Here is a 72,089-nt window from a genome sequence, read left to right as displayed (position 1 = left end):
AGTACCTCAAGTTTCGGTGAGTGTACTTGGGGACGAGAAATGGGTCAAATGAATAATTATTTTTAAACATAAATAAATTACCTAGATATTATCCAAAATTTTAATGTAAGTTTAGACAAAACGATTAACTTATAAAAGTATAAAACATAAAAATTTCTAAATATATTAGAGATAATAATAATGTCAAATATTAACATTTTAAGCAAATTATATCCTTATTATATAATATGTATAGAAAAGATCTTATCCAAAAAATTTGTAGTCATGGATCATGTACTATCAATTTATTAAGGACTGTTAGATCTTTAAATATATTAATTATAGCCGTTGGATCTAATATAAATGAATATTCTATGAATAACTATAAGTATGTGTTTAAGTGGAATAGAATATCATACCTTTTCAATGATTTAAACCAAAAATAAGTAAACATCCTAAACTTAATTGAATAATATGAAAAATTCATAATTAATTGTATTCTTCATCTTCAATTTCTAGATAATTTTTGTTGGACAAAATTTTTAAACCATTACTAAATTAAACATTGCTCTGTGAGTTTTGTGTGGGCTGTAAAATCGCCAAAATCTGATTTTTATAATTCAAGATAGAGCCAGGAAAATGTCAAACGAGACTCGGTATTTTTTTATTTGTTTGAACTTTAATTTGATTCTTTTTAGAATTATTTAAAATTAATAAATACTTTTCAAATAAGAAATAAAATATTTATGCATTGCACGCCGAAATATTAAAATTTTGATAGTCGAACAATCGGTATCGTACTTGGGTTTATATATAGTACTTGGGTTTATATATAATACACATGATTGATTTCGTATTTTATACTCAATGATAAGTAGGTATTCTAAATTGAATAAAATATCTTACCTTTCCAATGATTTAAACCAAAAAGAAGTAGGCATACTAAACTGAATAAAACGATAATGCAAAATTCCTAATTTTTTTCTTCAAAATTCGAATGATAATTGTTCGACAAATTTTTTAAATCATCACTGAGTTAAACATTAGTTCGTGAGATTCGTTGGGCTATAAAATCATCAAATTATTATTTATAGAAGTCAAGATAGGGCCGAAATAAAATTAAACGAAACTTCGTAACTTTTTTAATTTGTTTGAACTTTAATTTGATTATTATTTTAACTATTTCAATTCAATAAATGTTTATTAATAAAAAATAAAAAATTTGTTCGATGGTGAAACATTCAAAATTTAAAAGTAAAATAAGTAAATTTCAAAAAACCTTGCATCGCACGGCTATAAATTAGTATATCCAAAAATCATTGATAATTCAAAAACCTTTTCAGCTGATGCAATAGTCACTCGTTAAAATAAAATAATTTGATAAATAATTTTATATTTGAAATAAACTCTACAAATTTAAAAAATTCAAGATTGTCAAATACATATATCAACTCATCTTATAGATAAATTTACACTACCAAAGATTTTTAGAAAAAAATAAATACTTAAAATTTTATGAACCGTATAAATGATGCAAATTCTTGATTTTTACATTGTTCTTTTATTTCCTCATATTCCAATAGTTTCAATGATTTTGAATTAAACATAAATTCGAAAATGCTTTCAATTTTTCTATTATTCAATAAAATAATTGCAATACCCAACGCAACTGAAAAATAATAAAATTTTAAAACTTTTTTAGCTAATTTTAATTCATCGCCATGATCATTTTCATCAAATTAGCTTTTACAATTTCCTGAAGCATATAATGTACGTTGTTTTTACGTACTTGGTATCTTTTTTTTAAAAAAAAATGGGGCCTAGAATTGTTAAAGGCTTGGAGGGTCGCGATCCCTCCCGTTCGCTCAATCATATATATTTGACGTAAAGCAAACCATTGTATCTGCCTAAATGTTCTATACTTATGTCTGTAAATTGTGTTTCATTTTACACTTTTATTTTTAATTCTTACATCTCGCATCCTCCTCTCACTGGCTGGAAAAAAATCTGGCATCTTACGCTTCCTAACAAGGTCAAGGTCTTCATCTGGAGGTTTTGTTACAATGCTGTTCCTGTGAGAAATAGACTGAACTCTAGAACTGTTAGAGTGCCCATAACATGTCCAATGTGTTTACATGATATCGAACACATGGCATGTCTTTGCAGCTGGTTGCTGAAATTATGTAAATCTCTGGTATGATTGGAGTATGGTTAAGAGTGTCCTGATTGGAGTATGATTGTGGGGAATTTGGCAGTGGAGGAATAAGAAAGTGTGGGATGCAAAGAGTGTTACACAGGATTTTGTCATGGACAACAGTTTTAAAATGTACATACAGTGGGTTGAAGCAAGTAAGAGCAAGTCGATCACACCCACAACAGTGAGAAGGAAGGAGAAAGTAGACAGCAAATGGGAGCTTCTTGAGGCAGATGCATTCAAAATCACTATGGATGCCTCTGTTGTCCTGGGAGCACAGACATACTCAATTGGAATGGTCATGAGAGACCACCGGGGAACATTTTGTGCAGGGGAAAATCTGTGTGTTGGTCAGGCTGTTTCAATGTTTGAGGCAGAGGTAATGGGAATCAGAGAAGCACTGTCCTGGGTGTGTTAAGGAGCTGCAACTTGAAAGTGCCAAGATAATGGTGGTGTTACGACCAAATTTCTGATAAGGGTAAAACGTCCTTCAATTGTGTGGAGCGTCCTTCGGTCGGACCTGCAAGGAGAAGAATTCGAGGGTTTGTCCCCCCGATTCACCTCCGGTGTGAGAATCAATAATCGACCTTTCATGAGTAAGATGGAACGTACAAGAGTTATGATTGTACCAAAATTGTATATGCCATTGTAGTTAAAATTGTGTATATGATTGTGTGTATATCAACCTTGGGTATAAATGCTTCAGCCGTTACACTTGGAGGAAGATAAATGTAGGAGGGGGGTTACGTTTCTGTAGTTTGCTAGTTCAACGGTCGGCCCATGACTGCTTAATGGGCCTTCGACTATTGGGCCTCATAAATCGGGCCACCATCACTAACATGTCCCTGTCTATTGGCCGGACTAGTGTGTGGGCGATAGACAACGTGTGTGGCCCATTTTTGGGTAGTAACTCTAAGGCCACTTGTCGTATAACGCTCAGCCAAGGAGATCGAAGACAAACGGAAGCTGAGAGAAAACCTGGAATATACCGAAGGGTGGTGTTTCCATTCGGATTTGACTATGATGTTGACAAGGCTCGTGGCCTTTTCTGGAATCACAAGCTCTTTCTAGATGAAGTAATGGAAGATCTAGTCGCTCGTGCTGTAGAAGACGGTCCTCTTGCGATTTTTTTCAGGAGAGGATGAAGACCTTTCTGATAATTTGATTTTTATTTTATCAATCTCCTGCCTTTGGGCTTGTAACTTCTGCCTTCGGGCTGTTATATTTTAATGCATCTTTCATCTTTTGTCAGCATTGTTTCTGTCTTTTATTTTAGCCGCGTATTCGGCTGTCATCTGCCTTAGAAAGTTCGGCTTTATTCATTCGCCATAGCGATTTTTAATAAAACGAACTGTATCTTCGGCTTTATCGTTTGCCTTAACAATTGTAATAAAATGAATCGCAGCTTCGGCTTTATTCATTTGCCTTAGCAATTTTAATAAAACGAATTGTATCTTCGGCTTTATGGTTTGCCTTAACAATTGTAATAAAATGAATCGCGTCTTCGGCTTTATTCATTCGCCATAGCGATTTTAAGAAAATGAATTATATCTTCGGTGTTAGGAATATGTGTATTAGTTTGATGATAAGTTAAGCAAAACACTTAAGTAGAAATCTAGTGCTAAGTAGCCTTACTTAGACCATCTTGGCTATCCGTTGAAGGAGTAGCCTTACTTAGCAATAAGTTTGGTATTGTAGCACATTTCACTCTCTGGTTTCAAGCTGTAATTATTAGATGTTGTTAGGAAATAATCAGTCATGTTGACTACTAATGGATGTACAAATAGGAGGGCTAATTGTAAATAATTCATGCCTTGTAATTTTGTATAAGTGAAGAAGTGTCAACGGATATTGAAGACCTTCAACGGATAAGAAACAAAGCTTCAACGGATGTCTCTAATGCTTCAACGGATAAATATCCATCAACGGATAAGTGCTTCAACGGATAAAGCTTCAACTGCTAGAGCATCAACGGATAAAGCCATCAACGGATGAAAGCTTCAACGGATGCTCAGTCTCATAGCAGTTGATAGTGACAGTTAACAAAGCTGACAGAGGCACATGGATTGACAGAGATGTGGTAGCCTATTTCAGGAACAACAGAAAAAGCAGCCGTTTTTAGTCTGGTTCTAAATGGAAAGTCAACAGATAATTCCATATTACACTGGATAAAAATGGAATAGAAACAAGTGGAGAACTATTTTCTTATTGTACTTTATCTTTGTCTTCACTTGTAAACTTGGTGATATATAAACCAAGTAGTAGCTAGTAATTAGATGTGAATTTTCCCTGAGCTGTTTAGAAATATCAAGAGAGAAAATCATCTAGTTTGTACTAGGAAGCAACTGTGATTTAATTTTGAATCACAGATTTTCTGAAATAACACATCTCTGGTGGAACAACAAATCCACCAGAAAAGTTTTTAAGTTCTTTGTGTTCATTACATTTATGTTTGAATATATATCTGTCTGCATCAGCTCCAAGCAATTCACACACATTTGATCACTCAAACACTTAGCCTTACAAACTGCTCAAAACTTGAAAAGTTTTGAGATTTACATTCAACCCCCCTTCTGTAAATCTCATTGTTAGTCCACTGGGAATAACAATTGGTATCAGAGCAAGCTCTTAACATATAAAGAGTTTAAAGATCTATTATGCCAACATCATGAGGCACAGAAGAAACTCTCCTGTTACCATCATGAATAGGAAGGATATTGGTGTAAAGATTCCAGTCCTGAAAAAGGATAATTATCATCACTGAAAAGTGAAGATGCATTTCATCTTCTTTCTCAAGATGAAAGCTACATCAACTGTATTGAAAATGGTCCTCACATCCCCTCACAAGGTAGCCACAGCTGCTACTGCAACAGTTTGCTGTTGGACAGTCTATTCCCAAGCCAAAGCAGAATGGACTATTGAAGACATGGAAGAAATCCGCAAGGATAAGAGAGCCATGAACAGTTTGTTTAATGGCTTAGATCAAGATATGTTTGACAATGTCATCATTGCCAAACTGCAAAGGAAGTTTGGGACACTGTACAAATCATCTGTGAAGGTACTGAGCAGGTCAGAGAGAACAAAATGCAGCTTCTTATTCAAACGTATAAATATTTTCACTTTGAAGAAGGTGAATCATTAAATGATACCTTCAACAGGTTTCAGAAACTGTTGAATGGAATTGAAGCTGTTGGTAGAGTGTACCAAGTCAAGGATTCAACTTAAAATTTCTTAGGTCCTCTGCCAAAAGGAATGGAAGCCCATGACTGTCTCTTTGAGAAACTCTCAAGATTATAAGAACTTCACACTTGAAAGATTATATGGAATTTTGAAGACTTATGAACTTGAAATGGAGCAGGATGAGCTGTTGGAAAAGGGAAAGAGAAAAGGAGGAACAATTGCTCTTGTAGCGACGTGAGAGATGGAAGCCAGGAATTGAGGAGAAGACAATGCCAAGTCTCAATGTTGGCACAAGCAAATCAGAATCAAGCAGGGTAAGAGCAAGTTGTCTGATGGATGAAGACAATTCCAGTCAGGATGAACTCTGATGATATTGAAGAACATTTGGCCTTTCTGTCCAGGAGGGTTGCAAAGATGAAGTTCAGAAAAACACAAAGTTCACTAAGCCAAACAAAAACATGGTGGACAAATCAAAGTTCAAATGTTACAACTGTCGGCATTAGTGGACACTTTGCAAGTGAGTGTAGGAAGCCAAATTCTGAGAAAAAGGAAATTGAGCAAGTTGATTACAAAAAGAAGTATTTTGATTTGCTCAAACAAAAGGAAGAGCATTTCTCACTCAAGATGATTGGGCAGCAGATGGGGCAAACGAAAATGATTGATGTGGAATATTGTCAACCTAGCCCTGATGGCTATTCTCTGATGGAAAATGAAACTAGTTCATCAAGCAACCAGGTAATTACTACTGATCTCTCTCAGCTCTCTAAACATGAATGCAATGAAACCATAAATGATATGACCAATGAATTATATCATTTGCGTTGTTTCCCTTAAATCTCTAGCAAAAGAAAACACTAGGATCAAGGAGAATAATGTGTTTTAAGTGATAGAAATGCTGTGTGTTAGAGGATCAGGTAATTGAGCTTGAAAAGATAAACTTAAATGCCTGACTGTTGAGAGTGAACTAGCAGAAGCTGTTAAGAAAGTGGAAATTCTTTCTAAACAGTTAGAAAGTGAGCAAGAGGTAATCAATGCCTGGAAAACATCTAGGGATGTCAGTGTTCAGATTGCAAAGGTCCAGGGAATTGAATCATTCTGTGAGGATGCCTGGAAGAAAAACAAAAAAGAAGTAGAATTAATTGATGGATTGTCAACGATGTGGAATCAACGGATGATGAAAGTTATCCGTTGAAGGAAGAAAAGAGCATCCGTTGAAGGCTCCATCCATTAAACAGGCAAGTTCTTTTAAAAATAAAATCTAAATAAAAAGAATGATTCAACTCTCAAGAACTTTGTCAAAGAAGGCAGCTAGCACATCCAGAGATGGTTAGTAAGGTGAATATAGGCATATGACTTTAGATCAGCTAAAAGATCGACTTAAGTTGGTTGATGATAAGAAGGAAACTAAAGGAAATCTAAAAGAAATGGGAGGTAGGGATTAATAAACACAACAATTACAGCACCTGATAGGTATGCTCCTAGAAAAAGCTGTGTGCATTGTAAAAGTGTTAATCACCTATCTGATAATTGCAAATCTGTTAAAATGCTCCCATGCCTTTAAATTCCTCCATACCTAACATGTCTATGTCATCTCTGCATGCTATGCCTGTTATGTCTCACCAGAATCCCCAGGCACATTTTGCAAACATGCTCATACATTAACATCCTTACTTTACTGCATTTAGTATGCCTCAAATGCCATACAGTATGCATATGTAGAATAACATGCTTGCACAACATATGCCTTATCAAATTCAATCAAATGTGTTAAATGATTCTGTGACTAACCCTACACTTCAACCAACCACATCTGAGACCAAGGTTGACCCAAAGTTACCTAAGTCAAAAGATGCAGGAGGAATGAAGTCTAGGAAAAAGACTAACAAGGGTGGACCCAAGGAAACTTGGGTACCAAAATCAACTTGATTGATTTTGTTGTGTGCAGGGACAAAGAAGGATCTATGGTACTTGGACAGTGGTTGTTCAAGACACATGACAGGAGATTTCACCCTGCTCACAGAGTTTAAGGAGAGAGCTGGCCCTAGCATAACCTTTGGAGATGACAGCAAAGGATTCACTATGGGATATGGCTTGATTTCAAGAGAAAATGTCATCATTGATGAAGTTGCATTGGTTGATGGTCTCAAACACAATTTATTGAGCATCAGTCAACTATGTGACAGAGGGAATACTGTTTCCTTCAATTCTGAAGCCTGTATTGTCACAAGTAAAAAGGACAATAAAGTGGTTCTAACTGGAGTTAGAAAAGGGAATGTGTACTAGCTGATTTCAACTCTACAGATGCAGAATCCATTACTTGTCTTCTCAACAAAGCAGTCCAGTGAAAGTTGGCTATGGCACAAGAAGCTGTCCCATTGAATTTCAAGACAATGAATGATCTAGTCAAAAAGGACTTAGTTAGAGGAATGCCTCTAGTGGAATTCACAAGGGATGGACTGTGTGATGCTTGTCAGAAAGGAAAGCAAAAGAAAGTATCATTCAGTAAGAAGCTTGAATCTGCAATTGATGAACCACTGCAACTTCTACACAGGGATCTTTTGGACCAGTCAATGTATTGTCAATTTCAAGGAAAAGATACTGCCTAGTGATTGTAGATGATTTCTCAAAGTTTTCATGGGTTTATTTTCTTGGATCAAAGGATGAAGCTAGTGAAAATCATCATCAATCATATCAAGCAAGTCAACAATCATCCTGATTTCAAAGTAAGGAATATTAGGAGTGACAATGGAACTGAGTTCAAGAATTCAACCATGAAGTTGTTCTGTGAGAAAATGGGATCATGCATGAGTTCTCAGCTCCAAGAACTCCACAACAAAATGGTGTGGTGGAAAGGAAGAACAGATCACTAATTGAAGCTGCAAGGACAATGCTTGAGGAGTCAAAACTCCCAACTTATTTTTGGGTTGAGGCTGTTAACTGTGCATGTTACACTCAGAATATTCTCTAATCAATCAAGCAAAATGCATGACTCCCTATCAATTATTCAAGAGAAGAAAACCAACTTTAAACTTTCTACATGTCTTTGGTTGCAAATGCTACATCTTAAGGAATCAATCTGATCACAAAGGAAAGTTTGATGCAAAGGCTGATGAAGGAATATTGTTGGTTATTCTGCTGGAAAATCATATAGGGTCTACAATATAAGAACCAACATTGTCATGGAATCTGTACATGTTGTGTTTGATGATAAAAAGATTGATGGACTAACAGATGAGGGACATCATGAAGGACTCAAATTTGACAATATTGAGATATATTGTGATGATAGTGAAGATGAGAATGATGAAGAAGGCATCTCAAGAAGAAACCAGAGTCTGCATTTGGATAATGCACAGAATGCTGCATCCGTTGAAAGTCATAATTCAGCTTCCGTTGAAAGAAGTAATGCAGCATCCGTTGAAAGACAAAGTGCATCATCCGTTGAAGTTCATAATGAAGCATCCGTTGATCACAGTCTGTCAACGGATAATCAATTCACCTCATCAGTTGATAGAACTCCCAATTCCTTCCAAAGCATCAACAACTCAGGGGGAGTTTCAACAAATCAACATTCTATCTCACATCATGACAATACTGAGGCAAACCTCATCAAGGGCTAATCTACCACCTCAAAGGAAATGGACCAAGAATCACCCTTTTGAACTTGTTAGATATATTTGATAATGTCATGGCTAATATGTTTTATGTTTAGATTTCAGATCTTATTGAACAGAACAAATCAGTACTTAACTGATCAGTACTTATACTGGAAGTCAGAACTTAAGGTACTGGAAGTCAGAACTTAAGGGATATCAGTACTTATGTTATCAGGAGATAGATATCAGAACTTAAGTGCTGATGGACGATCAGATAAGGACAGTAGCTGATTAAAGTTAAGAAGATCAAGATAAACATAAGAAGAGATATGCATGAAGAAGGAATTCCGTGAAGGATGGAATACTTGGAATAGAAGATATCTGATTGATATATTTTAGGAAGCAGAATTATATTCCATATCAATTAGCGAATATATTGTAACTGTGTAGTATATAAACACAGAAATAGAGTTTACACTAGAGGTGTTATCATTATCGAGAATATTATTTATTATAACTCTAGAAGCTCTCGTGATATTTTGTTCATCACTGAGAGATAACAGTTCCAGATTGTAACAGAGTTTATTGTTTAAATAAAGTTTGTTTTCTGTTACATAAGTTCTTGAAGTTTGATTTGATTGTAATAAACACTGTATTCACCCCCTCTACAGTGAAAGTGTGGACCTAACAAGTGGTATCAGAGCTATCTGTTAACACACATACAGTTAAAGATCCAAACACAATCATGTCTGACACAGAAACTCCAACTAAGCCTACCAAAACTGAGGATCATCAAAGATATCAACTCAGAGTCGATATGAGACTATCAGAGTTCCCATATTGAGACCATCTGAATATCCCATATGGAAGGTAAGGATGACCATGTTTCTGGAAGCAACAGATCCAGAATACCTTGATAGAATCAGGGAAGGGCCTCACAAACCTACCAGCTCGCTGTTGTAGTTGCAGGTGAAGCAGCAATGACCGTACCAAAGGAAAAGACTGATTACACTGCTGAAGATATAGCATCTATTGCTAAGGATGCCAAGGTACGTCACTTATTGCATAGTGCCATTGATAATGTAATGTCAAACAGGGTAATCAACTGCAAGACTGCTAAGGAGATATGGGATGCACTGAGACAAGGTGTCAAGGAACTGAAACAGTTAAGAAGAACAGGAGACAATACTCACTCAAGAGTATGAACACTTTGACTCTAGGACTAATGAGTCATTGACTGATGTATATGATAGATTTGTCAAACTCTTGAATGACTTGTCATTAGTAAATAAGGAGTATGATCTTGAAGATACAAACCTCAAATTCCTGTTAGCTCTTCCTGAATGTTGGGATTTGAAGGCAACAACAATAAGAGACAACTACAATCTTGATGAAACACTCTTGATGAAATCTATGGAATGCTCAAGACCCATGAACTTGAGATGGAACAAAGAAGCAAGAGAAAAGGAGGAAAGTCAAGGACAGTTGCTCTCAAGGTTGAAGAGGAATCCCCCAAACCACCTTCCTCAAAGAAAGATAAGGGTAAAGCTCTTATCATAAAATCTGATACTGAGTCATCAAGTTCTGAGAGTGATGATGACTCAGATTCTGAAAGCTTGCCTGAAACTGATGCTGATGAGGAGATGATGAAGCTGTGTGCTCTTATGGTGAAAGGAATCACAAGATTGCATACAGGAAGTTCAGGAAGGGAAAGATGTTTTCCAGGAAAGGCATAAGTTCTGATAAGAAGAATTTCAGAAGATCTGAAGGAAAAGGAGGAAAGTCTGACAGAGGAGATTACGCTAATGTTAAATGTTATAATTGTGGTGAGAAAGGCCACATATCTCCTGATTGCAAGAAGACCAAGAATGACAAAGGCAAAGCTCTTGTCACAAAGCAGAAAAGCTGGACAGACACCTCAGACTCTGAAAGTGAGGAGAACTATGCATTGATGGCAAATGCTGATAAATCAAGTTCAGAGAGCAGTTCTGAAGCTGCTGAAACAAAGGTACCTCAGACTACTTATGCTTTTTTATACTGATGATATTGATGAGTTGAGAAGATATCTTAAAACCATGTTTGTTAGTTATAGAGATCAAACTTTAACATGTGAAAGATTAACTTCTGAAAATCTTGCTTTTAAGAAAAGAAATGATTTCTTAGAAAAAGAGTTAGTCATGTTTCATCAAACTCAGCAGGATAGAGATAATGCTTTTTATATTAGGGATGAAGTGCTAAAAATGAATGAATCTCTAAAAACTGAGTTAGAAAAGGAGAGAGAGATTATCAGAACTTGGACTAACTCTGGCAAAACAACTCAAAATTTGCTAAGCAGTGGAAACTGGAAAGAGGGTTTAGGCTATGGAGTAAATGAAAAAGGAACTGTAGAAATTAAGCCTGTTGATAAGCAAAAGCCGAAGTTAAAACCTGTTAAGTTTGTAACTGAAAAATCCGAAAATGAGAAATCAGAAGTTAAAAAGGAATTAGCTTCTGACAAACTAAAACAGGAAAAGACAGCTGAAGTTAACATAGGCTTAATGACGAAGAAGCAGCTTAAGCATAAGCTGAAAGATGTTAAGGATGCAAACAAGGTAAAATCACCTAGGAAAAACAGGAATGGAAAGGAAGGTGTGAATAAAAGCAATAACTATAAATCTGTTCCTGATGCTCCTAGGAAAGCATGTCATAACTGTGGAAGTTCTAACCATCTGGCTTCTTTTTGCAGGAAGAATAAGAATATTAACTCCTTATCTACAAAGTCAGGAGTTAAGAGTCAGTCTGTTAGATACAAACCACAAAATCCTTGTTTTCATTGTGGTAGTTTATGGCATTCCATTTATACTTGTAAGGAATATCATAGTTTGTACTATGATTATTATCAAATAAAACCTTCTTTAAAGAACGTTTCTGTTGTTCCTTCTAGTATAAGGTCTGATAAGAAAACTGTTAACATAAAATCTGATGTTAAATCCACTGCAAATGTTAACAAACCTAAAAAGGCCAAAGGATCCAAGCAAGTCTGGGTCCTTAAAACTAATAATTAGTGGTCTTTTTGATTGCAGGGCAACAGGAAAAATATTCTAGTTCTGGACAGTGGAGTTCAGGACATATGACTGGAAATAAGGCCCTGCTATCAGACTTTGTGGAGAAAGCTGGCCCAAGTGTTTCTTATGGAGATGGCAACATTGGAAAAACCTTGGGATATGGCAATATCAATCTTGGGATGTCATTATTAAAGATGTAGCTCTGGTCTCAGGACTTAAACACAACTTACTGAGTATAAGTCAAATCTGTGACAGAGGTTATCATGTTGATTTCTTTGCAGAACATTGTGAAATAGTTAGTAAATCTAAAGGAAAAATTGTTCTGAAGGGATTCAGGCGTGGTAACATTTATGAAGCTAAGCTTTCAACAAGTTCTGATGGTTCTGCAATCTGTTTAGTGAGTAGAGCCTCAACGGAAGAAAGCTGGAATTGGCACAAGAAACTCTCCTCATTTAAACTTCAACAAGATAAATGAACTGATCAAGAAAGATCTTGTGAGAGGACCTCGCCAAAATCAGTGTTTGTTCCTGATGGTCTTTGTGACTCATGTCAGAAGGCTAAACAAAGAAAATCTTCGTTCAAGAGCAAGACTGAATCATCAATTCTTGAGCCTTACTATCTACTTCATGTTGATCTATTTGGTCCAGTGAATGTCAATGTCTATTGCAAAGAAGAAATATGCGTTGGTCATAGTAGATGAGTTCACCAGATACACATGGGTGTATTTCTTGCACACAAAAATGATAATGGCACTGAATTCAAGAATTTGATAATGGAAGAGTTCTGCAAAAATCATGGAATAAAGCAGGGAATTTTCTGCTCCTGGAACTCCACAGCAAAATGGAGTTGTTGAAAGGAAGAATAGAACTCTAATTGAAGCTGCACGAACAATGCTTGAAGAAGCAAAGCTTCCAACCTATTTCTGGGCTGAAGCTGTGCAGACTGCTTGTTTTACTCAAAATGCAACACTCATTAACAGCATGGAAAAACACCATATGAGATGGTGAAGAACAAGAAGCCAAATCTCAAATACTTTCATGTATTTGGATGTAAGTGTTTTGTTCTCAAGACTCATCCTGAACAGCTATCCAAGTTTGATCTAAAAGCTGATGAGGGAATTTTGTAGGATATCCACTTTCTACAAAAGCCTTCAGAGTCTATAATTTGAGAACAAAAGTGGTCATGGAATCTATCAATGTCTCTTTTGATGACAAGAAGATCACTGGACTTGAAGATTGCATTGATCATAATAAGCTGAGATTTGAAAATGAAGATTCATATTCTGATACCTCAAGTCCTGACAGTCTAAGTCCTGATACTGTAAATTCTGATGGATTAAACTCTGATGTTATTGAAACTGTGGTGACTACGTCAAAGGAAGATGCACCACTGCAGGGGGAGCATACTCAAGATTTTATCACATCTCAAGAAGCATCAGAACATACATCTGGCTCGTCAAATTCTGATTCGTCAAGTTCTGATAAGCCAAGTACTGACAGTGCTGAAAATCTAAATACTGAAGGATCCAACTCAGAGAGCATAGTTTCAGGGGGAGCATCAGAAAATGAAATCGAAGACAAGCATGAATTATGGGGGAGCATCCAGTTCTAGATAAAATCTTCCATCTGCAAGGAAGTGGACAAAATCACATACACCTGATTTAATAATTGGAAATCCTGAGGCAGGTGTCAGAACTAGAACAGGTACTTCGAATGAATGTTTACAATTCTTTCTCTCTCAGACTGAGCCAAAGAAAGTGGAAGAAGCTCTTCAAGATGCTGATTGGGTGCAAGCAATGCAGGAAGAGTTGAAATGAATTTGAAAGAAACAAAGTCTGACCTTAGTGCCAAGACCCAAGAATAGATCGGTTGTTGGTACAAAGTGGGTATTCAGAAACAAAACTGACAGTGATGGCATAATTGTAAGGAACAAGGCAAGGCTGGTTGCAAAAGGATATTCTCAACAGGAGGGAATTGACTATGATGAAACATTTGCTCCAGTTGCTAGGTTAGAAGCCATAAGGATATTCATGGCTTATGCTGCTCACAAAAAGTTTACTGTCTTTCAAAAGGATGTGAAAAGTGCTTTTCTCAATGGAGAATTGGAAGAGGAAGTATATGTTGAACAACCTCCAGGCTTTGTAGATTCCAAACATCCAGATTATGTCTACAGGCTTGATAAAGCTTTTTATGGACTTAACCAAGCTCCTAGAGCATGGTATGAGACTTTAGCTCAGTTTCTTCTGGAAAGTGGATTCAACAGAGGAACTATTGACAAAACATTGTTCTATCTCAACCATGGCAAGGACTTACTTTTGATTCAGATTTATGTTGATGATATCATTTTTGGGTCTCCAAATGACAAACTTTGCAAAAAGTTTGCCAATCTAATGCAGTCAAGATATCAGATGAGTATGATGGGAGAACTTAGTTATTTTTCTGGGCCTTCAAGTCAAGCAGAGTGAAGAAGGAACTTTTATTTGTCAATCTAAGTACACCAGAAACTTGCTGAAAAAATTTGGAATGCAAGACTGTTCAAGTGCATCCACTCCCATGGCCACTGCAACAAAACTGGATAAGGATACTGGTAATTCAGTAGATATTACTGATTACAGAGGTATGATTGGCTCACTTCTCTATCTAACTGCTAGTAGACCAGATATCATGTTTGCTACCTGTCTTTGTGCAAGATTTCAAGCAGATCCAAGAGAACCTCACTTAACAGCTGTAAAAAGAATCTTTAAGTATCTTAAAGGAACAGCTGATCTAGGATTATGGTATCCTAGAGAATCAGATTTTAAATTAATAGGTTACTCAGATGCAGATTTTGCAGGTTGCAAAATTGACAGGAAAATCATGAAAAGTGAGATTATAAACTGGAACATCTGAAATTTTATTAACACTGAAACAAATGGTTCAAGTCCAAAATAGCAGTAGTAGATTGAGAATTACTAGAAAATAGTAGTAGTAGAAACCTATATATCCAAATGGATCAGGTCCAAAATTACAGTAGTAGAATGAGAACTACTAGGAAATGCTAACCTACGTTCTTTGGAATAATGACAAGTATCACAATGATGAAAAGTAAGATTATGAACAGGAACAGCTGAAATTTTATTTAACACTGAAACAGATGGATGACCCAATCTCTTGTGCCATATTACACCAGTATTGACATTGTTTTCAATAGTACAATGCACTTTTGTTTGAGATACCTCAGACTGAAAGACAAATGGTTGAACTAAAGACATTTTATTATGAATAACTGAATTAGATTGCAACTTTGACATATGAAGCTTATATAGTCCAATTTACCAATATTCTTATCCTTGCTCACTGCAAGGTCCTGTAAAATACAAGAAATAGAAGCGAAAATAACATTGAAAGATGAGTTTATCAGTAGTTTATTTATAGAAATTAGACTGTAGTTAAAACTTAGCACACAAAGTACTTCTCTAAGTATCAAATCCTTAATTAAGTGAAGACTGCCAATATGAGTAATAGAGGCAGTTTTGCCATCTGGTAAGAAAAGTTCAGTTGTTAAAGGCTTTAAATCATATAACATGTCTTTGTGATAAGTTATGATTAGTGGCTCCAGAATCCAAGATCCAGGTGTAGTAAGCATAATTATTAGGTGATGATACTGAGTGAACAATACAATAGAGCAAGAAAATTTATTGAAATCTTTGGTATAAACAATCAATACCAGACATTTGAGGAGCAGCAACATTATATTCCAATTTGCGCTCTGTCTGAGAGTTTCTTGAATCATCTTGGATAGTTGAAGACACTTTCATGGAGTCTTTGATAGTGTTATCCATCTGAACTTGAGACCCTGTAGTAGCATTATTTCCAGCAATAATTTGAGCTGCAAACTTGACTCCAGGTGTGGACAATATCTTTGTCTTAGATTTAGGTTTTCCATGAAGCCTGTGCCATTCAGGATAATCGTGAATGTAAAAATATTCATCCCTAGTGTGACCAGAATTTTGGCATAAATTACAGTAAGCATCAACAATATCAGTTGTTTGCTTTTTCTGAGCATTTAAACCAGATCCAGAATTTTTGAATCTGGACAAGTTGTGTACTCAACATTCATAACCATAATTTCAGAAAGAGGATTGTGGCTGGACATTTTAGCAAATTCTCACTGTGATTCCTATTGTAAAATGAGTGAGAAGGCTTGAGTAAGAGATGAAATAGGTTTCATCACTAGGAGTTGGACTCGAACAGAGGTATATTGATCATTCAGTCCCATAAGGAATTAACTCACCTTGATCATTTCTTCATATTTTTCAAGTTTCTGAGCATTTTGACAAGTACAAGCAGTACGGGCATCACATGTACATTTAGCATAGGATCTAGATTTTCAATTTGAACAAGTAGAGTTCTAAACTTAATGAAATAAACAGTAATTGTCAGATTATTTTTATTCATGGATCCTAATTCCTTTTTCAGTTAAAAACCCTAGGCATATTAGTTTGTGAATATCTAACTGCTAAATCCTCCCAAATTTTCTTTGGCAATTGAAACGTAAGCACCACTATTTCTGATTCCAACAGTCATATAATTCAACAACTAGGACAAGATCATATCATTGCATTTGGACCATAAAATATGAAGTGTAGATGTAGATAAAGGTTTAGGCATAGTTCTATCAATCATACCTAATTTCATTTTTGCATATAAAGTTATGAAAACAGACCTACTCCACCGAGAATAGTTTTGATCTGTGAGCATCTGTGTAACAAGAAGAATGCCTGAATTATCCGAATTACTCACATAATATAGATGATTAACATCGATAGCATTTGATGTAGATGATGTAGTACTTGAAGTAGTTCCAATTGTAGCAGCAGCATATGATGCCATAAGAATGACAAAAAAAAATAAGCAGAGATAGAATAAATGCAATGAGATAGATTAAAATAACTTAAGCACTGTAAAACTGTGAGATTTATGCTTGACGTGGATAGATTTGAATAGAGATTGCAATCGGAAGAGATTGCAAGAGATTGTAAGAGATCGAGAGAGTTTGTAAGGGAGATCGAGAGAGATTACGTAGAGATGAATTGAGAGATCAAATTGAAGAAGATTATGTGTGAGCAGCGGAGATAACAATCATAGAAAGCTCTGCTACCATGTCAAACTGGTATGAGCTAATGATTGAGCAATGAAGAAGATAAAGTTTGTTATTGACTGAAAATGATAGAAAGTTACAAAATGAGATGTATTGACGGCTGTTATATAGAGGTAAGGACAAATTTATCCTATTTTTACACAAAATTGACAAAAATAACCAATTTCTGAAAAGTTGGCCAACTTTAGCCGATGGGATACCCAACTGTCAGTGGAGTATCCACTTTATACAAGATACCCAACTGGCAGTGGAGTATCCCATATATGAAATACCCAACTACCAGTGGAGTATCTTATACAAATTGGGATACCCAACTGACAGTGGAGTATTCAATCGGCCAAAATTGGCCACTTTTTTTAGAATGGCTATTTTTATTAATTTTTTTTCAAAAATCGGTTATTTTTGTCATTTTTTCTTATATAGACCTAGCATCTGTAATTACTAGTCAACCATGACATAATTTAGTCAATTATGCTATGCTAATTAAGCTAATGAGCATCATTATGCTTAACACCTTTCACATTCGAGTTTTGTATTTTTAAATTGTGTTGGCCACCACAATAAAGAATATAGAATGATCATAATTGTAATAACATGGTAAGTCTTATTAGATAATTTAACATAAACTATGCGTGCCGTTAGATAGCTTAATTGATTAAAAGTTTATTATCTGTCATTTTAGGTACTGGATTCGGCCCGAAAATTTATACTTATTTATAGGGTTAAATCATATATTTTTCCTTCTTTTCTCATTTATACAATTATAAGCCATCATTTATAAGGATATAATTCATATATTTTTTCCCTTACACCCAATCCAATCCAGTACCTCAAGTTTCGGTGAGTGTACTTGGGGACGAGAAATGGGTCAAATGAATAATTATTTTTAAACATAAATAAATTACCTAGATATTATCCAAAATTTTAATGTAAGTTTAGACAAAACGATTAACTTATAAAAGTATAAAACATAAAAATTTCTAAATATATTAGAGATAATAATAATGTCAAATATTAACATTTTAAGCAAATTATATCCTTATTATATAATATGTATAGAAAAGATCTTATCCAAAAAATTTGTAGTCATGGATCATGTACTATCAATTTATTAAGGACTGTTAGATCTTTAAATATATTAATTATAGCCGTTGGATCTAATATAAATGAATATTCTATGAATAACTATAAGTATGTGTTTAAGTGGAATAGAATATCATACCTTTTCAATGATTTAAACCAAAAATAAGTAAACATCCTAAACTTAATTGAATAATATGAAAAATTCATAATTAATTGTATTCTTCATCTTCAATTTCTAGATAATTTTTGTTGGACAAATTTTTAAACCATTACTAAATTAAACATTGCTCTGTGAGTTTTGTGTGGGCTGTAAAATCGCCAAAATCTGATTTTTATAATTCAAGATAGAGCCAGGAAAATGTCAAACGAGACTCGGTATTTTTTTATTTGTTTGAACTTTAATTTGATTCTTTTTAGAATTATTTAAAATTAATAAATACTTTTCAAATAAGAAATAAAATATTTATGCATTGCACGCCGAAATATTAAAATTTTGATAGTCGAACAATCGGTATCGTACTTGGGTTTATATATAGTACTTGGGTTTATATATAATACACATGATTGATTTCGTATTTTATACTCAATGATAAGTAGGTATTCTAAATTGAATAAAATATCTTACCTTTCCAATGATTTAAACCAAAAAGAAGTAGGCATACTAAACTGAATAAAACGATAATGCAAAATTCCTAATTTTTTTCTTCAAAATTCGAATGATAATTGTTCGACAAATTTTTTAAATCATCACTGAGTTAAACATTAGTTCGTGAGATTCGTTGGGCTATAAAATCATCAAATTATTATTTATAGAAGTCAAGATAGGGCCGAAATAAAATTAAACGAAACTTCGTAACTTTTTTAATTTGTTTGAACTTTAATTTGATTATTATTTTAACTATTTCAATTCAATAAATGTTTATTAATAAAAAATAAAAAATTTGTTCGATGGTGAAACATTCAAAATTTAAAAGTAAAATAAGTAAATTTCAAAAACCTTGCATCGCACGGCTATAAATTAGTATATCCAAAAATCATTGATAATTCAAAAACCTTTTCAGCTGATGCAATAGTCACTCGTTAAAATAAAATAATTTGATAAATAATTTTATATTTGAAATAAACTCTACAAATTTAAAAAATTCAAGATTGTCAAATACATATATCAACTCATCTTATAGATAAATTTACACTACCAAAGATTTTTAGAAAAAAATAAATACTTAAAATTTTATGAACCGTATAAATGATGCAAATTCTTGATTTTTACATTGTTCTTTTATTTCCTCATATTCCAATAGTTTCAATGATTTTGAATTAAACATAAATTCGAAAATGCTTTCAATTTTTCTATTATTCAATAAAATAATTGCAATACCCAACGCAACTGAAAAATAATAAAATTTTAAAACTTTTTTAGCTAATTTTAATTCATCGCCATGATCATTTTCATCAAATTAGCTTTTACAATTTCCTGAAGCATATAATGTACGTTGTTTTTACGTACTTGGTATCTTTTTTTAAAAAAAAATGGGGCCTAGAATTGTTAAAGGCTTGGAGGGTCGCGATCCCTCCCGTTCGCTCAATCATATATATTTGACGTAAAGCAAACCATTGTATCTGCCTAAATGTTCTATACTTATGTCTGTAAATTGTGTTTCATTTTACACTTTTATTTTTAATTCTTACATCTCGCATCCTCCTCTCACTGGCTGGAAAAAAATCTGGCATCTTACGCTTCCTAACAAGGTCAAGGTCTTCATCTGGAGGTTTTGTTACAATGCTGTTCCTGTGAGAAATAGACTGAACTCTAGAACTGTTAGAGTGCCCATAACATGTCCAATGTGTTTACATGATATCGAACACATGGCATGTCTTTGCAGCTGGTTGCTGAAATTATGTAAATCTCTGGTATGATTGGAGTATGGTTAAGAGTGTCCTGATTGGAGTATGATTGTGGGGAATTTGGCAGTGGAGGAATAAGAAAGTGTGGGATGCAAAGAGTGTTACACAGGATTTTGTCATGGACAACAGTTTTAAAATGTACATACAGTGGGTTGAAGCAAGTAAGAGCAAGTCGATCACACCCACAACAGTGAGAAGGAAGGAGAAAGTAGACAGCAAATGGGAGCTTCTTGAGGCAGATGCATTCAAAATCACTATGGATGCCTCTGTTGTCCTGGGAGCACAGACATACTCAATTGGAATGGTCATGAGAGACCACCGGGGAACATTTTGTGCAGGGGAAAATCTGTGTGTTGGTCAGGCTGTTTCAATGTTTGAGGCAGAGGTAATGGGAATCAGAGAAGCACTGTCCTGGGTGTGTTAAGGAGCTGCAACTTGAAAGTGCCAAGATAATGGTGGTGTTACGACCAAATTTCTGATAAGGGTAAAACGTCCTTCAATTGTGTGGAGCGTCCTTCGGTCGGACCTGCAAGGAGAAGAATTCGAGGGTTTGTCCCCCCGATTCACCTCCGGTGTGAGAATCAATAATCGACCTTTCATGAGTAAGATGGAACGTACAAGAGTTATGATTGTACCAAAATTGTATATGCCATTGTAGTTAAAATTGTGTATATGATTGTGTGTATATCAAACCTTGGGTATAAATGCTTCAGCCGTTACACTTGGAGGAAGATAAATGTAGGAGGGGGGTTACGTTTCTGTAGTTTGCTAGTTCAACGGTCGGCCCATGACTGCTTAATGGGCCTTCGACTATTGGGCCTCATAAATCGGGCCACCATCACTAACATGTCCCTGTCTATTGGCCGGACTAGTGTGTGGGCGATAGACAACGTGTGTGGCCCATTTTTGGGTAGTAACTCTAAGGCCACTTGTCGTATAACGCTCAGCCAAGGAGATCGAAGACAAACGGAAGCTGAGAGAAAACCTGGAATATACCGAAGGGTGGTGTTTCCATTCGGATTTGACTATGATGTTGACAAGGCTCGTGGCCTTTTCTGGAATCACAAGCTCTTTCTAGATGAAGTAATGGAAGATCTAGTCGCTCGTGCTGTAGAAGACGGTCCTCTTGCGATTTTTTTCAGGAGAGGATGAAGACCTTTCTGATAATTTGATTTTTATTTTATCAATCTCCTGCCTTTGGGCTTGTAACTTCTGCCTTCGGGCTGTTATATTTTAATGCATCTTTCATCTTTTGTCAGCATTGTTTCTGTCTTTTATTTTAGCCGCGTATTCGGCTGTCATCTGCCTTAGAAAGTTCGGCTTTATTCATTCGCCATAGCGATTTTTAATAAAACGAACTGTATCTTCGGCTTTATCGTTTGCCTTAACAATTGTAATAAAATGAATCGCAGCTTCGGCTTTATTCATTTGCCTTAGCAATTTTAATAAAACGAATTGTATCTTCGGCTTTATGGTTTGCCTTAACAATTGTAATAAAATGAATCGCGTCTTCGGCTTTATTCATTCGCCATAGCGATTTTAAGAAAATGAATTATATCTTCGGTGTTAGGAATATGTGTATTAGTTTGATGATAAGTTAAGCAAAACACTTAAGTAGAAATCTAGTGCTAAGTAGCCTTACTTAGACCATCTTGGCTATCCGTTGAAGGAGTAGCCTTACTTAGCAATAAGTTTGGTATTGTAGCACATTTCACTCTCTGGTTTCAAGCTGTAATTATTAGATGTTGTTAGGAAATAATCAGTCATGTTGACTACTAATGGATGTACAAATAGGAGGGCTAATTGTAAATAATTCATGCCTTGTAATTTTGTATAAGTGAAGAAGTGTCAACGGATATTGAAGACCTTCAACGGATAAGAAACAAAGCTTCAACGGATGTCTCTAATGCTTCAACGGATAAATATCCATCAACGGATAAGTGCTTCAACGGATAAAGCTTCAACTGCTAGAGCATCAACGGATAAAGCCATCAACGGATGAAAGCTTCAACGGATGCTCAGTCTCATAGCAGTTGATAGTGACAGTTAACAAAGCTGACAGAGGCACATGGATTGACAGAGATGTGGTAGCCTATTTCAGGAACAACAGAAAAAGCAGCCGTTTTTAGTCTGGTTCTAAATGGAAAGTCAACAGATAATTCCATATTACACTGGATAAAAATGGAATAGAAACAAGTGGAGAACTATTTTCTTATTGTACTTTATCTTTGTCTTCACTTGTAAACTTGGTGATATATAAACCAAGTAGTAGCTAGTAATTAGATGTGAATTTTCCCTGAGCTGTTTAGAAATATCAAGAGAGAAAATCATCTAGTTTGTACTAGGAAGCAACTGTGATTTAATTTTGAATCACAGATTTTCTGAAATAACACATCTCTGGTGGAACAACAAATCCACCAGAAAAGTTTTTAAGTTCTTTGTGTTCATTACATTTATGTTTGAATATATATCTGTCTGCATCAGCTCCAAGCAATTCACACACATTTGATCACTCAAACACTTAGCCTTACAAACTGCTCAAAACTTGAAAAAGTTTTGAGATTTACATTCAACCCCCCTTCTGTAAATCTCATTGTTAGTCCACTGGGAATAACAATTGGTATCAGAGCAAGCTCTTAACATATAAAGAGTTTAAAGATCTATTATGCCAACATCATGAGTGCACAGAAGAACTCTCCTGTTACCATCATGAATAGGAAGGATATTGGTGTAAAGATTCCAGTCCTGAAAAAGGATAATTATCATCACTGAAAAGTGAAGATGCATTTACATCTTCTTTCTCAAGATGAAAGCTACATCAACTGTATTGAAAATGGTCCTCACATCCCTCACAAGGTAGCCACAGCTGCTACTGCAACAGTTGCTGTTGGACAGTCTATTCCCAAGCCAAAAGCAGAATGGACTATTGAAGACATGGAAGAAATCCGCAAGGATAAGAGAGCCATGAACATTTTGTTTAATGGCTTAGATCAAGATATGTTTGACAATGTCATCAATTGCCAAACTGCAAAGGAAGTTTGGGACACTGTACAAATCATCTGTGAAGGTACTGAGCAGGTCAGAGAGAACAAAATGCAGCTTCTTATTCAACAGTATAAATATTTTCACTTTGAAGAAGGTGAATCATTAAATGATACCTTCAACAGGTTTCAGAAACTGTTGAATGGATTGAAGCTGTATGGTAGAGTGTACCAAGTCAAGGATTCCAACTTAAAATTTCTTAGGTCTCTGCCAAAGGAATGGAAGCCCATGACTGTCTCTTTGAGAAACTCTCAAGATTATAAGAACTTCACACTTGAAAGATTATATGGAATTTTGAAGACTTATGAACTTGAAATGGAGCAGGATGAGCTGTTGGAAAAGGGAAAGAGAAAAGGAGGAACAATTGCTCTTGTAGCTGACTGTGAGAAGATGGAAGCCAGGAATGAGGAGAAGACAATGCCAAGTCTCAATGTTGGCACAAGCAAATCAGAATCAAGCAAGGGTAAAGAGCAAGTTGCTGAGGATGAAGACAATTCCAGTCAGGATGAATCTGATGATATTGAAGAACATTTGGCCTTTCTGTCCAGGAGGTTTGCAAAGATGAAGTTCAGGAAAAAACACAAAGTTCACTAAGCCAAACAAAAACATGGTGGACAAATCAAAGTTCAAATGTTACAACTGTGGCATTAGTGGACACTTTGCAAGTGAGTGTAGGAAGCCAAATTCTGAGAAAAAGAAATTTGAGCAAGTTGATTACAAAAAGAAGTATTTTGATTTGCTCAAACAAAAGGAAAGAGCATTTCTCACTCAAGATGATTGGGCAGCAGATGGGGCAAACGAAAATGATGATGTGGAATATGTCAACCTAGCCCTGATGGCTATTTCTGATGAAAATGAAACTAGTTCATCAAGCAACCAGGTAATTACTACTGATCTCTCTCAGCTCTCTAAACATGAATGCAATGAAACCATAAATGATATGACCAATGAATTATATCATTTGCGTGTTTCCCTTAAATCTCTAGCAAAAGAAAACACTAGGATCAAGGAGAATAATGTGTTTTTAAGTGATAGAAATGCTGTGTTAGAGGATCAGGTAATTGAGCTTGAAAAGATAAAACTTAAATGCCTGACTGTTGAGAGTGAACTAGCAGAAGCTGTTAAGAAAGTGGAAATTCTTTCTAAACAGTTAGAAAGTGAGCAAGAGGTAATCAATGCCTGGAAAACATCTAGGGATGTCAGTGTTCAGATTGCAAAGGTCCAGGGAATTGAATCATTCTGTGAGGATGCCTGGAAGAAAAACAAAAAGAAGTTAGAATTAATTGATGGATTGTCAACGGATGTGGAATCAACGGATGATGAAAGTTATCCGTTGAAGGAAGAAAAGGAGCATCCGTTGAAGGCTCATCAATTAAAACAGGCAAGTTCTTTTAAAAATAAAAATCTAAATAAAAAGAATGATTCAACTCTCAAGAACTTTGTCAAAGAAGGAGCTAGCACATCCAGAGATGTTAGTAAGGTGAATATAGGACATATGACTTTAGATCAGCTAAAAGATCGACTTAAGTTGGTTGATGATAAGAAGGAAACTAAAAGAAAATCTAAAAGAAATGGGAAGGTAGGGATTAATAAACACAACAATTACACACCTGATAGGTATGCTCCTAGAAAAAGCTGTGTGCATTGTAAAAGTGTTAATCACCTATCTGATAATTGCAAATCTGTTAAAAATGCTCCCATGCCTTTAAATTCCTCCATACCTAACATGTCTATGTCATCTCTGCATGCTATGCCTGTTATGTCTCACCAGAATCCCCATGCACATTTTGCAAACATGCCATACATTAACAATCCTTACTTTACTGCATTTAGTATGCCTCAAATGCCATACAGTATGCATATGTAGAATAACATGCTTGCACAACATATGCCTTATCAAATTCAATCAAATGTGTTAAATGATTCTGTGACTAACCCTACACTTCAACCAACCACATCTGAGACCAAGGTTGACCCAAAGTTACCTAAGTCAAAAGATGCAGGAGGAATGAAGTCTAGGAAAAAGACTAACAAGGGTGGACCCAAGGAAACTTGGGTACCAAAATCAACTTGATTGATTTTGTTGTGTGCAGGGACAAAGAAGGAATCTATGGTACTTGGACAGTGGTTGTTCAAGACACATGACAGGAGATTTCACCCTGCTCACAGAGTTTAAGGAGAGAGCTGGCCCTAGCATAACCTTTGGAGATGACAGCAAAGGATTCACTATGGGATATGGCTTGATTTCAAGAGAAAATGTCATCATTGATGAAGTTGCATTGGTTGATGGTCTCAAACACAATTTATTGAGCATCAGTCAACTATGTGACAGAGGGAATACTGTTTCCTTCAATTCTGAAGCCTGTATTGTCACAAGTAAAAAGGACAATAAAGTGGTTCTAACTGGAGTTAGAAAAGGGAATGTGTACTTAGCTGATTTCAACTCTACAGATGCAGAATCCATTACTTGTCTTCTCAACAAAGCAAGTCCAGTTGAAAGTTGGCTATGGCACAAGAAGCTGTCCCATTTGAATTTCAAGACAATGAATGATCTAGTCAAAAAGGACTTAGTTAGAGGAATGCCTCTAGTGGAATTCACAAGGGATGGACTGTGTGATGCTTGTCAGAAAGGAAAGCAAAAGAAAGTATCATTCAGTAAGAAGCTTGAATCTGCAATTGATGAACCACTGCAACTTCTACACAGGGATCTTTTTGGACCAGTCAATGTATTGTCAATTTCAAGGAAAAGATACTGCCTAGTGATTGTAGATGATTTCTCAAAGTTTTCATGGGTTTATTTTCTTGGATCAAAGGATGAAGCTAGTGAAATCATCATCAATCATATCAAGCAAGTCAACAATCATCCTGATTTCAAAGTAAGGAATATTAGGAGTGACAATGGAACTGAGTTCAAGAATTCAACCATGAAGTTGTTCTGTGAAGAAAATGGGATCATGCATGAGTTCTCAGCTCCAAGAACTCCACAACAAAATGGTGTGGTGGAAAGGAAGAACAGATCACTAATTGAAGCTGCAAGGACAATGCTTGAGGAGTCAAAACTCCCAACTTATTTTTGGGTTGAGGCTGTTAACTGTGCATGTTACACTCAGAATATTTCTCTAATCAATCAAGCAAAATGCATGACTCCCTATCAATTATTCAAGAGAAGAAAACCAACTTTAAACTTTCTACATGTCTTTGGTTGCAAATGCTACATCTTAAGGAATCAATCTGATCACAAAGGAAAGTTTGATGCAAAGGCTGATGAAGGAATATTTGTTGGTTATTCTGCTGGAAAATCATATAGGGTCTACAATATAAGAACCAACATTGTCATGGAATCTGTACATGTTGTGTTTGATGATAAAAAGATTGATGGACTAACAGATGAGGGACATCATGAAGGACTCAAATTTGACAATATTGAGATATATTGTGATGATAGTGAAGATGAGAATGATGAAGAAGGCATCTCAAGAAGAAACCAGAGTCTGCATTTGGATAATGCACAGAATGCTGCATCCGTTGAAAGTCATAATTCAGCTTCCGTTGAAAGAAGTAATGCAGCATCCGTTGAAAGACAAAGTGCATCATCCGTTGAAGTTCATAATGAAGCATCCGTTGATCACAGTCTGTCAACGGATAATCAATTCACCTCATCAGTTGATAGAACTCCCAATTCCTTCCAAAGCATCAACAACTCAGGGGGAGTTTCAACAAATCAACATTCTATCTCACATCATGACAATACTGAGGCAACCTCATCAAGGGCTAATCTACCACCTCAAAGGAAATGGACCAAGAATCACCCTTTTGAACTTGTTAGATATATTTGATAATGTCATGGCTAATATGTTTTATGTTTAGATTTCAGATCTTATTTGAACAGAACAAATCAGTACTTAACTGATCAGTACTTATACTGGAAGTCAGAACTTAAGGTACTGGAAGTCAGAACTTAAGGGATATCAGTACTTATGTTATCAGGAGATAGATATCAGAACTTAAGTGCTGAAGGACGATCAGATAAGGACAGTAGCTGATTAAAGTTAAGAAGATCAAGATAAACATAAGAAGAGATATGCATGAAGAAGGAATTCCGTGAAGGATGGAATACTTGGAATAGAAGATATCTGATTGATATATTTTAGGAAGCAGAATTATATTCCATATCAATTAGCGAATATCTTGTAACTGTGTAGTATATAAACACAGAAATAGAGTTTACACTAGAGGTGTTATCATTATCGAGAATATTATTTATTATAACTCTAGAAGCTCTCGTGATATTTTGTTCATCACTGAGAGATAACAGTTCCAGATTGTAACAGAGTTTATTGTTTAAATAAAGTTTGTTTTCTGTTACATAAGTTCTTGAAGTTTGATTTGATTGTAATAAACACTGTATTCACCCCCTCTACAGTGAAAGTGTGACCTAACAAGTGGTATCAGAGCTATCTGTTAACACACATACAGTTAAAGATCCAAACACAATCATGTCTGACACAGAAACTCCAACTAAGCCTACCAAAACTGAGGAATCATCAAAGATATCAACTCAGAGTCGATATGAGACTATCAGAGTTCCCATATTGAGACCATCTGAATATCCCATATGGAAGGTAAGGATGACCATGTTTCTGGAAGCAACAGATCCAGAATACCTTGATAGAATCAGGGAAGGGCCTCACAAACCTACCAAGCTCGCTGTTGTAGTTGCAGGTGAAGCAGCAATGACCGTACCAAAGGAAAAGACTGATTACACTGCTGAAGATATAGCATCTATTGCTAAGGATGCCAAGGTACGTCACTTATTGCATAGTGCCATTGATAATGTAATGTCAAACAGGGTAATCAACTGCAAGACTGCTAAGGAGATATGGGATGCACTGGAGACAAGGTGTCAAGGAACTGAAACAGTTAAGAAGAACAGGAAGACAATACTCACTCAAGAGTATGAACACTTTGACTCTAGGACTAATGAGTCATTGACTGATGTATATGATAGATTTGTCAAACTCTTGAATGACTTGTCATTAGTAAATAAGGAGTATGATCTTGAAGATACAAACCTCAAATTCCTGTTAGCTCTTCCTGAATGTTGGGATTTGAAGGCAACAACAATAAGAGACAACTACAATCTTGATGAAACAACTCTTGATGAAATCTATGGAATGCTCAAGACCCATGAACTTGAGATGGAACAAAGAAGCAAGAGAAAAGGAGGAAAGTCAAGGACAGTTGCTCTCAAGGTTGAAGAGGAATCCCCCAAACCACCTTCCTCAAAGAAAGATAAGGGTAAAGCTCTTATCATAAAATCTGATACTGAGTCATCAAGTTCTGAGAGTGATGATGACTCAGATTCTGAAAGCTTGCCTGAAACTGATGCTGATGAGGAGATGATGAAGCTGTGTGCTCTTATGGTGAAAGGAATCACAAAGATTGCATACAGGAAGTTCAGGAAGGGAAAGATGTTTTCCAGGAAAGGCATAAGTTCTGATAAGAAGAATTTCAGAAGATCTGAAGGAAAAGGAGGAAAGTCTGACAGAGGAGATTACACTAATGTTAAATGTTATAATTGTGGTGAGAAAGGCCACATATCTCCTGATTGCAAGAAGACCAAGAATGACAAAGGCAAAGCTCTTGTCACAAAGCAGAAAAGCTGGACAGACACCTCAGACTCTGAAAGTGAGGAGAACTATGCATTGATGGCAAATGCTGATAAATCAAGTTCAGAGAGCAGTTCTGAAGCTGCTGAAACAAAGGTACCTCAGACTACTTATGCTTTTTATACTGATGATATTGATGAGTTGAGAAGATATCTTAAAACCATGTTTGTTAGTTATAGAGATCAAACTTTAACATGTGAAAGATTAACTTCTGAAAATCTTGCTTTTAAGAAAAGAAATGATTTCTTAGAAAAAGAGTTAGTCATGTTTCATCAAACTCAGCAGGATAGAGATAATGCTTTTTATATTAGGGATGAAGTGCTAAAAATGAATGAATCTCTAAAAACTGAGTTAGAAAAGGAGAGAGAGATTATCAGAACTTGGACTAACTCTGGCAAAACAACTCAAAATTTGCTAAGCAGTGGAAACTGGAAAGAGGGTTTAGGCTATGGAGTAAATGAAAAAGGAACTGTAGAAATTAAGCCTGTTGATAAGCAAAAGCCGAAGTTAAAACCTGTTAAGTTTGTAACTGAAAAATCCGAAAATGAGAAATCAGAAGTTAAAAAGGAATTAGCTTCTGACAAACTAAAACAGGAAAAGACAGCTGAAGTTAACATAGGCTTAATGACGAAGAAGCAGCTTAAGCATAAGCTGAAAGATGTTAAGGATGCAAACAAGGTAAAATCACCTAGGAAAAACAGGAATGGAAAGGAAGGTGTGAATAAAAGCAATAACTATAAATCTGTTCCTGATGCTCCTAGGAAAGCATGTCATAACTGTGGAAGTTCTAACCATCTGGCTTCTTTTTGCAGGAAGAATAAGAATATTAACTCCTTATCTACAAAGTCAGGAGTTAAGAGTCAGTCTGTTAGATACAAACCACAAAATCCTTGTTTTCATTGTGGTAGTTTATGGCATTCCATTTATACTTGTAAGGAATATCATAGTTTGTACTATGATTATTATCAAATAAAACCTTCTTTAAAGAACGTTTCTGTTGTTCCTTCTAGTATAAGGTCTGATAAGAAAACTGTTAACATAAAATCTGATGTTAAATCCACTGCAAATGTTAACAAACCTAAAAAGGCCAAAGGATCCAAGCAAGTCTGGGTCCTTAAAACTAATAATTAGTGGTCTTTTTGATTGCAGGGCAACAGGAAAAATATTCTAGTTCTGGACAGTGGATGTTCAGGACATATGACTGGAAATAAGGCCCTGCTATCAGACTTTGTGGAGAAAGCTGGCCCAAGTGTTTCTTATGGAGATGGCAACATTGGAAAAACCTTGGGATATGGCAATATCAATCTTGGGAATGTCATTATTAAAGATGTAGCTCTGGTCTCAGGACTTAAACACAACTTACTGAGTATAAGTCAAATCTGTGACAGAGGTTATCATGTTGATTTCTTTGCAGAACATTGTGAAATAGTTAGTAAATCTAAAGGAAAAATTGTTCTGAAGGGATTCAGGCGTGGTAACATTTATGAAGCTAAGCTTTCAACAAGTTCTGATGGTTCTGCAATCTGTTTAGTGAGTAGAGCCTCAACTGAAGAAAGCTGGAATTGGCACAAGAAACTCTCTCATTTAAACTTCAACAAGATAAATGAACTGATCAAGAAAGATCTTGTGAGAGGACTGCCAAAATCAGTGTTTGTTCCTGATGGTCTTTGTGACTCATGTCAGAAGGCTAAACAAAGAAAATCTTCGTTCAAGAGCAAGACTGAATCATCAATTCTTGAGCCTTACTATCTACTTCATGTTGATCTATTTGGTCCAGTGAATGTCATGTCTATTGCAAAGAAGAAATATGCGTTGGTCATAGTAGATGAGTTCACCAGATACACATGGGTGTATTTCTTGCACACAAAAAGTGATAATGGCACTGAATTCAAGAATTTGATAATGGAAGAGTTCTGCAAAAATCATGGAATAAAGCAGGAATTTTCTGCTCCTGGAACTCCACAGCAAAATGGAGTTGTTGAAAGGAAGAATAGAACTCTAATTGAAGCTGCACGAACAATGCTTGAAGAAGCAAAGCTTCCAACCTATTTCTGGGCTGAAGCTGTGCAGACTGCTTGTTTTACTCAAAATGCAACACTCATTAACAAGCATGGAAAAACACCATATGAGATGGTGAAGAACAAGAAGCCAAATCTCAAATACTTTCATGTATTTGGATGTAAGTGTTTTGTTCTCAAGACTCATCCTGAACAGCTATCCAAGTTTGATCTAAAAGCTGATGAGGGAATCTTTGTAGGATATCCACTTTCTACAAAAGCCTTCAGAGTCTATAATTTGAGAACAAAAGTGGTCATGGAATCTATCAATGTCTCTTTTGATGACAAGAAGATCACTGGACTTGAAGATTGCATTGATCATAATAAGCTGAGATTTGAAAATGAAGATTCATATTCTGATACCTCAAGTCCTGACAGTCTAAGTCCTGATACTGTAAATTCTGATGGATTAAACTCTGATGTTATTGAAACTGTGGTGACTACGTCAAAGGAAGATGCACCACTGCAGGGGGAGCATACTCAAGATTTTATCACATCTCAAGAAGCATCAGAACATACATCTGGCTCGTCAAATTCTGATTCGTCAAGTTCTGATAAGCCAAGTACTGACAGTGCTGAAAATCTAAATACTGAAGGATCCAACTCAGAGAGCATAGTTTCAGGGGGAGCATCAGAAAATGAAATCGAAGACAGCATGAATTATGGGGGAGCATCCAGTTCTAGAGAAAATCTTCCATCTGCAAGGAAGTGGACAAAATCACATACACCTGATTTAATAATTGGAAATCCTGAGGCAGGTGTCAGAACTAGAACAGGTACTTCGAATGAATGTTTACAATTCTTTTCTCTCTCAGACTGAGCCAAAGAAAGTGGAAGAAGCTCTTCAAGATGCTGATTGGGTGCAAGCAATGCAGGAAGAGTTGAATGAATTTGAAAGAAACAAAGTCTGGACCTTAGTGCCAAGACCCAAGAATAGATCGGTTGTTGGTACAAAGTGGGTATTCAGAAACAAAACTGACAGTGATGGCATAATTGTAAGGAACAAGGCAAGGCTGGTTGCAAAAGGATATTCTCAACAGGAGGGAATTGACTATGATGAAACATTTGCTCCAGTTGCTAGGTTAGAAGCCATAAGGATATTCATGGCTTATGCTGCTCACAAAAAGTTTACTGTCTTTCAAAAGGATGTGAAAAGTGCTTTTCTCAATGGAGAATTGGAAGAGGAAGTATATGTTGAACAACCTCCAGGCTTTGTAGATTCCAAACATCCAGATTATGTCTACAGGCTTGATAAAGCACTTTATGGACTTAACCAAGCTCCTAGAGCATGGTATGAGACTTTAGCTCAGTTTCTTCTGGAAAGTGGATTCAACAGAGGAACTATTGACAAAACATTGTTCTATCTCAACCATGGCAAGGACTTACTTTTGATTCAGATTTATGTTGATGATATCATTTTTGGGTCTCCAAATGACAAACTTTGCAAAAAGTTTGCCAATCTAATGCAGTCAAGATATCAGATGAGTATGATGGGAGAACTTAGTTATTTTCTGGGCCTTCAAGTCAAGCAGAGTGAAGAAGGAACTTTTATTTGTCAATCTAAGTACACCAGAAACTTGCTGAAAAAATTTGGAATGCAAGACTGTTCAAGTGCATCCACTCCCATGGCCACTGCAACAAAACTGGATAAGGATACTGGTAATTCAGTAGATATTACTGATTACAGAGGTATGATTGGCTCACTTCTCTATCTAACTGCTAGTAGACCAGATATCATGTTTGCTACCTGTCTTTGTGCAAGATTTCAAGCAGATCCAAGAGAACCTCACTTAACAGCTGTAAAAAGAATCTTTAAGTATCTTAAAGGAACAGCTGATCTAGGATTATGGTATCCTAGAGAATCAGATTTTAAATTAATAGGTTACTCAGATGCAGATTTTGCAGGTTGCAAAATTGACAGGAAAAGCACAAGTGGAAGCTGCCAATTTCTTGGAGGCAGATTGGTTTCTTGGTATAGCAAGAAACAAAAGTCAATTTCCACATCAACTGCAGAAGCAGAGTATATTGCTGCAGGAAGCTGCTGTGCACAGATTCTCTGGATGAAGAATCAGTTACTGGATTATGGGTTAACATATTTCAAAATCCCTATTTACTGTGATAATCAAAGTGCTATTGCTATGACAGGTAATCCAGTTCAACACTCTATGACAAAGCACATCAGCATCAGGTACCATTTCATCAGGGAACATGTGGATGAAGGTACAGTGGAATTGCATTTTGTTCCCACAGATCAACAAGTAGCAGATATCTTCACAAAACCACTGTGTGAAGCTACCTTTTCAAAATTGGTAAATGAACTTGGAATGATTTCAGGTTCTTTCTCTAAATCTGCTTAAACTTGTTCTATGTTATCAGACTTTATGATCAGTATTTACAGAATTAATCTCTTTGTATATTTTGTGCATTAATTGATAAATGTCTTCAAGTACTGACTGTTGTCTGATATATGTGTCTAAACTCTGATAAGTGATATGTCTGTTTCAGTAACTATTCTATCCTATGAGGATAACTGTGCTAGATACTGACCTACTAGTCTTCAATAAACAAATGATCCCATGAAAGAAGTAGTTATTTCTGTGGAAATCTTATGACACAAGCAAATTCTGATAACTGAGCTTAGTTAAGTTTACTTTGTATATCTTATTACTAAGTCACAAATTAGAATAATGCTACTCATCTGTTTAAGTTCTGATTCTAGTAAAACTGCTGAATGTACTAAGTGCTGATAAACCTCACTTATCAAAAGAAGAAGAACAATAATCAAAGAATAATATCAGGTACTCCTTTGAGATCTAGAGTAAAAATGTGAAAGGAACGACCCAAGTGCATTGCTGGTATTAAGTATGCATTAGAAAAGCAAAATATTTTCTTGGTGACTTTTCACACTCTATGATTACTGGAGAAATACTCTGATAATAGCATAAATTCTAATAAACAGTCGTGACTCACTTACACTGAGAAGCCTCTGTAAAATAGAATTTCAAAAGATGCATAAAATTAGCACAAAAACAGTAGAGGTGAACTCATGCATGAACTCATTTATCAGTAGGTTTCAGGATAATGACAGATCTTTAGCAAAATTTTAATTATGACTTACTTCTAAGATGTACTGAAGTAGATCAGACTTTACTCTTTGTCTGTTATTTAGCTTAATGCACACACACATCACTCCATATGAATGATGAAATTTCTGTGGTGGTCTATGTTATTTTAGATAAACAGTCATTGTGTCACTTCTGCACAAATTCTGAGGACAAGTTCTAGTTACACGTTCTGATGATTAATTTCTGACGTTCATAACTAAGAACTTGTATGAGTATTTACTAAGATAGATATTCCTTGTTCGAGTTAAGACATTATGTTCTGATGACTGTTAAGTTCTGGTATAGGTCTAAGTTCTGATTTTTCAGTCTAACCCTTTACTTAACTTATCTGTGAATAAAATTTGGTAACAGTCTCAGATTAATTTCGAAATGTTGAAGTGGAAGATTAATAGTCTATGGTTAAAACATAATGGCACTCGTCCTTGAACAGTTCACTCTTGTTCCATGTGCACATTCCTTTTCCAATGACTGTTATTCTTTTTCAAAGTCTAGGGAGACGAGGTAGATTTAATTCTACCTGTCTGCATTCAATATTTTTCACATGGCACCAAAGGATTTAATCATTGATGGAGCAAAGTTTGTTCCAAACAACTATGCTGCAATTCTTGATCATGCTGACGCTCCATCTGAATTGCATTTTGTGCAAGATCTTCTTGCACATAGTGAGGTTGGGTACGCCTTAACTCAGCCTGAATTATTTTCAAGTCAACAAGTTCTGCGGTTCTGGAGGACTGGAATTTTTGATGATGGTGGTAAACGAGGAACTCCCAGTATTATCTTCCAAGTGGGTGATTCTTCCTATGTAGTCACTCCTGGTACAGTACGAAGAGCATTACCCTCAGAACTTATCTCAAATCATATCTCTCCACTTCACAGACTGCTCAACCTTCTTCTTCAGCACCTACTGTGAAGCCTACATTCTCTAAGCCAAAGAGAACAAAGACTGTTCCTCAAACATCTCAGAAGAAGAGGAGGATTACTTTGAGAGATGAAACAGATTCTGAAGATCAGGTTCCTTCTTCAGAACCTATGATTTATGAAGCTGAGAAGGCAACTTCTCAGAAGGATTCTGCAATTGGGGGTTCTAGGCTTCTCAAGAGGCTTAGACGTATGACTGTTCCTGCAACTCCCAAGGAATCCAAATCAACAAGGAAGTACAAGAAACAGAGGGCACAGAGGCCAGTTTCAGATGATGAGGAGGAAGCAGCTAAGGAAGGGGATCAGGAATCTCTGATCTCACAAGACAAGGAATTTGCTCCAGCCACTTCTTCTCCATCAACTTCATTTCAGGAACCTGTATCTGACAAGGCTAATTTACCTTCTTTATCTCTTGTTGATCCAGGCACAAGTGCTGAAATTGATATTCAGAACTTGGTTGTGCCTGAAATACTTTTCTTAGAAGCTCCAACAGCAAATAATCCTTCCACAACACCTGTTACTGATGCTGTTCAAACTCCTGAGTTATCACTAACACCTTCTCTGCATCAAGATGATGATCAGATTTTAGGTGAGCATCAGGATATGGCTGTTGATCAGAACTTAGTATCAGATCAGCAATTAGAGGATGTTGAAGCCTCCATTGCTACTCATACAGTTGTCTTATCAGAAGATACTGATTCTTTAAGTTCTGATGCTGCAAATGTTGGAGATACTGGTGAAGCTGCTACAACTGTAGATGCTGATGCAGCAGGTCCTTCAGGACATACTCCTCCACTGACTCTTCCTAAGTCTGAACTGCTAAAGGAGTTTGTTATCAGGGATGCACCAGTACCTTGGAGTGAAACTCCTGCAGGACAGGAGTGGACTAAGGAATGGAACTCAGTTTCATGTGTTCCAAATGCTTTACATCTTGCTGAGCACTTGACTAAAGCTGATGAAATGTTAAATTCTGATGATTTTAAAACCCAGCTTAGAGTCACTGCATTGAGTACTAAACATCTACAAGGTCTTCATTCCAACACTCATGCAGAGCTACACAAGATTCAGGAGAACTTTATTAAACAGGAACAAGTTTGGAAACTTGATAAGAAAAAGTTCTTCCAACCTACCATTGACAGGGTTGCTTATATTGAGAAAACTCAAGAGAAGCAACAAGCTCAGATTGATCAAATTCTGACAAATCAAGCTTCTCAGCAATCGCAACTTACTGAAATCCAGACCTCAGTGGAACTACTTATCTCTCTTTTATTACCTGCTGATGCCAAAAAGGGGGAGAAGGTAATTAAGTCCAAATGCAAAACCAACAAGTCACTGCAAGGACAGGATGATGGAAAAGATGACCAAGGAAACTCTGGAATGGGTAGTGGTCATAGTCAAGGTAGAAGATTTACATCAAGACAAGCTAGTCACAGAACAAGTTCTGATACTGGGAAAAGAATAAGTTCTGCTGCTGGTAAAAGGATAAGTTCTGATGAACTTCTAGATCTTGATGAGGAAATGTCAAGACAGTTATTTCTTCAAGAAAATCCAGGGATGGACTTGGAAAGTTTAAAGGAAGAAGAAGCCAGACTTAAATCAGAGAAAGTCACATCTAAATCTGAAGCTTCTGGTAAAAAGTTACTTCCAAAACCTAAAGGCATTGTGATCAAAGAGAGGATACATACTGAAGAAACTTTGGCTAGATCACAACCACAGATAGATCCAAGATCCAAGGGTAAAGAAAAGGTTGGTGAACCTATCAAGCCTTATGTACCTCCTGAGGAAGAAGAAATTACTGATGGAAAACATAATCTTGCTCTGACTTCAAGAAAAATTCTTAAAACAACCTCTGACATGGTTCAAGTTGTTCAGAGTCAAGAAATTGTAAGTTCTGATATTCAGAAGAAGCAAGTAACCTCTGACAGTGCTCAAGTTAACTTGATATCAGAAGATAAATCTAAAACACTCCTACCAGGATTCACTAAAGCAAAACAGACTCAATCTTTGAAGACTACTTTAAGTGGTTTTGAAGCAAGAGTAGTTACTGGAAAGGAAGCTAGAGATAAAACTGGATTGGGAAGTGCTGATGAAAGAAGAGTACACAACACTACTGATGATCCAACTTCCTTGAGTGAACCAGGTATTGGAGCAACTCCTGAGAGATTGAATCAACTAGAATCTGTACAGATGGTTTACCATACCTACTTGAAAGAATACATCATGTTGTATTTCATGACAGATGGTAGGGTTTATCATATAAGACAAAATGCCATTCCATTGAAGTATTTTGAAGAATTGGAGCATGTATTATTCTTACTTCAAGTGGATGACAGAATAACAGAGACTGCTGCAAACTACTTAAAGGAACAGATTCAGAGACAGAAAAGACTTTATTCTGTTAAGTCTGACAGCAGATATGTTCCAAAGTACAGAAATCACAATGGTGATATTGTTGATATGAAGCCTAATACTGCACAGATCAGAACATATCTTGGTATTAAGGGGCTTGAATTCAATCTAGAGTCTAACAAAGCTTATGTCATAAGACTAGATTGGGAGTTGAGAAAAGCAAAGATTAATGATCTCAGAGCTGCAATATTTCAAACTGGTGAAGATACTGCAGAGTTTAAAGATGTCAAACGGAGAATGATTGATGAACTCAGATATGCTGAGAAATGTTTGTTGAAGAATTATCTCAGAACAACTCCTGACATCAGAGAGATCGGAAAATGATGAAGCCAAGTCGAAGATCTACAACTGCTTAAATTCTGATATTTATACAGGTTGAAGTTGTTATCAGAAGTTGAATTGGTAAAAACTTTAAGGACTGTAAGTTGTAGTTATCTTGTCTATTTCTCATGCATTTGTACTTAATGTTTTTGACATCATCAAATATCTGTTAAACTTGTATATTTTGTTAATTTACAAGTTGGGGGAGATTGTTAGATATATTTGATAATGTCATGGCTAATATGTTTTATGTTTAGATTTCAGATCTTATTTGAACAGAACAAATCAGTACTTAACTGATCAGTACTTATACTGGAAGTCAGAACTTAAGGTACTGGAAGTCAGAACTTAAGGGATATCAGTACTTATGTTATCAGGAGATAGATATCAGAACTTAAGTGCTGAAGGACGATCAGATAAGGACAGTAGCTGATTAAAGTTAAGAAGATCAAGATAAACATAAGAAGAGATATGCATGAAGAAGGAATTCCGTGAAGGATGGAATACTTGGAATAGAAGATATCTGATTGATATATTTTAGGAAGCAGAATTATATTCCATATCAATTAGCGAATATCTTGTAACTGTGTAGTATATAAACACAGAAATAGAGTTTACACTAGAGGTGTTATCATTATCGAGAATATTATTTATTATAACTCTAGAAGCTCTCGTGATATTTTGTTCATCACTGAGAGATAACAGTTCCAGATTGTAACAGAGTTTATTGTTTAAATAAAGTTTGTTTTCTGTTACATAAGTTCTTGAAGTTTGATTTGATTGTAATAAACACTGTATTCACCCCCTCTACAGTGAAAGTGTGACCTAACAGAACTGATCATTGGTGATGCTACATCAAAAGTACAAACTAGAAGGGCTACTCAAGATGAATGTCTGTATAGTAGCTTTCTATCACAGGAGGAACCTAAGCGAGTGGAAGAAGCTCTTTTGAATCCAGATTGGATTTTAGCAATGCAAGAGGAGCTAAACCAATTTGAGAGGAACAAAGTATGGAAGCTGGTACCCAAGCCAAAGAACTATTGACACAAAATGGGTATTCAGAAACAAGATGGATGAAAATGGCATTGTCATAAGGAATAAAGCCAGATTGGTTGCTAAAGGCTACTCTCAACAAGAGGGAATAGATTTTGATGAAACATTTGCTCCAGTTGCCAGACTTGAAGCCATCAGAATCTTTCTAGCCTATGCAGCTAATGTCAATTTCAAAGTCTATCAGATGGATGTCAAGAGTGCATTTCTAAATGGGGAATTGGAGGAAGAAGTTTATGTAAGCCAACCTCCAGGTTTTGAAGATCCAAATTTTCCAGACCATGTGTATTATTTGTTGAAAGCACTCTATGGACTAAAGCAAGCACCTAGAGCCTGGTATGAGACTTTATCAAAGTTCCTTCTAGATAATCACTTCACAAGAGGTACTGTTGACAAAACTCTCTTCTTTAGAAATGTTAATGGCTCTAAGATACTTGTACAAATTTATGTAGATGATATTATATTTGGATCTACAGATGATAAACTTTGTAAAAAGTTTGCTAAATTAATGCAAAGTAAATATGAAATGAGCATGATGGGAGAGCTAACTTACTTTCTTGGTTTACAAGTTAAACAAGTTAGTGGTGGAATTTTCATTAGTCAAACTAAATATATTTATGATCTTTTAAAGAAGTTTGACTTAATGGATTGTTCACCTGCAAAAACTCCCATGGCCACTGCCACCAAGCTTGAATTAAACAAGGCTGAAAAGTCTGTGAATATTACAAGTTATAGAGGCATGGTTGGCTCACTTTTATATTTAACTGCCAGTAGACCTGATATTATGTTTTCTACATGTCTCTGTGCTAGATTTCAAGCTGACCCTAAAGAATCTCACTTAGTGGCTATTAAAAGAATTTTCAGATATCTCAAGAGGACTCCAAATCTAGGAATTTGGTACCCTAGAGAGTCTGGTTTTGATCTAATTGGCTACTCAGATGCAGATTATGCAGGTTGCAAAATAGACAGGAAAAGCACAACAGGCACCTGTCAATTTCTAGGGAACAAGCTTGTATCATGGTTCAGCAAGAAGCAGAATTTTGTTTCCACATCAATAGCTGAAGTTGAGTACATTGCAGCTGGTAGTTGCTGTGCACAAATACTATGGATGAGGAACCAGTTATTTGACTATGGTATAACTGTTGATAAAATTCCAATATTTTGTGACAACACAAGTGCCATTGCCATTACTGAAAATCCAGTGCAGCACTCAAGAACCAAGCACATTGATATCAAGTACCACTTCATTAGGGAACATGTGATGAAAGGTACAGTGGAACTTCATTTTGTTCCAAGTGAAAAGCAGATTGCAGACATATTTACCAAGCCACTTGATGAATCAACATTCACAAGATTAGTAAGTGAGTTAGGTATGCTTAACTATTCATAATCTATGTCATCTATGTAATCTGTCTTGTAGCCTGAAATGAATTTGCTGCAAGAACAAAGTTGGCTTTAATCAAGACTTATCCTGTCAACGGATATTCCCTATCCGTTGAAAGCCAAAATTGTTCTATCAACGGATATTCGTCATCCGTTGAAAGACAAATACATTTCTGGTAATTTTATCCTTCAACGGATAAAATGGTGTTGTTCATCAACGGATAACTATTTACCTTATCCGTTGATATGTCACGTCAGTGAGTCACAGCCGTTGATTCTTTTACTCAACCGTTGATACAGATATACAGTGTTGTATGTATTTGTATTTACGGTAGTTTTCAGAATTTCTACAGTTTTATTTATTCCTGAACGGCTGTCACTTACTTAAAAGTATCATTTAATTATTTTATTTATATTTTAATTCAAGAAAGTATAAAAGCCCAATTGAATTCTTATTTTCACTTTACGCTTTCTTGCAATTATCATTCTCTTTCTCTCTCAATTCTCAAGTTTTTCTCTGCAATCTCTACTCACAACAATGGCACCAGTAGTCAAAATTATGTCTCAAACAGGATTTGTTTATGAAAAGAATAATTTCATAGTCGTGGTTGAAAAGAATGGAGCCCATTCTGATTATCACAAGATGATGGACTTCATCAAGAACTGCAAACTGAGCTATGCAATGCTGGAAGCCCCAACCATCTACTGTGAAGTGATTGAGGAAATTTGGACAACTGCAGAGTTCAACTCCACAGATATGACTATTGCCTTCTTTCTCAAAGGTAAGGACTATTGCATTAATTGTGATGATATACAATCTTGCTTTAAGTTGCTTGAGAATAATGCCATGACACCATATACTGATAAAGATGTCTCTGCAATGCTAGATTTCATAGGCTATGTTTTTGATTCTGCTAGTTTAGGTAGTATTAGAAGGAAAGGCCTTAGGAAAGAATGGAGTTTTCTTGGAGATGCCTTTATTAAGGTTTTCTCTGGGAAGATTAGCAATTTTGATGCTATCACTTCATCTCTTGTTAATATGCTCTTTATGCTAGTTTCTGATAGGTACTTTAATTTTAGCAACTGTGTTATGCTAGAATTAGGTTCCAGATTAGGCAACAAAGCTAATAGACCACATAACATCTACTTTGCTAGATTCTTTATGTTATTGGCTAACCATGTTGCTGAAGGTTTGGTTATATCTAATGAGAATAATAAACTCAAATGCTGGGCACAAGAGAAAAGGGTCCTTGCAGACCTTTTGAGAATGAACCTCAACAGCCAAGTGCCATTGGTATACTTGCCAATCATGAATGCACCACAGGTAAGTGAGGTAAATGTTTCTATAACTCCTACTATTTCCAACCCCAATGTTTCTTTGCCTTCTAGTGTGGCTATGGAACCTGTGTCTTTGTCCAAACAGGCTCCTACCAAAGCCACCAAATCTAAAGTTTCCAAAGTCAAGTCAAAGAAACCTACCTCTATTGTTTCTCAAAAGACAACAGTTGTAACAACTACCATAAACCCTGAAGGGAGTGAACAGGGTGTGAGTGGTGAGGGGAGGGGTGAACATCAAAAAGCCCCCCAGGATAAGGTGGGAGAGGTGAGTGGTACCCAAACCAGCCAAGCCACAGCCTCTCAAAAGACTGTGGTGGTTCAAAAGGAGTCCAGCACATCCCTAGTTGCATCCTCCCAAAAGGATGTAACTATTGAAAATAGTCCCCAACCAGGGACACAGAACAAAAGAGGGAGGGACACTGAAGCTACACATTCACCAATTAAAGCCTTTTCAAGGAAGAAGAAGGCCAAAACCCTAGTTTCCACACAAGGGACACACAGAGCACAGATACATCCACCAGTATCTGTGCCTTCTCAAATTCAGCTTGATGTGATTCCAGCAAATGTGGAATCACAGCCCCATTCTCTTAATATAGAAACACACCATTCATCAAGCTCTCCAACACCCTCTATGGATGTGGACATGATATTCACATCAATTCCTGATTCTCCCTCATTAAAACTCAGGGAGGAGCCCCACTCAAAACCTGGTGATCATCATCTTTTAGATGATTTGTTGGATCATCAGCCAATTCTTTCAAATGTAGTTGCAGAATCTGTGTCACCACACTTAAAATCAATCCACACAGATTCAACAATTATGTCACTTTCTATATCTACATCTTTTCCTTCTTCAACGGATATCTCTCATCCGTTGACAAGTGGTTGTTCTTCAACGGATAAGCTTAACAGCAGTTATCCGTTGATACCATCAGTTTCCACTTCAACGGATATTCCCTATCCGTTGATGGTCTCTACACACTTAACAAAAACAATTCCAACTGTAGAGGACATGGCAACTGTACAATCACTTTTAGGTTTGAGGGAAGGGAGTGATTTTTTGAGTGAGAGGCTGGGTTGCTCCCAGGCAAAAGGAGAGGTTGGATATCACCAAATGCATGCTATTTCTTCCAGTATGGCAAAAGTAAGTGAGAGGAGTGCCACCTTAGAAGGTGAAGGTGAGGATGTGAGGATGTGTGTGAGCCAGGGGGAGCCCCTGATGCAAGAACAGAGAGAAATTGAGAGAAAGGCAGGTACAGAAGCTATAAGGGTGGATCCAGCCATTGCTAGTGAGTTAATGAAAGTGGATGATGCAGATAAGGAAAGACAATTTCAGCAACATTACAAAGCTGTCATTGATAACATTTCCTTGGATGCTGACACTTTTACTCACCCTGTTTCAGCCTTTCAATTTTTGGCTGCTCAGGGCAATGTGGAGGCAGAACAGACACTACACATTGTACACACTTCAGAATCTCTTCTCAGAGACAAAGCTGCTGTCAACAGGCTGCCTTCTCAAGCTGGTGAGCCATCTAAAGAATTTGGAGTAAATTCTAATGATGATGACTCTAATTCTTTGAATGAGAGCATGAACTTAGGGGGAGTAGAAGGCCCAAGTTCTGCTCCTGCTCTTCCTGAATGGGCACTGGCCAAATCACCAACGCCAGGAGAATTTGGTGTCACTTTGGTCAGACAAGTCATGACAATTCAGAAGGCCTTTCAGGAGACTCAAGATGCTGGTACCAAGGCAATTCTTCAAGCTCATCTGGAATCTCTGCATCTCTTGCAGTTGCAGCATTACCAGCAAAATCTAAGTGTGGATGAGCTCAAGCAGGACATTGCAGATCTGAAATCCTACAATGCTGAGAAATTGGATTCAGTTATACCCTATGGTACTATGCAAGATTTGTTGGGGAGACTGAGGAAAGCATCTGATGCTGACAAGAGGCTGGCCAGATTGGAAGATAGGGTTCAAATCATTGAAGACTCTATGGTCACCATTCTTCAGAATCAACAAACTCAAACAAATCTACTCATGCAGCTGGCAAAAGCACAAGGCTTGACCCCTACCCTTGATGATAACAAAAAGGGGGAGAATAAAGGGGAAGGGGAAGGAGAGCCATCTACAACAGTTCAGATTTCTCAAGTGCTAGTTCCTGTCATCACAACTTCTCCACCAATTCAAGTCAAAGGAAAGCTAGATGGAATTGATCTAATCCAGATAGCAGCAGCTGAATTGCAAGTCAAAGAGCAAAGGAAGAAGATTGATGAAAAGATGCAACTAATATTTGGTTCTACAACTTCTCAATCACAATCTGTGAAGCATAGCACAAAAGTGGAATCAATTATTATGGAACTCAAGCCAGTAGGGAGGCATAAGGATGGAGAAACTTCTTCCAAAGATCTGCAACCTATGGTTCTCAAGCCCAACAACAGCTTCAACAAGGACTCTACAAAGAACCCTCTAAGCCTTGCTCAAATGAAAGGAGTGGATTTTCCTCTTCCAAAGCCTGATGAAGACAAGCTTTTGGGTAGAAGTATCATAAAGCTCAAAGAGAACATGGATGAGGCTGTAAGGAGGAACAAGGCTGTTATCTTTAGAGAGGGAAAGAGCATCTATGTGATGCAAGGACATCCCAAATTCTCAATAGCCAAGAGGGAAGAAACCAAGAGGTTGAAGGAAGAAGCCAAACAGCTAAAGGCTAACAAAAGAGCACAAGCAAAGCTTGAAAAACAGCTAAAGTTAAGTCAGGCTGAAGAACAGAAAGAAATTGAAGACAAAGGTGAAGATAGAGCTATGGGGGACATGGTTGGTACTGAGATGGAGGAAAGAAGTAAGGAAGAATGGCAGAAAGGGAATAGAAAGAAGGTCAATGCAAAGAGAAAGATGGTAGATGAGACTGAAGAAAACCAATCAATATCCAAACCACTACCCTCTATTCCTAAACCCATTGTGCCTGACCCCTTCATAAACATTCATGGTGAACCAATCATTCCTAAGGAGGAACCAATTGATTGGGACATCATCAAATTGCCCACCTTCCTAACCTCTTTTACACCATCAAAGAAGCAGAAAAGAAGAATCAAATCAACACCCTCTAAAGCCTCAATCAAATTCACACAGAAGCCTAAGCCTAAACCTCAAACCTCTAAAGATGATTATGTTCACATCTGTGACATAAAAGAATTTTCAGACATTGAACTCTATCTGGATGAGCTGGAGGATGTAAGGGGAATAGCTGTCTATAGACAGCTACCAGAAAGACTAGTGTTCAAATACAAAGGAGCTGGGGAAAGAATATGGCCTCTTCACAGAATTCTGAATGAAGGCTACTCTACCTTGATTAGAGTCTACTCAGCCATACAAAAGAATTCTGGCTTTACCAGGACTGCCAGGACTGAGATTCTCAACAAGATTGCCAACATAAGGAAAACTTGGAGGGAGCCCAATGCCTTGCCTAGAACTTTACTCATTCAAAAGAGAGGTATTACAATTCACAAATCACCTCATTGGTTGATGGAGTTCAGAGACAACAAAGGAGTCAGAAGATTTTTCAGAATTGAAGATCAGCTAAAGATTGCCAGTAATGAAACTCTCAAGGATATGCAATCTAAGTTAGATATCAATGAAGAAGATGAAGCTGAATTCTACAGACAACTTCAACTTCAAATAGAGGAGAATGACAGGAGGCTAGGAAAGAAAACCAGGGATCAAAGGAAAAGAAAGTAATTTGCTCAGGCTAAAGGAGCACCCTTGGAAACAATGTATTTCTTCAATTTCATCTCAGCATATACACTTTTGTAGCACTTTTGAATTTCTGCTTTGTTACAGTTTATATATTTGTTAAGTGTTTTGTTATCATCAAGCTAAACCCAAATTTATGCCTACAGTTCTAGTAGACATAAATAGGGGGAGATTGTTAGGAATATGTGTATTAGTTTGATGATAAGTTAAGCAAAACACTTAAGTAGAAATCTAGTGTTTGTAGCCTCAACGGATAAGACCATCTTGGCTATCCGTTGAAGGAGTAGCCTTACTTAGCAATAAGTTTGGTATTGTAGCACATTTCACTCTCTGGTTTCAAGCTGTAATTCTTAGATGTTGTTAGGAAATAATCAGTCATGTTGACTACTAATGGATGTACAAATAGGATGGCTAATTGTAAATAATTCATGCCTTGTAATTTTGTATAAGTGAAGAAGTGTCAACGGATATTGAAGACCTTCAACGGAAAAGAAACAAAGCTTCAACGGATGTCTCTAATGCTTCAACGGATAAATATCCATCAACGGATAAGTGCTTCAACGGATAAAGCTTCAACTGCTAGAGTATCAACGGATAAAGCCATCAACGGATGAAAGCTTCAACGGATGCTCAGTCTCATAGCAGTTGATAGTGACAGTTAACAAAGCTGACAGAGGCACATGGATTGACGGAGATGTGGTAGCCTATTTCAGGAACAGCAGAAAAAGCAGCCGTTTTTAGTCTGGTTCTAAATGGAAAGTCAACAGATAATTCCATATTACACTGGATAAAAATGGAATAGAAACAAGTGGGGAACTATTTTCTTATTGTACTTTATCTTTGTCTTCAATTGTAAACTTGGTGATATATAAACCAAGTAGTAGCTAGTAATTAGATGTGAATTTTCCCTGAGCTGTTTAGAAATATCAAGAGAGAAAATCATCTAGTTTGTACTAGGAAGCAGCTGTGATTTAATTTTGAATCACAGATTTTCTAAAATAACACATCTCTGGTGGAACAACAAATCCACCAAAAAAGTTTTTAAGTTCTTTGTGTTCATTATATTTATGTTTGAATATATATCTGTCTGCATCAGCTCCAAGCAATTCACACACATTTGATCACTCAAATACTTAGTCCTTACAAACTGCTCAAAACTTGAAAAAGTTTTGAGATTTATATTCAACCCCCCTTCTGTAAATCTCATTGTTAGTCCACTGGGAATAACATTCGGCTTTATGGTTTGCCTTAACAATTATTCAATTTTAATCGCATCTTCGGCTTTCATTTCGCCTCAGCAATGGTTCAATTTTGCATTGCATCTTCGGCTTTTATTTCGCCTCAACAATTTATAAGTTTTTAGCATCCATCTTCTCCCCAAGTGTTTGAAGTACTAGGGCCATTGTTCGGAAATGATGTTAGCTTTGTTTGCCCCTTTTCCGAAAGATGGGTCTTGTTTTTTAAACAGTTGCTGTAAATTCCATGGTAAGTATAGGTGATACAGTGACGGAGGACCTATTATCTTCGGGTAGCCCCTAAATAGGTGTTTCGTCCAATTTCTAAATCTTAGAAAGGAGTGGGGGAACGGATGAACTATGTTCTTCGGTAGCCCCTATATAGGCGTTCGTTCGCCCCCTTTTTAGAGATAATGTCTTGTGTAATGTTCCATTCGAACGAAGGAATATTGGGAGGACGAAGGACTTATCTTCTTCGGGTGGCCCCTGGATAAGTGTTTCGTGCGGGAGATAAAATTTTTAAAGAGGGAAGGATGAAGGATCTATCATCTTCGGGTGGCCCCTAGATAGGTTTCCGTTCGCCCTAACTAGTATAAAAAGCATGTTTATCTCTAGATAATATAGATTTAATATGAAGCGACTCTATTTATGCCTTAGCATATTTTGAGGAAATTTTACGTTGCTTTGGCTATTTTCGTGCCTTGATAAAATTTTCTCCATTTACACTGCTTCGGCTATTTTGGTGCCTTAGCGTAATTTATAAAATTTTATATGTGTCTTCGGCCTAGCCTTTAAAATTTTTATTTTTGTCCCCGAGTTTCTAGGGGACTGAATAGTTCGGATTCAGAATTTCGATTTTTAACCTAGCATAATTTATTTTTATGCTTCTTCGGTTTCCATTCCATATTTTATGATTCTTCGGTTTAACATTTACCTTAGCGTAATTTTAATTGATGCATCTTCAGTATGTGTATTAACATTGGCATAAATTGTTTATTTTACTCATCTTTAATATTTAATCTAGAGTATTATTTAATTTACGCATTTTCGGTGTTTACCTAAAATATTTTTAGTTTACGCGTCTTCGGTATTTGACCTAGCGTAATTTATTTAATTTATGCATTTTCGGTGTTTAACCTAGCATAATTTTTAATTTTCGTAAATTCGGTATTTTACCTAGCGTAATTTTTAATTTACGCATCTTCGGCGTTTACCTAAAATATTTTTAGTTTACGCGTCTTCGGTAATTGACCTAGCGTAATTTATTTAATTTACGCATTTTCAGTGTTTAACCTAGCATAATTTTTAATTTATGCATCTTCGGTGTTTTACCTAGCATAATTTTTAATCTATGCATCTTCGGTGTTTTACCTAGCATATTTTTAGTTTACGCGTCTTCGGTACTTGACCTAGCGTAATTTATTTAATTTACACATTTTTGGTATTTAGCCTAGCGTATTTAATCAATTTGTGCATCTTTGGTATTCGACATCGGCACAATTTTAAATATTGTTCGGAATTGCCTTCTTTGCCCCTAAGTGTTTAAGGTACTGAGCTGTTCGCCTTCGGGACTTGTATATCGAGTCAATTTTTTCTCAAATTTTGAATGCAACAGGTCGGTGTCTTATAAACTTATTCTCTTTCGGTGTATTTGAGCAATTATTTATCTTCTTCGGGATATCCCCTAGATAAATTATTTCAATCATTTATTTTAGCCTTTTTACGAAGTAGGTTGCTTCGTTCAGCCTTAATAATATGCATCTTCGGCTATTACCTCAGCATTCACAGTTTATAGCCTTATTGTGAAGTAAAATGCTTCTTTTGGCTTTGATAATATGCATCTTAGGTGTCCCTCAGCATAGTCAGGTATTATAGCTACATTCTTTACCCCCAAATTTTTAAGAGACTGAGTAACTTTTGCTTCGGGATTTCAAGTAATTAGGTCGATTTGTTCTACCCAATCCCGGAGGAAAGATAATTAGGGTCTTAAATATTTATTCCGCTTCGGGGTAAATATTCCCCTTGGATACTTAAGCAAGTTCCTATATTATTTGGGATATACCCTAAATAGGTATTTTGCTAATTTATTTGTTATATTAATGTGCTAAATTCGAATGAATTAACTTAATTCAAATTAATGCACTTAAACAAAATAGCGTACTGCATCCGGAAAAATGTATTTAAATTAATGTACCGAATCCGAGACATGTACCTTTAGTCGGATCGAGGCTAACTTTCAAGAATTGGTTGCCTTGACCTTGTCAAACTGGGCTATGTAGTCGTTAAATTTTCATTCGGCCCTTGTTTATGGATGCAGTGTATTTCCGGAATTCTAGACAACTTGACACCTTCTTGCTAGAATAACTGTAACTTTCTGTAGAAAAATCATTTTCACGAACCGTTTTTTGCATAAAAAAGAAGACTCCGAGATCTTTCTAGTGGTATGTAGATTGCTGTCCATAAATGCCCAGAGAAAAGCAGTTTATTCTGCAAACTTTGACATTTCTGCAGTTTCTCCAGAATCTGGACAACTTTACACCCTGTCACTAAAACGATTATAGCTCGCTGTAGAAATTTTTTTTTTGCGAACCATTTTTTGCATAAAAAACTAGACTCCGATATCTTTTCGATGAAGTATAATTCAGTTCCCAGAACCTTGTCAATGAAAACAGTTTATTCTTCAAAGTCATGCTTTCTGCAGTCTTCGGGACAGTTTGACACCCTGTCCTGTCACTGAAACAATCATAACTCTTTGTAGAAAATTTCTTTTGTCGAACCGTTTTTTGCATAAAAAGATAGACTCCGAGATCTTTCCATCGGTATATAGTTTGCTCACCAAAAAAATTTCCTACAAAAGCAGTTTATTAATTGAAGTCAGACCTTGTGCAGTTTTCAGTTTTCTGCGCTTCATTCTGCACCATTTCAGTTCATTTTTCTGCAGGTTTTCCAGTAATTTTCTGCGGTATTTCTGCTCACTTTTCTGCAGCATTTCTGGTAATTTTCTGCAGCAGATTTTCTGTTAATTTTCTGCAGATTTTCTGGTCAATTTTCTTCATCGTTTCAGATTATTTTCCAACAGCTTTTCTGGAATTTTCAGCAGCGTTCCAGGTCCCTTTTTCAACAGCTTTTATCGTTTTTTGTTTAGGTGTCCCATGCTTGTAGGTGATCCATCACACTCAGCGCACCTTTCATGGCCTGGTTTGCCACCTCCCAAAGCTTAACAAGCATTGCCAATAATATATAGCACGTCAGCACCACGATTGATTTGCTCGCTTAGGCTAGAACTTTAGCTTACTGCGCCTGACCTTGTAGCTCGCATGAGCTTGAGGTTGCTGCTCTGATTCTAGTGTGGCGAAATCAAGGATGTTTCTTTTTTTTTCTTTTTCTTTTGTGACAATGCAACAAGCCCTGATAAAATAGGCTCGCCGTATCTAAAATCTGTGGTGTGCAAAGATAGCGTAGACCAAGTAGTATCAAAAAATTTGCACGCAGATGGGTTTGTTGATCAAGATTTAATCAATTTAAAGTGTTTGCTGACTCGGCCTTGGCTCATCGTAAGTTATCTCTCTTTAATCATATTTGTCGAATGATTTAGGAAATTCTCCAGGGTAAGAGATCGTCATTTGAGCATTACTCGGATTCTCATAAACCTCGGTCATAAAACAAGAATATCTTAATCAAAGTATATGTGATTGCCAGTGACAATATAAAACTTTTTCTTTTTAGAGAATATTATATGCAATTCAATGCAGCATCACAGGCACATACACATAAATAAATTGATTTTCAAAAAATAACAGGGCCATAGCTAGTTTGGCACCAGAGAGATTTTCAAGTCCAATTTCATGCTTTACCCGAAGAGTCTGTAAAATCTATAAAACAATATAATCTCTCTTCTTTGATCAGATTTGTACGCAACTATATTATGGAAAATATATGTCAAGCATGACATTTTATAGATATTTGGCTACTAAATTTGTAAAATAAACCAAGTCTGCAATTTCTTGCTGCAATATTGCAATAATCAGCTCGCATAAAAAAATTGCGCAGGCTACACATAACCATTAACACTAAATCTTGAACTAATATACATACATAATCATCTTATCATAATAATCATGTACATGAAACACATACTAATAATACACTGATTAACAAGGCTCTCAACTAATTAGTTAACTATTTTGTTTGCCCGTACAATGTATAACTATTAGTAATTATCAATTCATGCCTATGCCCTTTAATAATTTAAATAAATCATTGCAACTACACAGGCATCTACATATAATGAGATAAATGCAACGATTATAGTAAATAAATAAAGAAATCACTCTAAGAGAAGAATATTACTCATCTGGTTGTAATTTGTTCATGGCCCCGATGGTTATGCGAGGATCATCCCTTTTAACATCGCTCAATTTCGCCCCTCCTAATTTCTTACACAATCATCGTTTGAATTTTGGTTTAAGCAACTTGTACGTTCCCACAGACGGCGCCAATGTTACGACCAAATTTCTGATAAGGGTAGAACGTCCTTCAATCGTGTGGAGCGTCCTTCGGTCGGACCTGAAGGAGAAGAATGCGAGGGTTTGTCTCCCTGATTCACCTCCGGTGTGAGAATCAATAATCGACCTTTCATGAGTAAGATGGAACGTACAATAGTTATGATTGTACCAATATTGTATGTCATTGTAGTTAAAATTGTGTATATATATGATTGTGTGTATATCAAACCTTGGGTATAAATGCTTCAGCCGTTACACTTGGAGGAAGATAAATGTAGGAGGGGGTTACGTTTCTGTAGTTTGATAGTCCAACGGTCGGCCCATAACTGTTTAATGGGCCTTCGACTATTGGGCCTCATAAATCGGACCACTATCACTAACAGGGAGTCAGATTTCTACTCTTAATCAATGCTATCCTAGGTTATGGAATGAATTTGTTAGAGGTTGGTGATTTGATCGAGACTTGTAGACAAGGGCTTAAGAGCATGTCTACGATTTCAGTTTTTTTATTCGGAGAGATGCTATAGGTAGCTCATGAATTGGCTACAATCACCTACTTAGTTCCCCAAAAAACATTGACGTCTCCTGCTACGTTACTTATGATTTTTTTTTTTTTTGTCAAATTTATAGCAAATTTTATTAATAACATAAAAAAAACTCAATCGGGACAAACCCCCAATTGATCATGCAACCAGGTTGAAAAACAAATAGAAGAACTAAATAATTAGCCTCTTTGTTTCCGGATTGCTAAACTGACTAAATAAAAATATTCTGAAAATTAAAAATGAAAGTCTGCATCTCCACCGAAAACAGTAGTTTCACAATTGACCCTCACATTAATTTCATGGATAGTACAATGTTCAGAGGACTCAGTTGCAAAAACTGAGAGAGCCCTCGTATTATGAACAAAAATATTTTGTAAGAGGTGAGCACGTGCGATTTTCACTACCGTTCCAAAAGCACCCCAGCTATCTACCTGTCGGATATCAGCTATAAACTGGCCGAAAGTGTTGTTGATGCGAGATATCCAGATCTCCCAATATACCATAAAATCCATTTTCAACACATCGCATAAAGCGAGACACATCGCACAAAGCGAGACAATCAAACATATAAATAACAACTCAATTAAACGAAACGAAAAGAAAAGAATTTTTGAACAAAATCCGATATTTATTGAAAGAAAGTTAAAAACAAATGATAAAAATGTTGTATGGATGAATAGAGAGGATGGAGATAGAGATGAAAATGGGTAGAAAGGGTGAAGAAGCCGGTGTGATAATTAGGGTTTAAGGAAGATGGGGGCGGCCGACTCTCATCGAGAGAGAGAATTAGGGTTTTTTGGACCTTACTACTTTAGTTTTTCTATTTCTTTTTATGATTTTTTTTTTTAAGTTGAATGCAATCTTCGAATTTTATCAACAAAAAAAAAAAGAAAAAATATAGGTCCAAAAGAATGCCAATAATAGCTCAGTCCAGCATGAGGCAAGCCCATTATAGGGCCCACAATGCAAGTCAAGAGCCCAATCAATATAAACAAGATAAAACGGACAGCAGTTTACTTGGTACAATATAATTCCAAGAACCACGAGAACGACTGCAAAGCCGCTGACATGCTCTACCAATAAACTCGGGAATGGCACCAGAAGTGAAGGAGAAGGCGATAGCTGTCAAGTTACCCCTGACTGCACGGTTCTGAAACAACTTTTCGAATTTGTTGGTACCTTGTCTAGTTGTTAATCAATATCTATTCCTCAAACTTGAGTGTTAATTCATTTTGAGAAAACAACTGTTTCTGTTTAGGATGGAATATTGTTTTGAAATCACCAGAGCCAACCCAGACTCCTCAAACATATCTGACTTCTTAACAATGTAATGAATGATACAAGTCAACATTAGTACAACTGTACAACAATAAATAAGGGCTGTATCAAAAGAAAACTAAAACAAACCCCTGCCTTTAAGAAAGAAAAATGTATAAACTACTTTCGAACAAAATAAAATCTAATCAAGAAGCTGTGAGGGGCAGTAACAGAATTTTGGTGCGTATTTTCTTTCCATTTACTATCTAATATTCCCACGAGTAATACTGCCCTTTCTTTGGAACAAACAGTCTGCATGTTAGTATCAATTTTTTTAACACTAAAGTAGATTCCTATTGCAACAGAAACACCTACTTGCGTACTCGCTACCTTATCCATGTCTTCCACAGTTTCGTCAAACCAAGGGTTGAATATGTATAAAACACGGTTGTAGCCACGATAAATACCCCTAGATAGATGCATGCTGTTGTTGCACAAACATACATGTACCTGCAAGAGAAAAATATAGTATAAAATATTCTATCGAAGTAGCTAAAAATATTGAATAACACCATGTATATGATTTGAGTAAAAGCCTGTCATACAAAATCCTCTCTTCCTAAAGAAGTAAAGATAGATAAACTCAATTTATTTCACTCACTTTTGTCTATTAATCTTGTCAACTAAGTTCATCAATTAGCTCTAGCTATGGTAAACTCTGTGATCCTCTAACTGTAAGAGGGCAGAGGACATATCTAAATGAAGAATATATAACTTTGCTAGAGAATAGTGATACATCTACTAGCTAGCCGTTTTCTACTTTAAAGGGTCCCTACTTTTGAGATTTACGTGATCTGTCTTTTGAGGTTCATCTCGACTAGTGCTAAACTGACTCATATGCAGTCGTCGTCATATAAAATTTACCCCCAGTCTTGTGTGAATGATAAGAAGTGCAACTGATCTGATATTCACATTTCATAACTTAAAAGAGTACATCCTGGACCAAGCCATACTAAATTAAAACTAAATGTCCAATGTCAATATATTTTAGCATCTGCAAAGCAGAGAGGATTATGGTCCTTGAATAGGCTTTCTGGATCTACCATGCCAAAATGTAATCCAAATCAATGGATATCATGGACGATTACGCTTATGTGAGAGAATGAACACAAAATGGTTTTTAATATGACACTAGCATTAACCTATACAAAATAGCCTAGAAAAAGCCAATATGCATATATAAACATAATTCTCAGTTCAGTTCGACTTACTTTGGAGAAAAGACACTCCATACAAATAAATGATTCCTCATTAATAGCAGAATGGTGGTGTATGCAACCAAAAAAATGGAATTCATGCCCAATGGTACCAGACAAGGATAGGCAAGAGTTGTCTTGAGCATATCATGGAGATCCACATCTTGAGCATTCACAAGGGAGATTCTGCTCCTCAGAGAGATATTCATTAGCATGCTGAGAAGAGCTAACATGGGAGCCGCATAGGTAATAATGAACATCAAAATGCCAGAAAGTACTGTTGAATGGCTCGAGACTCCCTTTATATAATAAAAAATATTAAAGCAATTATATTCCTCATAATAATGTGATAACAGTATATAGGGATGAGAATGTATGTCAGGGAGGAAATAGCACCATGTAAGCTCCAGCAACATCTATTGTAGCTATAGTGTTGGTATTTCCAAGTGCAAAATGGCCTGACATTCCCATATAATATAGAGATGCAAGCTACGCAAATATAAGAACAGAATTAGCAACTGAAATATATCAAATTTTGACTACAGTTGATACATAAACACAGTAGGTCCTGTTTCAAAAAAGGTTTTGCTTTAAGTGGATCAGTTCTCCCCAATATGAAATGTGTATCACATTACAGGTTCTTATTTAAAACAACCAAGTTAAGGATTGCACACCTTACCGGACCTTATCAATGGTCAGGCATTCTCACAGTATTAATTTATTTAAAAGACTGCCTACCACTGTCTCTTGGTACTCTATACAGTTCTTGGAAGTTGGAAACCAGAGAATTATGGCTTCAACAAAAATTAACCCGAAAAGCTATATTAACTTATAATCCAACTAAAATTGCTGAGTGCATTACACTACTCTTCTCCAATCTAAAGACCAGATTCTATTACTTCCACTACTAGCATACAGCCACCTAATATGTATCTTGATCAGAAACCTTTATATAAGGAAAACAACAATGAGAAGACAGTTTTAATCGACCCCATTTGTAAGTTGGAAGCATCTTTCACCTACTGTTAACTTAGCAACAATATCTACAAACAAACATTGAAAAACAAATAATAGCTATAACTAACCTCAAGCCACTGTTTAGGTTTTGGGTCAGTAATTGAAGAAAAACACATGCTTGCAAGGATTTGCACAAGAAGCAACAATATCGGTGCTGAATTAATGGGTTTCTGTAACAGCAGCTGAAGTAGGCACCAGCAAATAATGTACACTAAACCAATCAAATACAGAGAATCAGTGATGCCTACAAAAAGAGCTTTATTCTGATGGCTAGAGCAACCCTTGGGATTTCGAACCGGCATGAACCAAGGTAATGCAGTTACAATCCCAAATGTAGAAGTACCAAGGATTACATAGGTTAGTTGTACCAATAGGGTAGCACTATAGCTAGATGCTGGGACATCACTCCTCTGGTATGTAATTATATATAGCAGAACCAAAAATGCTGGAAATAAAAAGGACAGTCCAACAACTATGATAAAAACTTTCCTTGGCCGTGAAAGTACAAGAGCATAGAAGCCCGAGGTGATTAGTAGGAGCAAAGAAACCAGGTGGACTGGTTTTATATAGGCCGTTCCCTTACTCTCAAGCCACTTAGATAAGTCTGGAAAATTGGTCCAGTTAACACCACCTTGATGCCAGCTTCTTAAAATCCTTCCAGATATTAGAACAAAAATGATGGAAAACATCTGAATAAAACTTCTTGTGCTTTGGCTTTCTATGAAATTGACTTGATCTTGTGTGTTTCTTGATGAAATGGACTGTATTGCTTTTCTGAGCAATAACAAATTTAATGTGGATGTCATGAAATGCCATATATATTGCTCTTCTTCAATGAGAGAACTAGATCCCATACTTAACACAAGGAAACAAACGATAGACATTGCAAAAATCTCATCTATATGCCACTTGTGTATCCTGCTATTGATGTGAGATGTACGATCTTTTTCAATCATACAAACATCTTGTTCTAACCGGTAAAGAAGGCTTAGCAGGACCAAAGATGATAAAAGCATCCCCGTCACCCCAAAAGCAAGTACTCCAACAGGCTTCTGCAAGATTTACAGTTTAGCAAGTTGTATGTTAAACCTTGAATCTAAACTCGCACTAGTAATTTGCAAGAAGTGCATAAAAATGTCTTCATTTATCTGTATTACAAATGGAGGAGACAGACTTACATTGGTTGCTCTACGTGATATCCAATCACTCGCAGTTCTTAAAAAATTATTATATGCCGAGACTGTGCTTCTATAGTCCTCTCCTTTATTAGAACTGTTACATTATTATAATTATAAATTAAAGAGGCAACAGAGAATTCAGTAACTTGTCAAAACAAACTTGTCACATATTTTAAAAGAATAAATAAATCACCCAAAAACTTGACGAGATTTCCAGGACTTGTGAAGAGCTGCAGCTTTTACGTATAAGCAACAAAAAAACTCCTCCATGTTGCCATCACATTCACCAATTTCATAACCACGGCCATTCTTATCGACACCACATGAACTGCTACATGATAAATCAGGTAATTGCGCTTGTAGTAGCCTGAATAATTGCCACGAATTCAGTTCCAGTGCTCTTAATTTCTGTTCACCTGTACAATGAAGCACGGATTAAGTACATGTAGCATCCAAGAAAAAATCTCTTTTGAGTATTCTGAATGCTAGTATAAGAGACAGATTATTAGGAACGAAGCAAGTACAATATTAAATAAAGTATCTTACTTCTCAGTGTTTTACCCTAGTATTAACATAACAACAAGATCGCTTTCTTCATAAACAGAAATACATTGTTAAAAGCAATGGCTGTCAGTAATACTAATATCTCCATTATCTTAAAAAGACTCCATTGAGAAAAGAGAATGCTGCATCATAATAAGATGGATTACTCTAGATACTAAAATGAAAGACTCAAAGGGTTATCCACGTGAACTTGCTTAGTGCCTCAAGAGCTTATAGCCAACTATCTACGTCATTCCCAGTTGCCAATATTTTTAAGCTTCAGGAAGCATATTTAAATCGAAAAAGTTTTACATACTTCGCTTTCTTACAGTTTTTATTCTTCACAATTGGTTGTGCCCGGTTGGTTGAATGCAGTGGAACTGAATAAAATTTGAAAAAATCTAGGGGTAAAATAAACATGTCACTATATCAGGAGATAAGAGAGAGGACAAAGAAGTGCAAATTTATATGATAATATTTTTAAACTGTAAACATATATGCATGTGAGAAAGGAATGAGCATTGATTTGTAAACTAGATGTAAAGATTAGTTCAATTTTGTGGAACGGAACGCGTCAAGGTATTATAATATCAGATACAGAGCCTAAAAAAAACTCATTCCTGCCTCATTCTATTCCAACCAAACACAACTGCACTGAGCAGGTCCATTTTAGCACATTACGATTAGAATTAAACACAAAAGAGATCAAAAGAAAACCTTCTAGAGATTTAAGTGTCTCAGCAATTAGGATTCCAGCACTATTTATGGGTATTGGTACACCAAAAAGAAGAGCTATTGTCGGTGTAATGTCAACCTGTTTACCAAAATAAGATCGTGATATAAGAAGATTTGTAATGCAACATTAGAACAACTTAATTTTCCAGACAATATATGCTGGACAAAATTTAGAAGCTAGGAGCCATCGCAAAAAGAGTTTACAAGATATATTTATCCCTTTTGCTTTCCAATCAATTCGGTTTATAGCAGCTCCAAGAAACTACACAAAATATATAAGCATGTCCTTGAGCAAAATTTTTATAACAAATTCACAAGGCTGAATATATCAATATCATGTTTTTAGCGAGAAACAGATAAGGTCCTACGAATCTTTCGTTTTTTATAATCACGGAAATATAGAGCCATTACAAATAATGTGTTTCACATGCATTCTCATCTTTCCTCAAGCAAATAAAGAGACACTTAACTCTCTTTCATATCTCCAAAAAGTATCCCTGTTGCTTTCCAATAAATTTAGTTCATAGTTAAAGTACCTCCTACAAAATCTAAAAGATCTACTAATTACATTCTCGAGCAAAATGTTTTAGACAAAACTCATATGGCTGAATACATTGCTATCATATTTTTAGCCAGAAACGCATAGTCCTGAAAATCATTTGTTTCTTGTCATTGCAAAATTGCCCTCATAAGTAATAAGTAGTGTTTCAACGTGCACTATCATCTTTCCTTAAACAACGAAGAGGCATTCAACTCCCTTTTATGTGTCTCCAAATTAACGCGTGATACGATAGTCATTTAAGGTGATCACTATTCACAGTCCAATCCTGGGGGCAGAACGATAAATGGTAGGCAAAAGTCACCATCGACGGTATGAGGTGTTTGAGTATATTTTTTCTGGTATGGTGGTTTTAACTTTCTTTAGAATATAGCTGAAGCGGTATAGTTGTCTTATACATAGGCATGACAATTTTTTCAAATTTTCATCATAAAATCATATTAAATAAATAATTATCCAGTATTTCTAAAACTAAATAAATTCAAACATAAATGCCCTGTAATTATTCAAGATGGATTCAACAGAATGCAGGAGAAGATATATCAAATCATTGATTCATTTACACATCACAAGACCCAAGCATGTTATGGAGCATTCAAATAAAACACCTTCCAAGTATCAGCATAATTCGACACAATGTTTGCCTATTCCTATACCTCTAGCTGCGAGCTATTTCTTTTACATCATATATTTTTTATTAAATGTGAAATAACTAAATTTGAAGTCTCCTTTTACTCAGCATACAGATCCAAGAGATTGTTCTTTCTACAATCTCAGTCTAGTTACAAGCAATACAACTCATACAAATAAAGCATGAGCTACACACTTCTGACCAGATCTGCATGCTATTTAATCCTATCAAATATCAATATCCTTGAGCAGGCATCTATAAAACTATAAAAGGTTTAATTTACTTAAATATTAATTTGTGCACACCTGATTCACTGTCTTATGGGTGGATGGTCGATGATCATAGTCTCTCAGTCCAACAAGTAGCATCAAAGCATCAGTTTCCTCGTACGATGCACCGCCATGGTTACCATTCTCTGTCATGCCATGATCACTGACTACCATCTACATATGAAGTGCATGAAAAAACTATCTTAATAAATAAATCTATAATCCTAAATAAACCCCAACTTCTAGAAGATCTTTTAGCTGAATTCATATATAGCCACATAAATATAGGGTACAATAAAAATTTTAACTGCAACAAAAAGTACTAAATTGTTAATACCTAACACAGCTACCTGAATGTCAACAATCCTAAAAAAGCATATTGGTAAATTATCTCATGAAGAAAATTTGCTTTTTCTCGTTTCTTCGTATGTAATAATCTAAATTTGAATAAAATTGAAGGCATATGCACATGTTCAAGTTCAACACATAGAAATTTTTGAAGATGTATGATTTGGTCAATCAGCTTATAGTAAGATTTTAGAAGTGGCAAACACAACTATACTACATATTGGCTAGCTACTATTGTAACAATTTCCGGTTGCCATATCTAAAAGAAAATTTTCAGCCAAGACATTCATATGTCTAATTCCAGGACTGTAACATCAAATATTCCGCCTTTTTTATTTGGATTTTGCTATTGAAATGTGAAAGGCAGGCTTTCTCGGGCTCCTGGAAATGTTAGAACAAAATATGTTGCAGTATTTCACATTTTTTGTATTCAATAAATTTGTCATTTTTGTAATAAGGGAACTATTAATAGACAAAAAAATCTGAATTGTTGTAATTATATGAAGACCTCCAATACAGATTTTTAATACTTGGACTATTAAGGGATCCTTCCTCTGTGGGTTGACCAAGAAGGGACATAAATTTTGAAGCATAGGCTACTTGGATCTGTGTTTAAAGTCTCGGGAATTTTCAATGAGCCTTTTACATTTAGTAATTTTAACTATAGTAATATAATGTGGCTATGTTGATAAGTGGCTTGCCCCTGTGCAATAGCTGAAGGTTCTGAATCAAATCTTGCTTTTATATCAGTCTATGGAGGTGAATCTACCCACCCTTTAATTTCATGATCATACTTCCTCGTTCCAATTTTACCAAATTCTCAATAGCGAAATTTGCTTCAATAAGTTGTGGGTATCCTGAATTCAAAAGACAAATCAGGATAATCTGAACTTTGACCCAAAAGTTGGGATCTTGATACATCTTGTGCCCGGAAACTATTTTATAACGTTAACAACAATGACGATACCAATAACTTTTCCAGCCAAATACCATAACAATATCATTAAAATGTAGCTTAAATGTTGAAAAGAAAATTTCCATTATCGTACTACAGTAGTATATGATGCAAATTTATAAGTTGAAACTTGGTGTGACTAATTAGCAATATCAGTTACCAGTTGGCCTTTTTATCACATTGTTTTACCCTTTCAAGTTGTCTGATTGGGACAAGTATAGGGAATTTAAATATTGGGTCTCAGAAGTTGAATTTACATGAGATTTAAGTAATTCTATACAGTATTAGTCTACCGGGACCTACAGCTCCTTACTGATCACCCTTAATGATCACAGTGTAAAGCTACCTCCATTCCTATTTAAAAGTCCCTCTAGACAATTTAGTCAATTGACCAAAATTAACCTTAAAACTTTAAAATGTAATACATAAATATAACATTGAAGTCATAGTTAGGTCAATTTGACCCAAAATATATTCAAGAGACACATATACAGAAAAGGGGGTATTATGATTTTGCAAATATGGATGAATGGCTGTATTTTCTGAACTCAGATTTAGTATTTCGTTGCTGCTTTTTTATTTGCTAAATTCGTGCTGTTTCTTATTTATATATTTGTCATTTGTATTCCTTGATAGTAAAAATTGTTGGACCTTAAGATCTTGGCCTATGTATTTTCACTCAAAACTAAAAACAAATATATAAAATTGATGCATTAGTTAGACACCCGTAATACCGGATCACTAAAGCAAAGCAGCACAAACCAAAAGTGTTCGTCCCAGATGATTTTGAACCATGTTCCTGTGTATTTTCTTAATAACGTCATCCATCTCTTCAAGTTTCGGCCCCATCAGAAAACTAAAATAAACGCAAAAAGTTACACAATTTATGAGGAGTACCTTATAGAGATCAGATCCAACAAAAGCTTAAGAGAATTACCTATTGCGCCCACCAGTATGCCCAACATGATCTAAACCAAGATAGTGCAGAATCTATGGCAATAAAGTGAAAACTATCAAGATTAGCAAATCAAAATTTTGATTAGAGATATCAGTAATAACTAGTGTGCCAAACGAAAACATCATCATCCAGCTTGGAAAACTATTCATTGGAAAACCCATATCTCCAAGCAAGTAAAGGAAGAGCATGAAGTGGGAATCTGGAAAGACGCAATCATCCAAAGCACTCAATAAGAGGTTAGACAGATGCTTTACAATTTAATAAAATATCTTGCATGGGAAAATGATCGTAATTTGTGAGAAGAAATTTAATCCAGAACAAAAGGATTGACTAAAATTGAACATCATAGTGAAAGCAATCCCGTCAAGCACTCCACACCCACTCACATATTTCCCCATTCTGCTTCCTGCAATATACTTGCAGATGCGATGGATCTTGGACAACAGCAACATCCTTTACATGAGTGTCAACAGAATTCAAGGCATAATAGGATCACATAAAAAGGATTTTGCTTATGAAGGCCGCTAAGAGGACAATAGGTTTTGCATACAATAATATTAGCGTTAGTTGTTAGAACACTGAGCCAGCGAGCCTTGCCTAGCATTATGTAATTAGCTACAATAATATACCTAAAATAGGATACCAGAGATACTTTCGACATAGTAATACACTCTTTATAATTTCTTCAATGGGGTTTGATATTTGATTTCCCTGTTACGTGGGAAATAAATCTATACTATTATATAATGGAAAATTGAAAGTTTTGGTTTTCGGTTTGGTTTTTGGTCATTTATTAATAATATTATTGTTATTAATAAAAATTAACTAATCATTTACCTTTTTGAACTAAAACACCAATTACCTTTTCCAACTAAAACATGTTAACTTCTCTCTTTTTTCAACTAAAACATCTCCTTTTCAAAAAATATCACGGGCAGGTTTATTTAATAATACTATAATTATTAATAACTTTAACTTTTTTTTAACTAAAACACTTAACTTATTCAATTTTTTCTTACCAAGCCCCCTCCACTTCCAAAAATAACATGGGCAGTTCTATTTTATAAAATAAAATTATAATATTATTATTATTATTAAACCAATCACTTACCTTTTCAACTAAAACACATTATCAATTCAATTGAAATTAATGATATAATATTAAAAAATTCAATTTGAATTAAAGTAAAAAAATCACAAAATATTAAAGAACATCCGTGTATGGCACGGGGTTTAAGTTAGTACTACTAGAGAGCTCAGATGCCCTTGCTTTGAAAAAGAATGTAAGTAGTCACTTAAAAAAGTATAGCACCTAGGAAGCACCGACACTCCAAAAAAGATGCCGTGACACACGACACGGCACCGAAACAGCTTAGTACGTGTCCGACACGCCATGTGGCCTGTCGACAGAAAAAGGCAACTGACACGGGTTCGACACGCGACTGACACGGCCCACCGACCCAGCCCATATAAAAAAGCCCAAAATCAGATTTTTAAAAGCCCAAACCATCTTATATTTACCCTAATTATATGTCCCTTGATGAACCAGAAATGGAAGTTGTTCTTTTTACACAAGATCATTTGAATGAAAATGTTGAATAGATATTATAGTAGTTTATCACTTATTACGAAGGAAACACTATTATTGTTATGAATGAAGTTGTTCAATTTTTGACATATACAAATCTTATATATTTTATATGTTTTTTACTTTTTTTGTCGTGTCCCGTATCCACGACACTTTGATAATTGCCGAATCCCCGTGTCCCGTGTCTTGAGTCGCCGTATCAGTGTCGGTGCTTTCTAGTATAGCACATCTAGTGCCTGAGAAAAAATAAGGTGCATACACGTACGGGCACTCATGAAAATTTGGGAACTGAGGTACACCACAAAAATTGTAAAACGGAAGAGGTTAAATACCAGAAGCTTCCAGTCAGTCCTATCAAGTTCATCTTCCAAATGTCGAGAAACATTGTGATCCACTTCAACAGTGTCTTTCACCTGTACAAATATCACATTTACATGACATATATGATTAGATGTGTTCATCAAGAGCACCTCAAATACTTGCTATCACATATTTGGCAATTTTAAGTGGCTAGTGGCCAACTCCAACTCAGTGGCATGGCAAGTAAAAATTGCCAGCTTCATTTTTCTTAGCAAAAGTGGCCAGTGTTATCAACTAGCTAATTCATTATAATATGTTCATTATAATATGATCCTCTCCCTCTCCCTCTCCCTCTCCCTCTCCCTCTCCCTCTCCCTCCCTCTTTCCTGAAATAATTTTTGTGCCCTTTTGTATAGATTCAACTTTTTGTGTATTAAATTTTATTATCTACTTAAATAAAAATATTAAAGAAAGAGAGTGATATAGTTAGTCCTGCTGGAGAACACACAAATTTCAAGACAAATTAATTTACCTAGTCAATATTATATATTAATTTGGAGAAGCAAATATCTAGTAATGTCAGAGAGGCTTTAAATGCAATGTACAACATGGGAAGAACACTGAGCAGGGCCACAACAAAAAACCACAATTTTCCATATTTACTGCAATGCTAAAACTAATCGATGAATATGTTTTAAGAAACTAGACGACTTTTTTGGTTTTATATATCAGAACCAAAAGTGCGTCACTGTGATTTCATATTCTTTAGCTAGGATGCAAAGGATCTTTAATATAGTTGTGGCCTGGTCCACTTTTATTAAAATAACATTCATTGTCATTTGTGTACCCGCTTGATACCGATTTAAAGTTTATGTTCCCAAGTTTCTTAAAGATGGAAGAGGAGTTAAGATTCTAGAGAATAGAGAAGAAAACATTGATAAAAAAAATTCCATGTGTAACAGAATTAAACAAAAAAGAGAATTAAGAAGTTGGAAAGTCTCTCCCTAAAGAAAAGATTTTTTTAATTGTTACAGCAATTTTCCTATAAGCTTGCACTTATATGCCTGCTTCAATATTTATCCTAACCCCGAAGATTTATTTTATAACATTCTACACAAAAAATCACATTATCAATTGTGTAAAAAAAATTAAAGAAAAATTTATGGAGACACAAATGCTTCTCACTGTGATGCTCGGATTCTTCAAAATACCCTGCCGTACCCTGTGTCCACAGGACACGACATGACACCACAGTTGGATCCGGATCCAAATGACATTTGGAAAATGGACACTTCATCTCAAACATTTGATAGCCTATCTCTAATATTTTATTATATTAACCCTGTAACTTTTGACATTGTATCTATTATAAATTTATATCTATAATAATTATTATTTTACCCTTGTTTTTCAAAAATTTATCAGTTATTTTATATAAAATGATAGGTATTTATGTATAAAAATTATAAAATATATCAAATATACTAATTGTCGTGTCCAAATCCAAGTGTCGGATCCTTATAAAACGTCTCCCCGGGTCTTTGATTTTAAAATTCAAAGAATTGGACACTCTGATTCGTGTCCGTGTTCGATCCTCCTAAAAGAGTCTGAGCATCATAGGCTTCTCATTTAGAAATTAGAATTAACAATTAATTTAAATGTGACATGAAATTGCCATAACCCAAGAACTCATATTCATACGAAGATCAAAGAAATGGAATCTAAATTATTTATATAATGATGTAATCAGTAAATCCAATATCATATACTCCCTCTATTTTTTATTTATCGCTTTGACTTTTGCACACATTTCAATGTGTTTGACCGGCTAGTTAGAAATATAATTTTAAATTTTTTTTTTGTGAATTAAAATATAAGTTGTCTATTTTTATTTATAAAAATAAAATTTTACAAATGATATTTCTAACTAGTCGGTCAAAACACATTAAAATGTGTGCAAAAGTCAAAGCGACAAATAAAAAACAAAGGGAGTATATACATATATAGATATATATCCATTATTATTAAAACATAAATAAGAAAATTGTAAAATGTAAAAGAATGAATGAGGTTGTAAGCTTATATCAAATTAGACTTATTATTATAATAATATTATACTATTAAATTGAGTGTCTTCCTGGGTTACGATCCATAATTTTTATCCCTTTTATGGTCGGGAAACAGTTAGGATGGTGAATTTTCTATGGTTGATTCTATTATGTTTTAATTTTGTAAATTTTACAAAACTTGTAATTATTCTTTTCGATCTAAATTACGTCGACCCAAATATGAAATCCTAGTTTCGCAATTCTGGTCATAATGTTACTCTGAAGATAATATAATGATATATGCATCCTACTTACAAAATCTATGCATGCATGGAGTTCACTTATGCATTAAACTGGCCAGAACTATAAACGAAATCTATTTTCAGGACTAGCAATATATAACTATAAATTTGTCTAGAATGCACAACTTCGTTTCAAGGAGAAATTAAAATATACTCCCTCCGTCCCCCAGGTTATTAGCCATTTGAAATGGAGTGATTGACACACATTTTAAGGCTCTTATCTAGTATGGTTTCATAACTCATTTTTAAAATTTTATTTTTCTGAATAAAAGTTTAATTTTTGAACTTTTATTCACAAAAAAAAATTAAAAATGAGTTATGGAACTATAATAAAAAAGAGCCTTAAAATGCGTGCCTAACTTTCTATTTCAAATGTTAAGAACCTAGTGGGACGGAGGGAGTAATAAAATAGTAGTATCATCCTACTTGCATAAAATAAAAATATGGCATTGAAGACTTACAAAAAAACTATGTACTCCATCGCACCTGGTGAATGATCCTGGAAACAACTTAAGCCATGTTTCATCACCAAGCATCACCATTTTCCAGCCAATTTCAAAAAATTGTCCTGCAACAAAATTAAGTGAGGAATTAATATAGATAAGTATAATATAAAATTCTTAAATTATTAGTTGAAAAAGGAGCCTCTTGAATGAACTAACCAATAAGATTGTCATCCAAAAGTTCTTGGGTATTAAAGTTCAGAGCAACATCCAAAAAACCACCAACTGATCCAGACACCATAGCCTATCAAAAAAACATGATAAAGAGTTGAGCACAGTACTGATTGAACAAATTACAAGTTCAGTATATAACCAATTTAGCCACCTTCAAACGAGGCATTGTAACAGTTGGAGGAGCAGCCTTTGCATGATACCCAGTTGCAACTCCCTCGTCTAAGAGTGACTGAGTATATGGCATAGATTTTCTGAAAAATTCTGGTGCAGGTTGATGACCCCTACCAAGAAGAAATTCTGCTGGAAGGCCATCAACAACCTAACTGACACAGCCACAATAAACAGAAATACAACTCTTTAATAAGTAGGAGCTAATACATATACATCAGTTATCTTTGAAACTAAAAGCCACAAAGTACATACCATCAATATTAATCGGTCATAAGACGGTGGAATATTGGAAAGTTCCTGCATCATTAGTAATTACCCTTGAGTTCAAAGCCCAAGAAGTGTGACCCAAAAATAAGACAACTAATATAGTTCCTTTTTTATGATCAAGAGCTAAGTTACCCGGACTCGGGTACGGGTGTCGGATACGGGCGTGGATCCAAGTGTCAGACTCCTAGTTTAAAAAAAAAAATAGGATTCGTGGATATGGATCCAAAATTGGACACGGATGCGGGGACTCGGCATTTAACCTTTCACATAAGCGAAAATATACCTACTTTTTATACACTACATTTGTATATTCGTGCCTTCTACCTCATGAAGTAAAGATATACATAATTGTTTATGTCATATCTATGACATAAATCAAAAGCATAACATGAAAATAGTAATCTATTGACATCCCTCCCTAGAATTAAGAGGATTAGGTTTTTGTGAGGCTTTGTAATTTTTTTTTGAACTAGATTTCTTAAGGTTAAAGTGTCTGGGATCCGACTCAGATCTCATACCCACACCCAGGTCATGTCCGATGAACACAGGTATGAGGGAAAAATTAAAGAGTCCGAGTAACTTAGATCAAGAGTAAATGTAATCTTATCTTATTTTAAATGTCAGAATTAGAATATGGGTACATTCTTGTGGAACTTTAACAAAATTATTTTCATGTGCACATGAAGTAGATAATTAAAATACATCATAATACAAACACAAAACTTAATAGTTAATTCCATTTGTTAAGTATAAGAAGATTCGATCTTCCGAAAAAACCATGCAAGGAAACTTTTAACATCCAAAGTAGCAAATGCACCTAGCCATTACAAATCAATAATATCGTCCACACAAGAATATCTTATAGGTCATTTTATATATCTAGAGCCAAAAATATTCAAAGTAAATAAGATAAAGAAGTTAATGTCTTCGGCGTATAGCTAGCAATCCTCCCAAGTAACTTTTGCGAAAGTAATGTTCGATACTTTACATCCATATTAGATAATCTAGACATCCAAACCAAATGTGTGAATACAAGGTTGCCTAATATGTATGCAATTATTCTAACGTGTGATTTTATGGAGAAAAAACACATATATGGGAAATAGTAACAAAGTTCAAATGAGGAACCAGACAACCAAAAATGTCTACATCAATATATCTACATTGTATTATTCAAAATTTACTAAAACCTTTCCTTGAAATTATTGGTTCGTTTTTCCTCATAAAGTGTTTTTTTAGAAAAAATACCTTAATTTTCATAATACATAATGACTATCTCCATCTTTACTCCAAAGAACGGACCTAACTTTAATATAGACCTAAAAATTGTGTCATGTACTTTCATGCTTACTTTACTTAAATTTGAAACACATACACCTCACGAAATGGATTTTGTTTCGTGTTTTCGTGTACACTAAATGGAAAATTAATCTAATCCAAACTCCTTTGAGCGGATTTGGCAATGTTGTTTCTACGGTTGGTCATGCAGCAAAGACAAAGGTGCATAAACATGGTCAGGCATGTAGAGGTAAGGAATCTGATCAGGCTTGTAGAGATAAGGAACATAGGTTTATGCCGTTTGCTTTTGGTACGTTTGACTTTTCTAGCTTTTGATGTTGTAGAGTTTTTAGGAGAGTTCAGAAGTTCATAAACAAGAACATGATATTTGCAGGCTCGGCAGAATATGTATTTCAAAGAACTGGATTTGTTATTCGATGAGGAAGTGTAGCACAATCTTTTGCCCGTATAACTAGTACACTTGTATAGTTATATTTTTTTAATTATATTATGAAAACGAATGATAGAAAATCTAATTAAAAAAATTATTGGTTCCTCATTGACCTTCCTCTCTCTATATATATCATTTTAAAAATATAAGAATTATTAAATTATAAATATATCTATTTATGCACTCTTGGGTCGTGGATTTACATGCCCCTAAATTAATCATGTACTTCAGTGTTTGACTATCTGTGTTATCCTAGAAATTCATTCCTTTAATTTATGCAAATTGTTGTGTATGCGCGCTCATATATACAAACTTGTACACAATAGAATTAACTGCAGTGGAAAACAATCACACTGTAAGTTAGAATGTAACATACTAACCAAATACAACGACTTAAGCTCATCGGGAGAGTGAACCGTATAGTTGTAATCCTCAGGCGAACGACAGATCGGAGAACTAAAACTCTCCAGACCACTACAACAATCAACATATAGAACATACATCAAATTGTCATATCATATATATACAGAATTTTTATAACCAGTTCAACTGAATTACAACATACACACGCATTATACAAAAAGATAAGGATCATATTGAAATAATAAATTGAGTAAGTAGTTACCTGACACCGGAGATAGCAGGTTTGACAGGGAAGAACCCTAGAACGAAGAGTGAGAGTCCGATTATCTGAATCACCACTGCTGCTAATGTCAACAGCGTTATTTTGGTGCATGTTAGCGGAGCCATTGTTTTAACTGCTAAAATGCGAGGCTTTTGGGTTTTAGATTGCTACCAGGTCAATTTACAAATGGGGAACGGCTGTTTTTTTCACGGTCCAGCTTCATATTGGGCGGGTAAGCGGGTTTTTTCTGGAAAATATAGTTTTGTTTCCTTTACTCTTATTATTTTTTGGTTGGTGTACGTCAACTGCAAGTAACTTTTGTCAAATGCAATTTGGTTAGATTACGTTAAAGCCCCTCGTGCTCAATAAATAATTTACCCTAATTAATATATATAGGTGTACTTTTAGTGATTATTAGGTAATGTTATTAGGTAATGTTGCCCATTGCTAAGTAGATTAATAATTACACTTAATATTCATATAAAACAATATGTGATATTATATTTTATAAATATTTAACTTTTTATAAAATAATTCATCATGTCAATTTTTATTGAAAATATAACACAACAAATTTAAAATTTCATTGAATATCATTAATTTTTTTATATTTAATATCAATTATTTTCATTTTTCTTATATAATATCAATTATAAAATACGATTTTTGTATAGAAATTGTTCTTAAAGTATACTTATTTTAGATTCATTTATAAGCTGACCAATATATATGTTATATACCTTTTTAGTTATTATGTTATTAATTAGTAATTAAATTTATTAATCAAGACCGAATACATTACATAATTTAATTAATTTACAATATACATATATATATGTAAGATATAAGTTCATTGTATTATTAAGTGCATTGTAAATATAAGTTAATATGAAAATTATATCAGATTAAATGTATTATGTGTAAAATATAAGTTTAATAGGTGTATTGTAAATATAAGTCAAAATGAAAATTATATCAGGTTAAATGTATTATGTGTAAAATATAATTTCAATGTATTATTAGTTGTACTGTAAATACGAGTTAAATGAATTAACGATTAAAATATTATAATATATACATGTATACATTTAAAGTCATCCGTATGCACAAAAAACTAGAAGATGATTAACAAAAACCTAAAAGATGATTAAGTGTCCAAGTGTTTGCACAGAAAATTAGGAGGATCATTTGAGTAATATACTTGAACTGCATTTTGTAATCTTGACCTGCATTCAGAAACTATGTTATTTTTTTATGTCCTTTGATTTTTTTCACACAATTCTAAGTATTTTGATCACATAGATAAAATAATATTTTTAAATTTTTGTTATGTCAATTAAAAAAATAGTTATATATTTTATTCATAAAAAAATTGAAAATTATTATTTTAACTATATGGTCAAAACACTTAGAAGTGCCTGTACAAAAGTCAAACGTTATTTAAAAAATGAAGGGAGTATGAATTAACTTTATACTTGTGGATTTTCTTAGACAGAGGAAGAATACTTTCATTCATTTAAATTATCACTGGTACTGTTGTGCATATGTTGTGTACTTGATGATTACATAAACAAAACACCTAAGTAGATTTTACTTAGTGAAATAATGTAGCACTCGACGGATAAAAATTATAGTCCCGACGGATAACTCATTATAGTCCCGACGGATGATGACTTATTATCCATCGAGTGAGTAACTTATGTAATAATGAGTCTGTAGCACATTTCTGCATACACCTTTGTATAGATTCTATGGTAGCATATAAGTCATGTTGACTTTAACTAGATATGCAGAATAGGTTGATTAATTGTACATAGATGATGTCTTGTAATTCTGCATAAATGAATTGAAGTCAAGTGCCAAAATAGCTATCGACGAATGATTAACAAAGCCATCGACGGATGATCAAATAGCTATCAACGGATAATCAATATAGCAGTCGACGGATGATCATAAACTCGACGGATGATCATGTACTCAATGGATAAAGAATTCAAATATCCGTTGACAGTGACAACTAGTCACATGCGTCGAAATGTATGCAAATGGAATGAGGAAGCCTATTAACTGGGTATTAAATGTATTATGTGTAAAATATAAGTTCAATGTATTATTAGTTGTACTGTAAATACGAGTTAAATGAATTAACGATTAAAATATTATAATATATACATGTATACATTTAAAGTCATCCGTATGCACAAAAAACTAGAAGATGATTAACAAAAACCTAAAAGATGATTAAGTGTCCAAGTGTTTGCACAGAAAATTAGGAGGATCATTTGAGTAATATACTTGAACTGCATTTTGTAATCTTGACCTGCATTCAGAAACTATGTTATTTTTTTATGTCCTTTGATTTTTTTCACACAATTCTAAGTATTTTGATCACATAGATAAAATAATATTTTTAAATTTTTGTTATGTCAATTAAAAAAATAGTTATATATTTTATTCATAAAAAAATTGAAAATTTTTATTTTAACTATATGGTCAAAACACTTAGAAGTGCCTGTACAAAAGTCAAACGTTATTTAAAAAATGGAGGGAGTATGAATTAACTTTATACTTGTGGATTTTCTTAGACAGAGGAAGAATACTTTCATTCATTTAAATTATCACTGGTACTGTTGTGCATATGTTGTGTACTTGATGATTACATAAACAAAACACCTAAGTAGATTTTACTTAGTGAAATAATGTAGCACTCGACGGATAAAAATTATAGTCCCGACGGATAACTCATTATAGTCCCGACGGATGATGACTTATTATCCATCGAGTGAGTAACTTATGTAATAATGAGTCTGTAGCACATTTCTGCATACACCTTTGTATAGATTCTATGGTAGCATATACGTCATGTTGACTTTAACTAGATATGCAGAATAGGTTGATTAATTGTACATAGATGATGTCTTGTAATTCTGCATAAATGAATTGAAGTCAAGTGCCAAAATAGCTATCGACGAATGATTAACAAAGCCATCGACGGATGATCAAATAGCTATCAACGGATAATCAATATAGCAGTCGACGGATGATCATAAACTCGACGGATGATCATGTACTCAATGGATAAAGAATTCAAATATCCGTTGACAGTGACAACTAGTCACATGCGTCGAAATGTATGCAAATGGAATGAGGAAGCCTATTAACTGGGTAATAGAGAACAAAGTAGCAAAGTGTTAGACTCGATAGTTTTTATGAT

General features: G+C 35.3%; 1 protein-coding gene and 1 long non-coding RNA gene across 4 annotated transcripts; both read right to left on the bottom strand.

Moving 5' to 3' along the window:
* Nucleotides 1–15,765: 15,765 nt before the first annotated feature.
* LOC141710866 (uncharacterized) lies at nt 15,766–51,359 on the bottom strand. Its single transcript, XR_012571102.1, has 3 exons — nt 51,147–51,359; nt 48,625–51,044; nt 15,766–15,922 (listed from the first exon to the last, which is right to left on the bottom strand). It is a non-coding gene; the product is annotated as an uncharacterized LOC141710866 (long non-coding RNA).
* Nucleotides 51,360–52,849: 1,490 nt separating this feature from the next.
* On the bottom strand, nt 52,850–69,125 carry LOC141712715 (GPI ethanolamine phosphate transferase 2). Of its 3 annotated transcripts, XM_074515761.1 has the most exons (17): nt 68,876–69,125; nt 68,631–68,724; nt 66,507–66,551; nt 66,235–66,402; nt 66,069–66,153; nt 65,868–65,974; nt 63,089–63,169; nt 61,148–61,200; nt 60,973–61,066; nt 58,944–59,081; nt 57,431–57,527; nt 56,364–56,586; nt 56,171–56,264; nt 55,061–56,044; nt 54,372–54,464; nt 53,991–54,274; nt 52,850–53,229 (listed from the first exon to the last, which is right to left on the bottom strand). In XM_074515761.1, exons 1-17 carry the CDS (start codon nt 68,998–69,000, stop codon nt 53,106–53,108), a joined length of 2,889 nt encoding a protein of 962 aa, XP_074371862.1. In that variant the 5' UTR covers nt 69,001–69,125; the 3' UTR covers nt 52,850–53,105. The 3 variants fall into 3 exon arrangements, with proteins under 3 accessions (XP_074371862.1, XP_074371863.1, XP_074371864.1); XM_074515762.1 differs by lacking the exon at nt 68,631–68,724; XM_074515763.1 differs by lacking the exon at nt 68,876–69,125 and having other exon boundaries at nt 66,235–66,406; nt 68,631–68,725.
* Between the last annotated feature and the right edge of the window lie 2,964 nt (nt 69,126–72,089).

Source organism: Apium graveolens, chromosome 3 (assembly GCF_009905375.1).
Source record: "Apium graveolens cultivar Ventura chromosome 3, ASM990537v1, whole genome shotgun sequence".
In the NCBI taxonomy this organism is placed as follows: Eukaryota; Viridiplantae; Streptophyta; class Magnoliopsida; order Apiales; family Apiaceae; genus Apium; species Apium graveolens.
The sequence above is the reverse complement of the archived record's forward strand: the minus strand, read 5'-3'. Positions and strand labels throughout refer to the sequence as shown.

Bases quoted from the DNA above. Each gene is read 5' to 3' on its own strand.
- LOC141712715 (XM_074515761.1), bottom strand. From the start codon at position 69,000: ATGGCTCCGCTAACATGCACCAAAATAACGCTGTTGACATTAGCAGCA. The intron at 66,552-68,630 runs GTTAGTATGTTA...CTAATGATGCAG, and splicing joins AGCTTAAGTCGTTGTATTTG to GAACTTTCCAATATTCCACC. The intron at 65,975-66,068 runs GTTAGTTCATTC...ATTTTGTTGCAG, and splicing joins TTTGGATGACAATCTTATTG to GACAATTTTTTGAAATTGGC.